The sequence below is a fragment of the Trifolium pratense genome, linkage group LG5, assembly GCF_020283565.1.
Source record: "Trifolium pratense cultivar HEN17-A07 linkage group LG5, ARS_RC_1.1, whole genome shotgun sequence".
NCBI classification, from domain to species: domain Eukaryota; kingdom Viridiplantae; phylum Streptophyta; class Magnoliopsida; order Fabales; family Fabaceae; genus Trifolium; species Trifolium pratense.
Genome location: NC_060063.1, coordinates 40,712,817 through 40,784,905, shown reverse-complemented (window position 1 = coordinate 40,784,905; position 72,089 = coordinate 40,712,817). Strand labels below are relative to the sequence as shown.

Below are 72,089 nucleotides of genomic sequence, written 5' to 3'. Positions count from 1 at the left end.
AGGTTATGTTTGAGTCCATCAACTAACCAAACATCATTAATAGATAGGGAAGAATTACCTACTGTACATGTACCTATTATCTTTCCTTTTTGATTACCTCCAAAGCCAACAGATCCTCCTTCTTTCATAGTCAGCTTAGAAAATAGTCGTTTGTCACCAGTCATATGCCTTGAACATCCACTATCCAGATACCATGAGTGATTCATGATACTTCTTTGAGTGGCAGGCTGTATGAGAAACAACTTTAATCATTGCGGTAGAACTCTTCATCACAGTTAATGATAAAGTCATCCCAGTATTATTCCTCTTCATTTTTCAAGTTCTGATTGTTAACTTGAGAACTTGTCAGCCATTTGTCTAGGACATAAGCCCTTCTTCCTTTGCATAGGACTTGTTTCCATGCTCTAGGTAGGACATATCCTTTCCTAGTTGGTAAATCTGAATGGTACATTATTTCAGCTTTTGGTACCCATCTTCTGGGTCCACGCTTGTTAGTCCACAAATGCTTACTATGTTGTTTAGTGTTAGAGAAAGATCTTGGTTTGGAATAATAACCTTTTTGAAATCTTTTCTTTGTTTGAGATCTGTTATTATTCCAGGATTTGGATTGTTTATGATTCCAGGGTTTGTATTTATTACCAATCCCATGTTCTGATTGATTATATCTACTGACTCTAGAATCATAAATAATCTGAGTCTGTACTGCATCTGAGATTTGGAGTTTGAATTCTTTCTTTTAAAATCTTCTGAGCTTTTAGATTGACTAGCCTCAGGTACTAAAGTTCCTTTGGTTCCAGAATTCGAAGTCTCAGATTTTGAAGTTTTCAGAGCTTCTGAACTAATGTTCTCAGGTTCTGAACAACTTCTATCTTCTGAACTTTCCTTTCCAGATTCTGAGGAACTTGGTTCCTCTGAGCTGTCAGCTTCTAAATCACTCAGATCATCATTGTCATTTTCAACAATACCAGGATTCTTTCCCTCTTCACTGGATGGAACAACATAATAAACCCAAGATTTTCCAACCTTTTTGGCAGAGGTCTTCAGCTTTGAATATGTTCTACCATATTCATAGTCAAGTCCTTCTCCTCTATGTCTCAAAACATTATAAATTCTATTAGCAGCTTTGCTCTTCCCAAGGTTGAGATGCACAAACTGTTGAAGTGCTATTTCCTGCTCATCAATAGGTTTGTGACAAACAGCACAACCCTTTTCAAAGTCATTTACTCTATTCAGAGTTTCTTGATATAGACCTTGAAAATGTTCTGCTTGTTCAGTCAGAGTGTTAAGCTTTTCTTGTAAAACTTTTTGTTTACTTAACACTCTGAGATGTTTCTCAATGACCTTGTTAAGTGCAGTTATAAGTTGAGATTTAGAACAGTCAGAAAATACCTCATCTGTTACTTCTGAATCTGATTCTGATTCATCCTCTGAGTCTGCATCTGAGTCAGTTGAAGCCATCAGGGCTAGATTTGCCTCTTCTTCTTCCTCAACTTCTTCCTCAGATGATAGCTCTTCAAAAGTAGCCATCAGATTCTTTTTCAATTTGCTCTTAAATTGTTGCTTCTTTGAGCTGTATCTTTTGCTTTTGTCTTTAGCAGACATTTCTGGACAGTCAGCAATAAAGTGTCCTGGCTTCTTACAGTTGAAGCAGTTCTTCTGATCATCCTTTTTGCTGACAAAGTTTCTGGAGCTGTTACCTCTGAAGTTTCTTTTGTTAAATCTGTTCCATTGCTGAAACTTGGTGAATAAAGCAAACTCATCTTCACCCATTTCCTCCTCTTGACCATCTGCAGAAGATTCCTCTTCAATGTCAAGAAGCTGAGTCTTAAGAGCTTTAGAAGGAGTCCTAGTTGACTGTAAAGCCACAGACTTGGACTTTTTCTTAGCTTCTGAGTCAGCGTTCAGAACCATCTCATGGCTTCTGAGATTGCTTATCAGAGCCTCAAGACTCAGAGTCTTGAGATTTTGAGCTTTTTCTATTGCAGTGACCTTAGGTCTCCAAGCAATAGGAAGACTTCTCAGAATCTTCTGAACATGATCATAGGTGGAATAACTCCTCTTAAGAGCTTTAAGACCAGATACAAGGATTTGAAACCTTGTAAACATAGTCTTAATGCTTTCATCTTGTTGCATAGTGAATAGTTCATATTGCCTTATCAAGAGACTAGCCTTAGCCTCTTGAACTTTTTCATTACCATCATAGGTAGCACACATCGAATCAAAGATAGATTTAGCAGTAGACTTGTTTTCTATTCTGACATAATCTTCATGTCTAATAGCACCAACAACAATGTCTTTTACTCTATGATGCTTAGTGTAGATTTTTAAGTTAGCTGGTGTGAGTAACTTTCTATGCTCAATGGACAATCTTCCATGTTCATTTAAGTTTTCAAAAGTTACTCCCAGCTCAACCAAATCCCACAACTCATGATCAATAGCAGTAATATTGCTATACAGTCTTTCCTTCCACCACTCAAATAATGATGCATCACCATTGAATATAGGGGCTTTTCTGTTGCCACTATGTTCATGTGATTCATTACTCAAGTAGTCAAAACCAAAAGCATTTCTAGGACCACCACCAGCTCCACTGGCCTCACCGGCTTCACCGGTTGTTCTAGTGCTACTATCGTCTCCTCCAGACATAGTGTTCTCACAAGATCTTTACTGTCTCACTGTTAAGTGAAAGTAACAGACCAGAGCTCTAGATACCAATTGAAGGTGTGAAAACACAAGAAGGGGGGGGTTGAATTGTGTTTTAGTCAAGTTTAAAACTTTTTCAAATTCTTAACTTAACTACAACAGCAGCGGATAAAATACACAATAAAACAAGTTAAGAGAGAGAGAGAGATCACACAAGCAATTTATACTGGTTCCTCTCACAAAACGAGAGTAGTCCAGTCCCCTTGCACTTCCAAGGGATTTCACTATAATTAATCACACAAGATTACAACTGCTCAAGCACACAAGCAAGAGACTTCTCAACACTGCCCAAGCACACAAGCTAAGACTTCACACTTAAGCACACAAGCTTAAGTTATCTCAAGTACAAGATATAATAAAGTAATGGAAAGTATACAACAGCTCTTAGTCAGAACCTAGAAGAACAAATACTAAATATTTGAACTAAAAGTGCAACAACACAGTTCAGAGGTTCAGAGCTTTGTATGAGGAATTCAGAGTTTGTTCGTCCGTGTTAATGATCCTTAATATTGATATATATCTGATCCTTCTAGTATATATATGACTAGAAAAGAGTCGTTGTAAAGATGACCGTTGAAGTAGATAACCTTTTGTCTTCAAGCAGCCTGTCTTGATGCAGTTTGGTTGTATCCAAAACTAAGTAAGAGTTTCAGGTACTTTGACTACTGCAGAGAAGACTTTCCTTATTCAGCTAACACAACTGATGACCCACATTCTCAAAAGAGAACAGACAGAAAGAGATTAGCTGTTCTGATCAGGCTTGAAAGGTCCTTTTCTTCATTGGTAGAAGAGTTGACTTGCAAAAGAGAATCTTTACAAACTTCAAGAAGATCATCAGAGCTTGATGAAGTTAAGACCTTAAGAAGTTCTGAAGACTTCATCGTCTGAAGATTACAACTTCTGAGTCTCACAATCTTCTGAATACTTACAAACTTCTGAAGTCCTTATCTTCTGATCATTAATCAGAGCTTAATTGAATCTAAGTCCTGCACACTTAAATTAAATTTTTAGTCCTTCCAATTGTTTATTAATACTTTGTTATCATCAAAACCTTAATAGATTTAGGGGCAAACATTTTTAAATCAATTTTGTTCCAACAATCTCCCCCTTTTTGATGATGACAAACATAAGTATTAATTGACAATTGTTGTTAAATTAACTTATCATGTTTCTCTTAGGTTTGTGAGGTTTGCAAGCTCCCCCTAAGATTGATACTCCTTAAAGCCTAAGCTTTAAGTTTTATCCATGATATTTTAATTTAGTATAAGATTAAGATAATTTGGAATAAAACAAATTTCATATCTTTCTTCAGAGTGAGAGGTTTGCAAGCTCTCCCCCTAAGTCTCATAAGGCTAAGTTAAAATTGCACTCTTAACTTATCCTTACTTATGAAATTTATTTCAGTTTCAACTAACTTAGTCTCCACATTGAAATACGTAAAACAACTTAAAAGTAACAACTTTTAACTTAACGGATAAAAGCGAGATAAAAGCGTGAGCGTGGTTTCAGCTTTGAAACTTATCACTTATCAATTAATGCTTAACTACTCCCCCTTTTGTCATTATCAAAAAGTAAAAAAAATTTAGATAACCAAGACAGTCAAAGAAGAAGAGTGGTTGTTACAAAGGTGAATTTATTTCAAAAACAAAAAAACAACGCGCTAAAGGGTTTATAAAAGGTGAACGAGTTAACATACATTCTTCACACAAAAACAATAATAAACAAGTATATCAAGAAGAATCAAGAAGAATGAGAAGATTCAGTTCACGTATTGCAGAGGTTCGGAGAAAGAAAGAAGAAGAAAAACGCGAAAAAGATGAAAAGATAAAGAAGACGACAAGAAACCACAAGATGCTGAGATTATAATCATTTCATCAGATTCTGAAACTGAAGAAAATGAAGATGATGCTGACTATGTTGAGTTCTTGGTTGGCTATGTTCCAGAAGAAGAACAAGAAGAAGAAGAAGAGCAGAACCCAGATCCCATAGAAATTTCATCAGAGGATGCTGAGGAGAAATCTGAGATTTCGTCTGAGTATTATCCATCTGACTAGGATTAGGTTGTCTTTTTCTTTTTACCAATGTACTCAACATTGTTAGATCATTAATAAAAAATTTCTTTTAAATTCATCTTGTGTTCTTATGTTCTTGTTTATCAAAGAAAATAAAAGTAAACATCACACAACAACCAAAAAAAAAAATCAAACCAATAAATAAGTGAAAACTTAAAATAAGATTGTTCAGAAGATAAATAACATGAAAGACATAAGGTGCAAAGAATCCTAAGGTTTCTTAAGAAAAGCTAAGAGCTGGTCAAATTTGTCATTCAGAGAACCCACGTTGGAAACTAGACCATCCACTTTAGATTCCAAATTGAGGTGAGCTGTCCTTTGCCTTTCCAAACCTTCTTGTTGTTCCCTCAGAGCCTCTTGAAAAATCTGCAGCTGATCTTGAACCAAAGGTGCCTGTTCTTCAACCAAAGGTGCCTTGCCTTTATCAGAGGAGGGTTCACCTTCCTCTGGATAATCAATCATCAGAATATCAGCAGCTGAATCATCCTCTTGGTTCAGCTCAGGGATTTCTTCAGCAAGTCTTGCAGCAGCTTCAGCCAGACGTTCATTCTCAATTCTTTGATCCTCAAGGCTCTTGAAAAGCTTGGAATCAATCCAGCATTCCTTAAAAACAGACATATGCCTTGCAGTAGCAGCAATAGCAGCAAGCTTAGCACGCTCATGCTCTTCATGGTTAAACCCAGTCAGTCGTTTCAAACTAGCTCTTGCTAGGCTGTCCTTCAGTAGATGTACCAAATCCAAATCCCGTTGTCCAATCACAGTCTTGATCTCATCACCCATTGCATCTAGAGCTTTGCAGATTCTAGCCTTGATTAGTGACACCTCCATATCCACATCAGAGGGACACACCAAAAACTTGTCCTGAATATGGGATAACCTAAGTAAATCGTCATACAGCTGATTGGAAAGGTTACCAAAAGGGTCAGAGGATGAGGGTGAGATAGTGAGAATGGTAGAGAGTTTTGTTGGGTCATTAGCAGGGTTGTCAATGATAACAACTTCTGCTTCTGAAGGGTTAGGGGCACAAGTATGAATGCGTGCAGGAGAAGCATGCTCAGTACTTGGATTAGGATTGAGTTCAGGAGTTGATTCAGAGGAAGAGATGTCAGATGTTGATTCAGGATAGATGTGTTCAGGTGATGGTTCAGGAGTTTTGTGTTCAGGGGTTGGTTCAGGAGATTTGTGTTCAGGGGTTGGTTCAGAGGGTTGTTTTTATCAGTTGGAATATCTGGTTGAGGTTCAGACAGTGTTTTAAAAACCGGACCGGACATCGAACCGGTGAGTGCATTGGTTCACTGGTTCACTGGTCGAACCACTGGGTCACTGGTTCAATCGCATGACAAACCGGATTAAATCGGATTAAACCGATAGAATGAACCGGTCTCTATAATAAAATTATATAGTTATTAAACCGGTCGAATAAGATAACCCGATCTTTGAAAAAAAAACCATAAAAAATATAAAAATGGGTAAATAAACTTCATAACTGTTAAAAAAAAAATCAGTAGAAAACAACTACACAACCAACATATAATATATAGGGATAAATATATTTTTAGTCTCTACGCCAACCCTAATATTTATCACCACTATATCAATGCATATATAAATGCAAGTAGTGGCAAAAAAAAATCACCGTTTTAATTTTTCCTTGATCCAAATTGTCCAAAATCAAAAGAAATCACTCTTAGCCCAAAATGATAGTGACCCAAGCCCATTGAGATACACAGATGCATAACCCTAAGTCAAATATAATTGAAGAAAACTAGCCGCCGTCACATTTTTCTTCTTGTTTATTCTTTTCTCACTTTTTCAGTTTTTCTAGAGAAGTTCTACTTCATCTTCTCTGTAGTTCATCTTCCCTGTTTATTCTTCTTCCCGTCTTGTTCTTTTTTCTAGTGCTTGTTATACATTTACTTCACTTCTTTTCAGTTTTTATCCCACCTGTACATGGATCCGCCCCTGAAGCGACGGCGGTGGACGGAGAAGATGAAGATCCGCCGTTTCTGTTTTATTTTCCAATCTTCTTACTGTTATTTTCTAAAAAGCAAAACGACAGTCATTTGGTTCAGAAAAAAAAATGCAGTTGACCCGCCGGTTTTTCAAAACCGCCGGTTCACCGGTTTTACCGGTTTCCTCTGGTTCAATAGCTTATCCGATCCGACATCCGGACCAGACCGGTGCACCTCCGATTCCCGGTTCAACCGGTCGGACCGGCCGGTCCGGTCCGGTTTTTAAAACACTGGGTTCAGATGGTGGAATGTCAGGTGATTGTTTTTGTGGTTGAGGTTGAGGTTGAGGTAGAGGTGATTTTGGTTTAGGAGGTGAAGAAGATTTGTGGGTTTCATGAGTAAGAGGCTGATTATTGAGGGGGTCAGGGCTCAGGTGTTTTTCTAGTTCAGAAAGAGGGTTATCAGAAGGTGAAATGTTGGGAAGAATAGTTCTAAGTGGTTTGGTAAACTCTATTCCAATTTCAGCTTCATTAAAGATGTACTTAGGAGTCTTACCTTTAGGATCAGGAACTTGTTTCTGATGCATCCTAGTACTCAGAGTTTCTTCATCAGACTCAGTTTCTGATTCAGACTGAGTTTCAGAGGAGTCACTGTCTTCACTTTCCTCTTCATCAATAATAATAGCCTTCTTTGATGAAGTTGCAGCAGCTTTTCCAGAACTAGCTTCATGTTTCCTTTTTGTTCTCTGCTCAGCAACAGCTTCTTCTACTTTAACCTTCTTCTGAGCCAGAAGATCTGGTTTTTCTTGTTCAGCTTTCCTCTTAGGTTTCCTCTTAGGATTATACAAGTTTACAAGAGCATTTGGAACCATACTCCGATCAACAGTATATCCTTCTTTTCTAAGAACTTCCAGATAATCTTGGATGATGTGCTCAGCATCCATTTCAGAGATTACTGGATATCCATCCACATACAGACGATCTTCAAGACTGGCTGTAAACTCTTGTGGAGGTGGAACCACTTTTGACGAGATGAGACGCATCTTGGTTAGAAAACTTGCATTCAGAATCTCAGGAGTGAACTTCTTTTCCACAAGTTCTGGATGGAACTTCTTCAGATTCTGAACAACATGACCTTGATAAAGAAGGTCTGAGAGTAATCTTGGATAAGCTATGGCTGTCTTCCTCTGAGATTTGCTTAAGAAGATTGCCTCACAGATCCTCTCAAAGAAGTATTCTCCCAGATTCACTTTCATTTCTTTCAGAAGGAAGTAGATCAGATGACGATGAGTCCAGGAGATTGTATCAGTACCACCAACTCTTGGACTGATAGCAGCTAGTATGATCTTGAATAGCACTCTGCAGACATCAGTTAAACCCTTGACTTTACCCTTCAGCTTCAAATCTGTACACATCAGAGCCAGAAGATCATTTTTGTACCTTGTGTCCTTCTCAAAAACATCCAACTCTATCCCAGAGTTATCCAAGCCAAGCAAAGCGTTGAAATGAATAGGAGAGAAAGCCAGATTCATACCACAGATATTTGACCTAATCTGTTTTCCAGAAAATTCCAATAAACCCATTTCTTTCCTAGATTTACCTTTTAAACTAGGATCTCTTTCAATAGCAGCAAGTTCTTCCTGTTTAGCTTCAGCCTTATCAAAAACCTTAGCTTTCATCCAGAATTTCTTCAAGAGATCTGGGTAAATAGGACCATTAAGCATGTTGAAGTACTTATCCCATCCTTGAGTGGAGAAGTAATGTTTCACATCGAACCCATTTGCCTTCAAGCTATCAAAATCGATCATCTTCTCAGAAAGAAAGATGAGTTCAGATTCTGGAAACTCCATTTCGTTCCCAACGATTTGAAGATTTCTAAACATGAACGGAGGAATCTTTGTTGTTGAAGAAGAACCAGCCATGAAGGAGTTTAGGTAAGGGTAGGAACTAATGAGAGAGAAAGAAAATTTTGTTGAAGGTTTAGAGAGAAAAGAAAGTGTAGGTTGTGAAAGTGAGAAGTGTGCAAGTGTATTGTGTAAGTTTTATTTAAATGCACACAGTTAACACGAAAATAGCAAATTTGGGAAGTTACGTTAATTGACAGAAAGTTGAATACCAAAAATCATCATTAACCACCCACTACCTGACACACGTAGACCACGTGCAGAAATTTACTCGGTAACTGCTATTTTAATGGACAACTGTTCAGCAGCGAATACTAAACGTTTTCCACTTAAATAGTTCAGAGCCTCTGAGATTTTTAAAATTCTCTATCAGAGTTAAGTACTTCAGAGCTTGTGTTTCAGATGTTCTGAATCATAAGTTCTGATATACATAACCTCTTACACTTTAATTGCCAAAAAATTTTTTCATTCAGAGATTGAAAACATGTTCAGATGTTTCTTTATAAAATCAAATCTCTCAACAGATAAAGCTTTAGTAAATATATCAGCCCATTGATTTTCAGTATCAACAAACTTAATATCTATAATGCCTCTCTGAACATAATCTCTGATAAAATGGTGTTTGATTTCAATATGTTTGGCTCTAGAGTGTAGGATAGGATTTTTAGATAAATGAATGGCTGCAGTGTTATCACAATATAAAGGAATATTGTGACTGCTTACCTGATAATCTTCTAACTGATATTTTAGTCAGAGTAGTTGTGTGCAACACTTAGCTGCTGAAATGTATTCTGCTTCTGCTGTAGACAAAGCTATAGTAGTTTGTCTCTTACTAGCCCAGGAGATAAGGTTTTCACCAACAAATTGACAATTGCCACTTGTGGATTTTCTTTCAATTTCATCTCCAGCATAGTCAGCATCACAGAATCCATTTAGCACATAATCATTGGATTTCTTATAGAGAAGTCCAAGATTAGTTGTTCCTTTCAGATACCTAAAGATTCTCTTTACAGCAGTAAGATGAGATTCTCTAGGATCTGACTGGAATCTTGCACACAAGCAAACACTGAATAAAATATCTGGTCTAGAGGCTGTCAGATAGAGTAAGGAACCAATCATACCTCTGTAGACCTTTTGATCTACTCTTCCTTCATCTTCTGACTTGCTCATGTTGGTAGTTGGATGCATAGGAGTGTTCATTATTTTGCAATCATCTAGGTTGAATTTCTTCAGAAGTTCCTTGGTATATTTTGATTGATGAACATAAGTTCCTTCCTTCTTCTGATTGATTTGAATTCCCAGAAAGAATTTCAATTCTCCCATCATGCTCATTTCAAATTCATCCTGCATTATCTTAGAAAAATTCTTGCACAGGGAAGCATTAGTTGAACCAAAAATAATATCATCAACATAAATTTGAAAGATTAAAATGTCTTCTTTGGTTGTTTTTCTAAAGAGTGTGCAGTCAACCTTCCCTTTTTCAAAACCCTTTTCAAGAAGGAAATTACTGAGTCTATCATACCAAGCTCTTGGAGCTTGTTTCAGACCATACAGTGATTTCTTCAATTTGAAAACATGTTCTGGGTTTGAGATATCTTCAAAACCAGGAGGTTGCTTAACATACACTTCTTCAGAAATAAAACCATTTAAGAAGGCACTTTTAACATCCATCTGATACAAGGTTATTCCATGATTAACAGCATAAGATAGAAGTAACCTGATTGCTTCAAGTCTAGCAACTGGTGCAAAGGTTTCAGTATAGTCAATCCCCTCTTGCTGACTATAACCTTGTGCGACCAATCTAGCCTTGTTTCTTACCACTTCACCTTGCTCATTCAGCTTGTTTCTGAAAACCCATTTTGTTCCAATAATGTTCTTGTGTGAAGGTTTAGGCACTAGAGTCCATACATCATTCCTTTGAAATTGATTCAGCTCTTCTTGCATTGCTACAATCCAAGCATCATCTTTTAGAGCTTCATCAATCTTTGAAGGTTCCATCATTGAGATAAGACCAACTAAAGATTCCTCATTTCTCAGTTGAGATCTTGTCTTCCTTGGACTATCTTTGTTGCCTAAGATCAGTTCCTCTGGATGTGATGATTTGTATTTGAAAGTATTTCTTGGGGGCTCATCATCTTCAGACTCATCATCAGCAGGTTCAGAAGTTGCTTCAGTTCTTTGTTGTTCAGAGTCTGTAGGAACTGTTATGTTCAGAGGTTCTTCAGAGAATGGATGTTCTGAGTAGTTTGGAATATCTGAATACTGATCCTCTGATACCTGAAATCTAGACAAACCTTCCACAAGCTCTGACACTTGGTCAGGCTCTTTGTCATCAAATTTGACATGCATAGTTTCTTCCACAGTGTGTGTTTCAGAAATATACAGTCTGTATGCTTTTGAGCGTTCAGAATATCCTATAAAGATACCCTTATAACCTCTAACATCAAATTTCTTTAGATGGACTTTGTTGTTTAAGATGTAACAAGTACATCCAAACTGATGAAAATAAGAAATATCAGGTTTTCTTCCTTTGAACAATTCATAAGCAGTTTTGTTCAACTTAGATCTGATATAGATTCTATTTTGAACATAACATGCTGTGTTTACAGCTTCTGCCCATAGAAACTTTGCTACATTTGTTTCATGCATCATGGTTCTGGCCATTTCTTGCAGAGTTCTATTCTTCCTTTCTACAACCCCATTTTGTTGAGGAGTTCTAGGAGAAGAGAATTCATGCAGAATGCCATATTTTTCACAAAAGTTTTCAAAAGGTTCATTTTCAAATTCTCCACCATGATCACTTCTAACTTTTAAAATAGTGTAGCCTTTTTCATTTTGAATTTGTTTGCAGAAGATGCTAAACTCATCATAAGCTTCATCTTTTGTTTTTAGGAATTTTACCCAAGTCCATCTACTGTAGTCATCAACAATCACTAATCCATACTTCTTTCCATTGATAGAGGCAGTGTTAACTGGCCCGAAAAGATCAATGTGAAGAAGTTCCAATGGTCTTGAGGTAGAGACAATGTTCTTAGGTTTAAAAGATGATTTGGTAATCTTTCCTTTTTGACATGAACCACAAAGTGTGTTTGAGTGATATTTGATTTTAGGTAAACCTCTGACAAGGTCAAGCTTGCTAAGCTTAGAGATTAACCTCCAGTTAGCATGGCCTGACCTCTTATGCCAGATCCATTTTTCTTCACTCAAGGTCAAAAGACACACCACTTTTTGTTCATTCAAATCAGAAAGATTAATTTTATAAACATTGTTCTTTCTCAGACCTTTGAATACAATGGAGTTATCAGATTGTTTAGTTACAGTACATGATTCCTTATTAAAGACAACTACATAACCATTGTCGCAAAATTGACTTATGCTCAATAGGTTATGTTTGAGTCCATCAACTAACCAAACATCATTAATAGATAGGGAAGAATTACCTACTGTACATGTACCTATTATCTTTCCTTTTTGATTACCTCCAAAGCCAACAGATCCTCCTTCTTTCATAGTCAGCTTAGAAAATAGTCGTTTGTCACCAGTCATATGCCTTGAACATCCACTATCCAGATACCATGAGTGATTCATGATACTTCTTTGAGTGGCAGGCTGTATGAGAAACAACTTTAATCATTGCGGTAGAACTCTTCATCACAGTTAATGATAAAGTCATCCCAGTATTCTTCCTCTTCATTTTTCAAGTTCTGATTGTTAACTTGAGAACTTGTCAGCCATTTGTCTAGGACATAAGCCCTTCTTCCTTTGCATAGGACTTGTTTCCATGCTCTAGGTAGGACATATCCTTTCCTAGTTGGTAAATCTGAATGGTACATTATTTCAGCTTTTGGTACCCATCTTCTGGGTCCACGCTTGTTAGTCCACAAATGCTTACTATGTTGTTTAGTGTTAGAGAAAGATCTTGGTTTGGAATAATAACCTTTTTGAAATCTTTTCTTTGTTTGAGATCTGTTATTATTCCAGGATTTGGATTGTTTATGATTCCAGGGTTTGTATTTATTACCAATCCCATGTTCTGATTGATTATATCTACTGACTCTAGAATCATAAATAATCTGAGTCTGTACTGCATCTGAGATTTGGAGTTTGAATTCTTTCTTTTAAAATCTTCTGAGCTTTTAGATTGACTAGCCTCAGGTACTAAAGTTCCTTTGGTTCCAGAATTCGAAGTCTCAGATTTTGAAGTTTTCAGAGCTTCTGAACTAATGTTCTCAGGTTCTGAACAACTTCTATCTTCTGAACTTTCCTTTCCAGATTCTGAGGAACTTGGTTCCTCTGAGCTGTCAGCTTCTAAATCACTCAGATCATCATTGTCATTTTCAACAATACCAGGATTCTTTCCCTCTTCACTGGATGGAACAACATAATAAACCCAAGATTTTCCAACCTTTTTGGCAGAGGTCTTCAGCTTTGAATATGTTCTACCATATTCATAGTCAAGTCCTTCTCCTCTATGTCTCAAAACATTATAAATTCTATTAGCAGCTTTGCTCTTCCCAAGGTTGAGATGCACAAACTGTTGAAGTGCTATTTCCTGCTCATCAATAGGTTTGTGACAAACAGCACAACCCTTTTCAAAGTCATTTACTCTATTCAGAGTTTCTTGATATAGACCTTGAAAATGTTCTGCTTGTTCAGTCAGAGTGTTAAGCTTTTCTTGTAAAACTTTTTGTTTACTTAACACTCTGAGATGTTTCTCAATGACCTTGTTAAGTGCAGTTATAAGTTGAGATTTAGAACAGTCAGAAAATACCTCATCTGTTACTTCTGAATCTGATTCTGATTCATCCTCTGAGTCTGCATCTGAGTCAGTTGAAGCCATCAGGGCTAGATTTGCCTCTTCTTCTTCCTCAACTTCTTCCTCAGATGATAGCTCTTCAAAAGTAGCCATCAGATTCTTTTTCAATTTGCTCTTAAATTGTTGCTTCTTTGAGCTGTATCTTTTGCTTTTGTCTTTAGCAGACATTTCTGGACAGTCAGCAATAAAGTGTCCTGGCTTCTTACAGTTGAAGCAGTTCTTCTGATCATCCTTTTTGCTGACAAAGTTTCTGGAGCTGTTACCTCTGAAGTTTCTTTTGTTAAATCTGTTCCATTGCTGAAACTTGGTGAATAAAGCAAACTCATCTTCACCCATTTCCTCCTCTTGACCATCTGCAGAAGATTCCTCTTCAATGTCAAGAAGCTGAGTCTTAAGAGCTTTAGAAGGAGTCCTAGTTGACTGTAAAGCCACAGACTTGGACTTTTTCTTAGCTTCTGAGTCAGCGTTCAGAACCATCTCATGGCTTCTGAGATTGCTTATCAGAGCCTCAAGACTCAGAGTCTTGAGATTTTGAGCTTTTTCTATTGCAGTGACCTTAGGTCTCCAAGCAATAGGAAGACTTCTCAGAATCTTCTGAACATGATCATAGGTGGAATAACTCCTCTTAAGAGCTTTAAGACCAGATACAAGGATTTGAAACCTTGTAAACATAGTCTCAATGCTTTCATCTTGTTGCATAGTGAATAGTTCATATTGCCTTATCAAGAGACTAGCCTTAGCCTCTTGAACTTTTTCATTACCATCATAGGTAGCACACATCGAATCAAAGATAGATTTAGCAGTAGACTTGTTTTCTATTCTGACATAATCTTCATGTCTAATAGCACCAACAACATTGTCTTTTACTCTATGATGCTTAGTGTAGATTTTTAAGTTAGCTGGTGTGAGTAACTTTCTATGCTCAATGGACAATCTTCCATGTTCATTTAAGTTTTCAAAAGTTACTCCCAGCTCAACCAAATCCCACAACTCATGATCAATAGCAGTAATATTGCTATACAGTCTTTCCTTCCACCACTCAAATAATGATGCATCACCATTGAATATAGGGGCTTTTCTGTTGCCACTATGTTCATGTGATTCATTACTCAAGTAGTCAAAACCAAAAGCATTTCTAGGACCACCACCAGCTCCACTGGCCTCACCGGCTTCACCGGTTGTTCTAGTGCTACTATCGTCTCCTCCAGACATAGTGTTCTCACAAGATCTTTACTGTCTCACTGTTAAGTGAAAGTAACAGACCAGAGCTCTAGATACCAATTGAAGGTGTGAAAACACAAGAAGGGGGGGGTTGAATTGTGTTTTAGTCAAGTTTAAAACTTTTTCAAGTTCTTAACTTAACTACAACAGCAGCGGATAAAATACACAATAAAACAAGTTAAGAGAGAGAGAGAGAGATCACACAAGCAATTTATACTGGTTCCTCTCACAAAACGAGAGTAGTCCAGTCCCCTTGCACTTCCAAGGGATTTCACTATAATTAATCACACAAGATTACAACTGCTCAAGCACACAAGCAAGAGACTTCTCAACACTGCCCAAGCACACAAGCTAAGACTTCACACTTAAGCACACAAGCTTAAGTTATCTCAAGTACAAGATATAATAAAGTAATGGAAAGTATACAACAGCTCTTAGTCAGAACCTAGAAGAACAAATACTAAATATTTGAACTAAAAGTGCAACAACACAGTTCAGAGGTTCAGAGCTTTGTATGAGGAATTCAGAGTTTGTTCGTCCGTGTTAATGATCCTTAATATTGATATATATCTGATCCTTCTAGTATATATATGACTAGAAAAGAGTCGTTGTAAAGATGACCGTTGAAGTAGATAACCTTTTGTCTTCAAGCAGCCTGTCTTGATGCAGTTTGGTTGTATCCAAAACTAAGTAAGAGTTTCAGGTACTTTGACTACTGCAGAGAAGACTTTCCTTATTCAGCTAACACAACTGATGACCCACGTTCTCAAAAGAGAACAGACAGAAAGAGATTAGCTGTTCTGATCAGGCTTGAAAGGTCCTTTTCTTCATTGGTAGAAGAGTTGACTTGCAAAAGAGAATCTTTACAAACTTCAAGAAGATCATCAGAGCTTGATGAAGTTAAGACCTTAAGAAGTTCTGAAGACTTCATCGTCTGAAGATTACAACTTCTGAGTCTCACAATCTTCTGAATACTTACAAACTTCTGAAGTCCTTATCTTCTGATCATTAATCAGAGCTTAATTGAATCTAAGTCCTGCACACTTAAATTAAATTTTTAGTCCTTCCAATTGTTTATTAATACTTTGTTATCATCAAAACCTTAATAGATTTAGGGGCAAACATTTTTAAATCAATTTTGTTCCAACAATCTTCACTTTTCTACGTAGGAGTGCATAAAATGTGCGCCAAACCGCAATGACCAATAAGCACCAACTAAAGTAACTTGACAATACAAAATTTCTAATCCTCCTGTCGATCTCGCACAACAAAGAAATAGGCCAAGAATATATGAGAAAGTTGTAAATCGTCATGCCATGTATAACACTCCTAACTAACTGTACTATGCCAACAATAGCGAGAAGATAAGCTTTCCAAGATGCCAATTTAGATTTAATTCTACCAGCAATAGGAATTGGCAGACGAGAAACTCAAACGGTTAGAAAGCATATCTCTTATGTTACCGGTGATATGACGCGTATAAATAGTAGATTTAGCATTATAAATGATCTGGCCGGAAACATCACCATAGAGAGAAACAAAGAATCTCCCTGTCTAATATCACTTTTATAAGAAAAGTAACTAGAAGCTTTACGATTAACAAAAATAGAAAGTTCGGAAGAATAAAGAAATGACCTCGAGCCAGTGACAAAAATTAGAAATAAAGCCAAAAACCTTGAAAATGTCAATTTTAAAACCAAGTTACCTCTATAAGATCTTTGGTGCAACATATTGATAGCTTCAGAGATCAAACAATACAATCACCAATTTATCTACCTTTGACGAAACCTCTCTAGTTGCGTGCCGTGATATGATCGAAGACATAATATAAGTAAGCCTGTCAGCAAACACCTTAGTAGCTCTCGTCCGAATTGATTCATCCGAACGGAGACAAAACATCTCGTCCGAATTCATTCATCCGGGCAGAGACAAAACAATTTTGTCCGGACTAGGCCACTTAGCAGCAGATTACTGTAAATTAAACCACATATTTTGGTCCAACATTGGATCTCAAAATTAGACAAAGACAGCTTAAAGGACCCCCCCTCCTATCTGGCTTTGATTGATTATGCTAGTTGGCAAAAGTTTAAGCCACCAATATTCATTATGTTGATGTCATCTCACTTTTGCTGACTGTCATATTCCATTTATAATTTAGTATCATCCCATCAAATCAAATTCCATTACAAACTTAACTATTTCAATATTGCAAGAAGATACATATATTGGATGACTCATTGAAAAATAGTGATTTAAGATCAATAACAAGACAACAAAGAAATGAAAATTATTACTTAAAATTGAACTTTCTTTAATTGAAGTATCACCAAATCCACTACATGCTTTACAGTGAAATGAAATAACAATGAAACTAATGCAAAAATGTAAACTATCACATTTTGAGTCCTTTCTGTAAAGGCACTACCAAAATTTCCTTACACATGAATGAAGAAATGAAGCTGTACAAATAATGACCTATTTTGGAATATGCAAGAATTGAAATCTAAGGAATGGAAGGAACAAAAGGAAAAAAATGAACAACTGTCTTATTTTGGAAAGAATGTAGCCTATTTGCGATTCGTTTCTTCATCTTGTTTTTTTATGAGCAGGAATCGAACTCAGTACCCCAAGATTTACAATACTCACATATACACGCATCAACCAATTGCGCCAGATCGTTTGTTTTGTGAACGATTTATTAAAGTCCTGCAGTTTTTCCACCGAGAGGACTCATGAGGTAGAAACAAGACGATGAAGAAGAATTTGAAGGGTTATCAAGTTCTTGACAAGGTTTAGGGGACACCGAGTCTGAAAATCCCGAGACATTTGAACATTCCCATGTAACGGAAGAAGCCGAATTTATTGACAAGGTTATATTTGAAAGGCAAATGTTTGTGAAGGGTGATTCTTCTATTCCAGAAAAGCTTCCAGCAACTGTGATATTCGCGCCGATAATATCCTTCAAAGTAATGTGATTCAAAAGTGGAAAAGCTTTTGGATCAAATTTGTCGTCAGGATGAAAACCAGAATTACCTTTGGCTGAAATTGCTGTATGAACATTTTCCATTTCTAGGTTTGATATTGCAATTTCTTTTATATAACCACCTCTTCCTATGTTTGTTCTGAACTCAACGCCACTATTTGAGTTCCAAATGTGAACATGTTCTATTAGTACATTTGAAATTCCGCCAGACATTTCAGTACCAAATGAAATAGCAGAGCCGGAAAATGCATTAAGTTGAACCCTTCTTATGTGTACTTTCTCAATTGGTCTTCCATAGGTAATTCCATACTCATCCCATCCACTTTTAAGAGAAATTGCATCGAATCCAATGGATACAATACAATCTTCTATACAAACGTTATCAGAAGAATCTGAAAACATCAAGTGCACAAATGTTAAGCTAATAGAGCCTCACCAAAGTTTGGTAAGCTATTGATATTTGACTCTGTATAGCACCAACACTTCAAATTGAAGGCGTCTCTGGTGCCTGACACGACACATGTGGTTACATTCAATCATATCATATGTTCTAATAGCTACCATTGGTTGACGTGGCATGATGTCTGATGTTAGTGTTTGTGTCAGTGCTTCATAGTTTGAATTTGAAAGTCATTTTATGAAGCACTGACACAAACATGGACAAGACACTCTGGTAATAATTTAAATAAATGATACAATTGAATGTAACCACATGTGTCATGCATCTTCAATCTGAAGTGTCGGTATTACATAGAGGCATTGTCATTTTCACAATGAGGGTATAAATTGAGTCAATGGTCTACTACAAACCTGGTACTATGCCAGCAGTATAAGGTGATTCTGGAGGAGCGGAGATTGAAATATTTTGAATATGTACATTACTGCATCAAATTAAATGTTACTGTATCAATATTACTCCATTCTTTTGGAAAAAGAGGTATCAAGAACATCTAGAAAACTATATACCTGCAATAAACTGGGTGGATGCTATATGCTGGAGCATTCAAGAATGTAAGATTTGAAACTACGACAGAATCGGATGATATAATTTCAACCAGATGAGGACGGCTGTGGTTAAGGGAATGAGACTTATACCACTCCCACCAAACCATTCCATTGCCGTCGATGGTTCCATTATTGCCTGGTAAAAGTTACATTAAAATATTGAAAATTCAATCCAGAAACAGAAAACGTGAAAAAATTGCGAGAAGGAAAAAAAATACTTGGATTGGAACAGAATAGGCAAACCTGTTATGACCACATCCTCCAACTTGTTACCATTTATCAAGCTCTTGTATCTTCCGTCAGGAACATCTTTCCCTCGGCCATAAGAAGGTAAGGCTTCTATAACATCCCAATGAGATGGATCCTAAAAAAGAAAAACAACTCCTCAATTACCCTCAAATTGGTTGAACATGAAATATCTTTATACACAAGAAATCAGTTTTGTCAATCACAGATCACTAAAAATAGTTGTTTGGTCAAATTCCGCTATGCTACAATGACATAGCACTGCTATAGCCGTTATTTAACAGAACATTACACAATCTGTTCAAATTGTGCTATGCTATAGCGCTGCTATAGCCATTATTTAACAACATTGCAACAAATCAACATAAAAAGAGTAAACAGTCATTTTGATCCCCATAGGCGTCAAACACTCACACTATAGTCCTTAAATGTATTAAAATTACAAAAACATCATTTGATCCTCATGTCTCTTCTAATGGTTAGCTTAGTCCACAAAATCACTAACAAAATACATACTCAGTGATGTTTTTGTTATTTCAATGCATTCAAGGACCATAGTGACACCGCCTTACACTTTCCGGGACCAAAATGATGATTTGCTCGCATAAAAATGACAAAACTGTTAATTTTAAAATATTACTACTAGTAAGAAAATGAAGCAAGAGGTGAAAGTACCTGAGATCCAATAATGACAGCGCCTTTCTCCAAAAATAGGGTAAGATGGCTGGTAAGATTGAAACTACCCGTGAGCCAATTTCCTGGTGGCACATAGAGCTGAGCACCACCCTTATCGGCAAATGACTTGAGATAGAAAATTGCATTCTGGAATGCAATTGTATTCAGTGTTTTACCATCCCCAACTGCACCAAACTCCAAAATAGAGACACTATGTGGTCTAGGATCCAATTTTGGATTCGAACCACACTGCTCAACATCTCCATAAACATTCACGACATTGCTCAATGCCAGAAGCAAGAGCAATGCCACCTGAAAAAAGGTCACACAAACCAATTAATCACCAGAGACATCAGACACAGAAAGACACCAGACACGACACAAAGACAAACATACATCAGACACAGACAGATATCAGACACGACACTGATAATAATTTAAGAAAACAAATTAACTGAATGTAATCACATGGTCATCAAATAGAGATAAATTTGTTCATGAATCAAGAATTCACTTCAAATTGAAAGATGTTAAAAACATATATCTGGAACAAGAATGAACAAACACAACAATAGAAATGAAAAATTCAAAGCAAAAACAATGAAATAAAGCAACAATAATTCTCATTTTCACATTTTCACACACCAACCAATGAGAGATTCACTTCAACAAAAATATTATTACATATGAAACAAAAGCATATGAGAAAGAACTTGAAAAGGGAATTCTCAGCTGAAATTAAACTATAATGCAAGTTAATCAGATCAATTAATCAGATCAAAATTGAATAAAATTTGATGAAAACTCCACCATAGACAACAATCACCATTGTCATAGAAAATCATAGCAAAAAAACAGAACAACCCAAAAGAACAAATCTAATACATAGAATTTGAACACGACCCACATGAATGAAACATACAAACATTGACTCAAACATATAAAATCCAAACAAAGATCGAAACTTGAAGAGACCCTTTTAGTTATTATAATGAAAATTGAAAAACAAAACAATAAAGACCCAGATTTGGAACAAGTTTAAGGTAAAAACTCAAAAGACAAAGAAAGTATAAACAACAAAAAAAAATGAACACAGAGAGAAACGTACTTACAAGCATCTTCTCAGGTCAAAGCTGGCAAAAGGGTCAGAGACTATAGGAGACAAGAACTAGCACTGGTGCCAAAGCAAAAACAAGTGACAAAAAAAAATTGAAAAAAAAATGAAATTGCAGAGAGAAAGAGATGAAAAGGAAGAAGAAGAAGAAGAAGAGGAACAAGAGGAAAAGAAGAAGCTTTATGCAGTTTTTGTGTGAGTATTATTATAAGAAATAAAAAATTAAAGAATTAAGCTACCCATGTTAAAAAATGACAGCAAATGAAGAAGATTAATGGTCCATTCATATATATGTACAAATATTTGGTAAGAAGTTTTCTTATTTAAATTAGGGAAGTAAAATGTTATACATATCGTCTAGAAATCCTAGTTCGACTGATAGAAATATCAAAATTATTAGTGTTGGATGTCAGGATCGGGATTCGAACCCCGATCACTCTACTTTATGTGTGTGAGTTTTCAATGACTTTGTCATTTCGTCTATCAACAAAAAGAAAAAAGAAAAAAAAGCTTACATTGTATCTTGAGCTTAGTTCAATTTGCAGTGACATTACATTATATATGCAGAGAGTCGGATTCGAACATCGGTCATTCCACTTATCCAACTTAAGTGGAATTACTAGGTCAGATGTCATGATCGGGTTCAAACTTCAATCTCTTCACTTTGTATGTGAATTTTCAATGATTTGTCTTTTATTTATTTTGACAATATTGATGGGTTTTAGTTTCTTCTTTTAATAAAAATTGGTTTTAGTTCGCCTGTCTCCCGAGAAGTCACTTGGTTGAGGAGTTAATCCTCAATCTAGAGAAACTCGGTTCGAGACCCGGCACCGAGAGAAAGAAGAAAAATTGGTTTTAGTTCTAGTTCTATCGACAAAGACAAATATTGTTTCGTTAAATGTTTTTATTTGGATTCAAATTTGATGTCTCATAATTGTGTGAGTTTCATTCATATTTATAATTTCATTTGAAAAAAAAATTACTAATTCATCGATAAATTAGTTTAAGTGGTAAGAAATTTAAACGTATTAAGCAAGCATCATAGGTCCGATCTCTAACCTTTATGTTTGAAAAGAAAATAATTTACTCAAATTTTAAAAATTAATTACCGCTAAATAACAATGGTAGTGTTATAACATGGAGAGAAAAAAAAACATGATTGTTTTTTTATAAGCACCGTTTTTTATTTGCGTACGTAGTAATTAGAAAATTTAACCTTTTGAAATGAATAAACTTCAATTTCTATATATCACCTGTAATATTTCTATCAAATGATTTTTTTTTTTTTTTGTAGATAATAAAATGACAAAATTATTATAAACTTTCTCACATACAAGTAAATGAATCGAAGTTTAAACTTCAATCTTAACATCTACTAAAATACTAATAATTTTGACATTTTTTTGCCAAATAAGATAAGCCTTATGGGTTTTACCAAATGAATTATTTTGGTCAATCTACCAAATGAATTATACTCTACTATTTCCTTCATAGTTAATACTCCTACTAGTATTATTAAAATGAATTAATGAATAGAATTCTGAATGTGGAAGAAGAAAAAGACATGAAAAGAATAAAATGGAATAAATTAATTAGCACTAATTGGTGATTGCACCTGTTAATGAAAATGATTAGTAACGTCTTTCGCCGACAAAATTGTTTGAAACGGCTTCATGGATTTGTGGCTGCATAGTGTTCTGTTCGGTGTTTTTACATGTCAGAGAATTATTACATTATTACTAGGTTTATTTATGTGTGTTTTTTCATGTGAGAGTGTTTGACACAGTGACAGTGTTAGAGAAAAAAAATATTAAAAAAAAAGTTTTTTTTTTTTTTTATAAACAATCTTAGTTGTTACTAGTATTACGATGATTATGTTAGTTTTTGCATAATGTGCATGGAGTTATTCTTATATGGTCACGTGACAAAAATAAATTTCTTAGCCACTTTCATAAAATTTACTTTTTTATTTTATTCTTTTAATTATTTTATAAATAATAAAATAATCATGTGAGTGCGACTATATGGTCACATGACCATGGAAGTTTTGCTGAAACATTCTTACCTAAGCACAATCATATAAGCACAAAATTTAGGCGCGCACACATTAATCCAAAAAATTAAAAAGAAAAATAAAATAGTCACATCAATCAATTATATATGGGAAGCAAGCATTTTGAGATTTTTTTTTTATGTCGGTCTAACACCTCTAATTTATGGTTGTGCCTAAATAAGTAGTATTTCTCAATGTACATAATGTAAGATGGGGATTGAGACCGAGTGACTTTTCGGAGGAAAAGTCATGGTGACTTTAGTTTAATTTATGAGAGAAAGATGAAGAAAAAAAATGGTAATTAAGATAACTGAGAGAGTAATATAGGACAGACATAGCGAAAAAGTCACAGTGATTTTTCCTCCACAAAGTCACTCAATCTCCAACCTACATTATGCAAAAAGAACAATAACATTTTTTTGTCTTTTACTAAATTACGAGACATTGATTTAGTGAATATGTAAGCATGAATCCTTTCATCTTAAGTCAATGACCTAATTGTCCCCATGAGCTTTACTCAGTTGGTAGAAATATCACATATATTATGTAGGAGTCGGAGTTCTAACCACAAACACTTTACTTATTCACCTTTAAGGTGAAATTTCTAACTATCAGCTACTGGACAAAAAATAAATAAATAAAATAAATCAATGACCTAATTTGATGATTACATGTTATTTTATTATTATTATTATTATTATTATTATTATTATTATTATTATAGGGAATTTAGATCTAAATTTATTGGTGACATGTGGAGTGAGAATATAGTAATAATATTAAATAAGTATAGTATAAAATAAACATAATAAAATAACAAAAAAAGAATAATATTATACTATAATAATAATAATAATAATAATAATAATAATAATAATAATAATAATAATAATAATTGACTCTATTTGATAAAAAAACAAACAAACAAACAAATGTATTTAAGTGTCCTTTAAAATTTTCGTTTGTAATAGTTATATCTTTTAAATTTTTAATGTAATAGTTAAATTATTTAAGTATTTTAGGTGATAAATAATATTTTTTTTTTTTTTTGGCTTTCATTTGGTTCAGGGGTCAATTCTGGCATCAAGTGTTTGCAGCCTCCTCCCGATCGCAGTTGCGGGGATCGAACCGTGGTCCTCCCTACCAAGTTCAACGCCAATCACCACCGAACTTAATATACTTTTATAATCAACTTCTATTACTCCATTCGACCAATCCTTAATATAAGAAAAAATTCACTTTTTAGATATATATTAAAAAACTGATGTATATAGACTATATAGAACTTCTTATATTAAGAATCAGAGAAAGGACTTTATTTCACGATGCATAACATTGACTTCCATCACGGTCAAGAATATTTTGATAAAAAGAACATTATATTTAATTAATTTTACTAATAGATAATTAAATATTACATCTATAAAACAATACATCGAGAGAGAGAGAGAGAGAGATTAGAAGCATGTGGATTGACAGAAGAGAAACAGGGAAATGGTGGTACCCACTCCAATCATGGAGAAGATGCTAGCCTGGCAGCATTCACTTGACAGGACATATCAAATTAGACTATGAGTCAGCCACATAAGACACTCTTGTGTTATGCTATTTTTAATTTTTAATTCAATTATATTACCAAGTGTTTCATTGCTAATTTACTACTACTACTCTTTTTTTTTTGAGAAAAAAAAATAGGTACTTTGCTACTACTACTACTTGTTTAGGTAATGACTACCATCTTGGTATGTGAAGTTTGAAGAGTTAGTGCTGGTAACCTCACTTTCACTTTCTCCAAAAACAACTCATACTTGATTTTCTTTTTAAACTCTCTTAATTCAAAGATACTCCAATTCTATGTCAAAATATTTGGATGTGTTATTGTTAATTAGAATGTATATCTTCTGAAATTTGGGCAAATTTTAATTTATCCTTTGTAATATTTTTTTTTTTCCATTACTCTCTCTTGTAATGTGAAGATTTTGTCACACTTTTGAACTCTATACAATTAGTATAAAATTAGGGTGTATTTGATTTCATGGCAAAAAAAATAAAAAATTAGGGTGTATTTGATTTTCAAGAAAAATAACATATTTGACAGGATAATTTTGGATTCGAATTTTCTTCTGATGACTGTTCTGCACCAATTATAATTGTAGAATCTTTGTTATCGTTTCTCTCTTCATACCACTTAATATTTTTTACAGTCTCCGCCATTGTATTAAGGTAGGATAGATGACAGAATACATTAAGGCAGTAGATGATTCAACTCCATCATAAATTTTATTGTACGATGTTTAATTCTAAATTTATGTTTGAGATTTGACAAATTATAGGTTAAGGAATTGGACAAAACGACATTATTAAATCACGTGATAACTTTTTGTATGAGATGAGAAATAAACTTGATTCGTTTAATTTTAGCTTTCTTGAGAAGATATGATAATATTCATTTTGTATGAGATTAGTTAATTATATATGACTAGGATGAAATGACATAAATTAATGTTTTATCATTCCATACAACGGGTCATTTATCAACTAAGGATGACACAATATAAGGAGTATAAAGAGTAGTGAACCTTTAATTGGATATAGATGAGTCATATTGGACGTTAACGTATATTGGGCCATTGAGTGATTTGAGCTTTAAAAGAGTTATTGTTTTCGGGCCTAGATGATTTGTCATGTGCCCCGTAAAATGACAAAAATACCCTCGTCGCTATCTACGTAGCGAACTCAGTTCGCACCCTACATAGCGAGTTGCAATTTTTTTTACCCACCCCCAAAGTCTGCACCCTTCATGCGCCCCATGAATGAAAATATTATGAAAGAACATTGTTCATACTTAGAGTGCAAACTCAGTTTGCACTTTAACTAGTGAATCTTATAAAAAATTAGCCACCGTCCAAGATCATATTTTTATTGACTACTAGAGCGGTTGTGACATATAGTATCACACAAAAACACCCCACACACACATCGTCTAATTCTATAACATGAAGTGTTTCATTCACAATATTTTCTTGGGGTGAAAGAAGGATTAACACTTTAACATACGAAATTGTGTTTCACTAAAAAAAAAAATCATGAGAGGTGAAGGGACAAAATTTGATTTTTTATAACGTTCGCTACATAGGTAGCAAACTTAGTACTGAGTTCGTTACTTAGGCAACAAAGTGTTTTTTTTTTTTTAATTCTTTTTTTTACTATTTTACACACTCACTAATTAACCTGCGAGGAGAGTAACCTTGAAATTTTAGGACCACAAAAAGAAATACTCATTTTAAAATGCGGGGCCATCCAACATAGTTAGAGGCTACTCTCATGAGCCAAGTAAGCTACACTCTCTTACTGGCTAAAATTGTTGACATTTTCCTTTCCTATGGCTTTAAGCATTCTTGTGTTATTACCAAGTTTGTAAATTCAGATTTGCATATCATTGTTCAACCAGCTGTATCCTGCTGGGCAATGGTAAGTTTTGCTGGTTCTGGAAAAGGAAAATTAGAGTTTAGATTTTTTTTTTACATAGACGAAATAAACAGCCATTAGAAAGTTACACACATAAAGTGAAGGGACTAGAATCGAACACTAGTCATGGGTTCGACACTAACAATTTCGGCATTTTTGCCGGTTGAGTTAGGATATGTGGACGAACTTTAAACTTTATATTATGTCATATATATAAATTAATGTGACATGTAGTATATAAAATATGCAACCCATTCATCTTAAAACGTTCACTTCCTTAATAAATGTAATTCTATTATAAATGCATGTGCTCAACTAATAACTATTTTAGTGAAAGTGCAATGTCAAAGCAAATCTCTACAGTATCAAATTTCTTCATGAATATAATTGTGAAAATAGACATACCGGAGATTGCACGTTATTTACTTATTTATGACATGGCCTATATGTGTATCAAAGTAGGTTGTAAACACAAAAATAGTTCACACAAGAACAAGATATGTAAATCCTATATATAGGAGTTTTATAAAAAATAAATAACAATGACAATTCCATATGTCATTTTCTACTATAGACTATGAGTATGAGCGAGGTGATCATTATTAAATCACTGGTAGATTTTTATTGACGATTTCAAATCTATTGTAATTGGTTAGTTTCGGTAGATCTAGTCGTTGCCTCGTTGGTAATAGCAGAATCACACATTTTAAATACAGATACTTGTGAAATTTCGAGTTCAAACTCGGAGATATCAGTGTCCCTACGACAAACATCTGAGTTGTAGTTACGGGATGCACCAATTTCATTTCTTAATAATAGGAAGAATTGAAACATGAGTATACTATAATTTAGCCGTAAATATGGGTTAGTTCAGTCCGCTCTAGGCCAATGGGTCCACCTACATAAATAAATAAGATCAGTATGACTCATTTGTTATTGCGCTGCACATTATATTAAACTCCATCCGAACACTATGGCAATTTGGGCCACCCGACCGATTTCATTTTTATTTTATTTCTGGTGTTGGGTTTTAAGAGTAAATGAATGGTTGAGGTCCCACATCGATTATGAATGAACAAAATGTTTGATATATAAGAGAGGTGCCCCATATACTTAATATTTTAAGGTTTTACTTTTAGGTGGATATCTAACGTGTCCCTCTCATGTGGTCTTGGAGTATTGACTTGTTGTTACTCTCGATGCTCCCTCGACTACTCTCAAACAAGTGGTATAAGAGACCTGATTCGACTTGATGAGGGAGTGAGAATGAATCCTTTTGCCACTTTGATATTTTAGTTTTTCACAATTGTCTATTTGAAAAGATATATTGGATGCAAGTAAAGGAAGCAAAATTGAATCAAAATTTTAAACTTAATCCTCTAATTGACACACCCCATTTAATCCGCTAAAAAACTGAGACGGTCATGGGCTAGGGCAGCTCATTTGGACGTGGATTATTTAAAACAATTTTTTATTTATTTTTTAAATATTTCTTACTGGACAATGGGTAGCCCATTCAAACATCCAACTCAACCCTTTTATATTTTACTAAAAAATGTCATTTTTTTAATTATGTTAGTTGAATTTGTTAATTATGTTGTTAGATTTGTTGATTATATATTGAGTTTTCTCGTACGTTTATTTTTTAACACAAACATCTTTGTCGTCAATATTGCTATTTGTTGTAAATTATGTTATTTGATAATAACAATAACATAATTATGAAGTTTTATGACTCATGTTTAATAAATCTAATACTAATGGCACTTTGTTTTTGTTATTATTTAAATAAAAAACAGACTTTATATGTTGTAGCATGTACAACCGGAATCATATTTCAAAGATTTGTCTTATATACTGGCCTAATTCAGTGATGAATAAGACATTGCAATAAGCCAATTAAAGTGGTGTCTCCTAAAGTACATCAGTACATGAAAAGAAAATGAAAATGAAAATGAAAATTTTAATTATTTACAAAAACAAATTTATATATATTTTTACGTAATTGAAAAATCTCTCAAAAGCCAATGTTGTTTCAAGTTATAATTATAAATTTATAATCATAGAAAACTTGATGATTCTTACCTTAAAATTTCCTAAGACAAAAGTTCATTAGAAGCTAGCTAGCTAGCTAGCTATAGTAAATTTTAATAGTAATTACAAAGCAACCTAGTACTACATATATTTAATAAATGAGTAACATGCATCATGTTAGTTTTTTTTTCTTTTTCATTTACCACCGGTTTAATCTAGTTCAGAGGTCAGTTCTAACATTAAGTATTCAGCTTCATTCCAATTGTAGTTGCGGGAGATCAAATTGTAGTATTTCCTATCAAGTTCAGTGTCAATTACCACTGAACCAACTAATGATTGATTCTATTTTTTTTTTTATAAACATTGGTTCTATTTTTTAACATGTACAAATTTACATGAAAAAAACCCTATTTAATAAATGAGGAACATATAACATGCATTATTTGTGGTGCATGTCACATTTTCAAATACAACAAGATCCAAAGGCATTTATTAATTTATTTACTTGGAATCTTTGTTCTATATTTTCACCATTCAAGTCATAAAAAACATAGCCAGAGATCTCATAGATAGATCAATGTCTTGTAATATCTTGTAAAATGACAAGTTCTCATCCATGGAATGGAACTGTTATATTGTCATGTTTGTACTTTTGATTTCCCTTTCTATGTTATGTGTTTTTTTTTAGACACTGATTGAAGAACAAGAGTGATGTAATGGTAGTTGTAAACATGAAATGTATTAACTCTTTAGTACTTTGATGCGTAGATTACATTCTAAGGGAAATCAATGGAAAGATTGTGTGTGTTTTACCACGCTGTACTGTCTTGGTCCACACATGACACATGAGATGACCACTCCTTCATTTCATGCTAAGAAAGGTATATATGCATGCAAAAAATATTTACCCTCCCACAAAATACTTTAGTAAAAAATAATAATGACAACTTTTTTTTTTTTGAATAATAAAATTTATAAATAATGGGCAAAAAGTACAAATGGTACTGTACTCACAAATCATAATTAAGTATAAGGGGTACTTGACTCATGCGGTTTGTCCTAACAAGCCAAATATCATATAAAAAGATAGGATGTTTCGAGAAAGTCTTCGTTTTTCGTTTCCTTTCCTTAAGAGTAAAGAGGTGATTTGTTACATGACCTGGATGGATGCTAGCAAGAGGTTCCGCAAGAACTAAGGCCAACCCTAGTCAACAAGCTGAAATGAAAAAATCATTTCTAATAAATAAGGTAAGCTTCATATATATCTCCAACCTAGGTTAGTGTGGCTCGTCAGACCGCCACTTACTTACTAAGCACTTGTTCTATTCCGGCCAAGCAACCAAAGCCGGGACGGGGACCTATCTTTGGTGGGAATAGTGAAAGAATACATGAAATCCAATTCTACATGATAATACAATCCATTGGATTAGAAATTCACTCATGTAAAATATAAGGACCCGTGTTTTTTCTTTCTATAAACCACTTTTATGATAGACTTCTAATAATTTCGTTAGAAACCTCATCAACCACTAGTACTTTTGCATTGAAAATAATGTCATTTCTAGCTCTCGAAATCGACCACACTACCGCATGCCACACCGATAAAAGGCCCTTGAGTTGCTTTTTACCATAACCATTTTCAAAACAAAACATTTGTAGCAACAAAAGATGGGTCAATAGGCACCACCGAACACATATCAAACCAATTTAAAATTCTATACAGGCACAAAATTGCACGTAAAGGGGCATGACCCAAAAAGGTGCGTCTCACTTTCCCTCTCCATCGGGCACCACACACATTTTGAATCGGGGCCAACACGAAAAGCAATTCCCCCTCCCTAGTTGATAACCGGTGAAAGAGGAGTTTCCAAGAGAATACTATGACTTTTGATGGGGCAAGACTTTTCCATAATTTACCCAAGTCAACCAAAATACCCGAATCCAAAGAAATACGGGGAAGAGTAGATTCAGATAAATACCAATAACAAGAATTAACGTGAACAATAACCAGTAGAGAAATCGGAAATAATAACAATTTATTTATCTAAAAATATATATAAGAAAACTAAGTCTGACTTATGTTGACGTGTCACCTTTAAATATACAGTGTTGGTATTTTCTATATATTTATTATTAAATTGATCAATAAATATATTTTTGAATTGAAAGTTAAAACATATAAAAATTAGTTGATATATTATTTGGATGAAATAAGATTAACATTGCTTTTTATTTTTTAAATTTTGTATATTCATTACAATATTATTGAATAATGCAATACTATTCAAGTTCAAATATTATACAAGTATAATTTAATCAGTCATCTCCCTTTCTTCCCTCTCTGTAATGTATATGTGTGTTTGTACGTGTAATTTGACCTAGGACATGTTAACATTAAGTTGTCTCCTTTTTATTCATAATATTATATATGGTGCATTTGTTTCAACTCGTCTAAATTTATTTATGGGAATAACCCTTTATAAAATATGATGAGAGTTTTATTGCTATAGTACCTTTTAAAAAAAGATGTTTGGTTTACAATTAAAATATTCTTGAGAATTGTCATAATATGGAGGCCAGGTTATTGGACAGTTACACTTACACCTAACATCCTAAGCTATATATTAAAAGTTTTTTTTTTCAAGACATACTAAAAGTTTAATATATTAAAAGACCCGTGCATAATATACTAAAAGTGGACCGGTGCATAATATAAAGTTACTCCCGTGGACCGGTGCGAATGTACGGATCTTTAAACTAGTTTAATATGTTACGTACCAAAAAAAAATTTAAAAAAACTTTAGTGTTCCAAATATATAGCATTAATTAGTGTTATTGAAAAAAATAAGAGTAATTGACAAAGAGTACAATTGACAAATCTTATCTTTAAAACATCAAATGGAGAGTTATTTAGAAATACTAAATCTGACAAAACTGAATAAATAAATAAAAAAACGAGGGAGTATTTGTTTTGCTTATACTCACAAATAAAATGTAATAACCTTGTAACAAAGTTTTTATTTAATCAAACCTTGTAAGAAACATGAATATATGTCATATTTGTCCATATACTCTCTAAAAATTATACAAACTTAATTGGAAACAAACACACTCTTAACATTAAACTATTTCTTTTGTTGAACCAAATACATATTATTTTTGGTTATATTTAAGGTGGGACGAAGTAATATTTTTTATTTGTACTAATCCACCCTACACTAAATTTGTCAATTTATGCAATCCAACCAAATTTAACCTAACCCAACTCACAAGCTTTATCACTCATATGAGCTCTAATATATGTGAGTTAAAACTGACCTGGTCTACGGGTCCTAATGTTTCGAATAAAATGACACAATCAACTGGGTTAATTAAAAATAACATTAGAGACATAATCAGTGAACCTCAACCCCCACCCTACAAATGTCCAAAATTATGACACCATAGACCTAATCAAAGACTAGTTAAAATGAATAGAACTACTTACATTATTATAAATAAAATAATTTTTGTTATACGGACGAAATGGTAAAACCATCATAAACTCACACATATAAGTGAGAAAGTCGGAATTCAAACCCCTGCCATGACATCCGGTCTAATAATTTCGGTAATTTGAGTTAGAACATGTGAACATATATTGACATATGTCATTCTTGATTTTTGATATGTCTATATTTTTTCTTGTTTTATAGTTTTCCCTCAGTTTTTTTTAGAACAATTTATGTTAATGTAAGTAATTAGTTGTTACTGACTTAAGTCATTAAATTTGATATAGTAGTCAGAGATTTAAGTAGTATGATAGAGATCCCGAGTCCAATCCATTTTAAACAACTTATTAGTCCACTTTTTTTAGCATTTTTTTATCAATTAAACTAGTACTCGTAGTTTATCGGTCCACTTCTTAATTCATCACTTCAGTTAATCTTTTAAAACAGGTGCAAAATTTGAAATCCAAACCTGTTGAAATTAATGGGCGGCGTGATAGGTACGGAAAGTGGGGGGAAGAAGAACACACATAATTAAGGGGCTGGGGGCCTACACCTACACCTACACTACACCGCATGATTTTTCCTCAGAGGTGGAAAGTTTCCCACATGGACTAAACATACTACGTGGGAATACAAAAACCGGTACACACTGCGTTGGGCCCAATCTGTTGTTTGACCTGTCCTCACTCCTCAGACATTTTAATACCTATCCAGAACAACCACATGTCCACATTTACTGATGTTTTTCCAAACTATTACTTTCTTTATCCTAAAACTTTAGTCTTTTTAGAGTTTTGCACGAAGATTAAAAAATATTAAAAAATATAAGTAAAATTATTTTTATCCTTACTTTATTAAAAAAGAGAAAATATATTTAATTAATATTTTAACTTTAGTAAGATTACAACTGGTAAAATATTAGTAAATGTGCATTGGTTTATTAAAAAACAAAAGTTTTCGGACAACACTAAAAAAATAAAAAGACTAAAGATTTGAGACGGAGGGAGTAACTTCACAATATAAAAGACAAAAATTATACCATACCCTGACAATATATAAGCAAAAATCAAATTATACTCCCTCCGTGACAATATAAGTCAGAAACGTTGAATATGCAGTGAACCAAAAAATGTGATTTTTGCTTATATATTGTCACGGAGGGAGTATAAAAGAGACATATCAACTTACACAGATCAACTTACACATATAATGTTCATAGTACCTAGATCAGAGATGATCGCGCCGATATTCCGATGCTCAAGTCAGTATGAGTGTGAAAATCAAAGTTTTTAGAGAGTAGCGCGGAGCCAAGGTTGTTGTTGGGCATGATTAATGCCATCAATGGTTGTCGGAAAATGCTGGAGAGTCATAATAAGCAGTTAATGTTCATTATTTCAGTGGCCAGCCGTTACAATATGGATGGATATTCTGACCGTTGCTAAATAGAAGCCTTTGTGGGCTGTCCCGCTAATGGGTCTTGCTCGACGGTCCAAAGAGGAGTTTCCTCAGCGTTTGAATGAAACGAGTAGCTCAACTTATTTGAGATAAAAGGTAAAATGAACTGATGAGTAAAAATTTAGAATATAAATTATGGGGAATATGAAAATATTAACACTAACGACTAATTATTAACTTTGACAGTTTAAAAAATAATAATTATTTGTATAGTCTTTAATTTTTTATCCATTCATATGAATAAAATAAAACAAGGCTAATAATATACTCCTTCCGGACACGAAAACTGTTTACGCGGTGTTTAAGAAATTTAGTTAAGTGTAGTTAATTTTTTTGATTTAATGCAAAACATGAGTTAAGTTTACTATAATACCCATTTTGAAAAATGTAAAAGTGTAAGGACTCGTTTGGTACATAGGATAGAGGAGGAGTGCTAGCAACACACTCCAATAACAAACACACTCTAACACACTCTCTTCTATTGGTTAAAATTTATATGGGTCCCATAAAAGTTATATGGGTCCACATTTTTTTATGGGACCCATGTGAATTTCAACCAATAAAAGAGAGTGTGTTGGAGTGTGTTTGTTAAAGAGTGTGTTGCTAGCATTATTCTAGGATAGAGACATGATATGATAAAAAGCTGGATAAGAATATGTTAGGATAATGATAGGATAACATTTATCCTATCATGTGTTTGGTACACACATGATAAGAAAGATGCAACATTTTTTTAAAAAAATATTTTTCAATGAATTAATTTCATATAATTGTAAAAAAAAAAAACATTGACACTACTAAAATTTAAATTTAAGCACTAAAATAAATATCAAGTTAAAATAACACACACAAGTAGACCATTTCCAACAAAAATAAACTAGAAAAAAGACTATTTTTTCTCAAAAAAAGTGTAAAATAACATATACAAGTTAGAAATAAAAAAAGGTTGGCAAGACAGTTTGGTTTTGAAATCAAAACTTAAAATAGGTTTGGAAAACTTACAGGAATATATTAAAAAAAGAAAATATCAACAAAAAAGAGATGAAGAAAATGTAACGAAAAGAATATATAAACCATAAATGACAAATTCCACCGATAAATGTTAGAATGTTGCAGCCAGCGGGAATCGAAGGAGGATTTTTATGTTATCCTGTTGGTAACCTAGCTAAAACTAAGGATTAAAATAACAAAGACTCAATAGGATAGAATTAGTGATACTGTATGTTTAATTTATCATTTCCTATTGATGCACCAAACATGAGATTTAAACATGAGATTTAAGTAGGATATGATAGTTTTATTATATTCTGTCTCCTTATCATGTGTACCAAACATACCCTAAAAGTAAAATAAATAACTAAAATAAAATAGAATTAAATAAAGATATATTATAAATAGTAGTATTAATTAGTTTAAAAATAATTAACTTTTACTTATAATCGTAACCAAAATTTGAATTGATTTTTTGCTTCTATTTATGTCCGAAGATTATTATAAACTCAAATGTCTATTTCCAGCAGTGAAAGGAGAATTTAGCAGTCCAAATTTTTGAGAGGAGGACAATTATTGAGAGCCGTTAGATAGAAACAAAAATACATCATATGCCGCGGATCTCGGAAAGAATCTATTAACACTTTTAGCCAACAAAAAACCAATATTCACACAATCACACGTGGTATGCTTAATTACAACTTTTCAACACCAAATTGTGTTTGATAAGAACTAGTACAATTAATTTGTTTTTCACTAAATCTAGTTACTTACCGTTGATTACTCCACAAAATTTAAGAAACCAAGTCGAATCTTAAAGCTCTCTATGCTCCACATTGACCATAGGTTGGAACATTATATGCATGCATGTAAATGTAATGATTAATGAACATTAATTCATGACATATTAGTATCAAACACTACTACTCCCTTCTTACCATAATATATGTCACTCTGGATGAAAAATGTGTACCACAATATATGCCGCTTTACATTCCCAATAAAACATTAAATGTTATTTTTTCTATTATACCCTTATTTATTTCTTCTCTTCTTTCAATTCTTCAATTTATCTTTCCCATATAATTAATGAAGGGTAAATTTGTAAACTAACTCATAATTTCTCTTTTTCATACAACATTCATTACATTTCTTAATATGCGTAAAAGTGTGTCAAAACAACATACTCCCTCTGTCCCGATTTATAAGAGAAAAAAAAAACACACTTATTAAGAAATGCATTTAATATTCTAAAATCTATCAAAAACATAATTTTGTTTCCAAAAGTACCCCTATTAACTTATTCCATAAAAAAGCAAAATCATTTAATATCCTACTCCTAATTTCTAAGTACCCCTAATAATTAATTGTTTTGGAAAATATAACAAGGGGTATTTTTGGAACTATAAAATTAAATTGGTCAAATTTGAGTATTTTCCCTTATAATTTGGGACAAAAAAAATGGTCTTTTTTCCCTTATAAATCGGGACGGAGGGAGTATATTGTGGTACGGAAGAAGTATTTTTTTTTTATAATAACTATCAAGGGTGTACGTGAGCCAGATTGGGTTGGATTTGACCAAAATCCAAACCACATATGGTACTTCGGGTTGAATCTAGTAAAATAATCACCATTATAACTTTGGGTCGGGTTGGGTAAATCCACTAATTTCCGAGTTGGATTGGGTTGGGTAGTGGGTTACCCGAATTATTTTTCTATTTTTATATATTAAATATCTAAATATCGAATCATCATATTTTTTCATAAAAATAACTCCATCAATGTATTTTCAAGAAAAATATTGTAACTTTTTTTCACTATAAAAAATAATCACTCATTTTTTGTGTAAATCCACTAATTTAGGGGTTGGATAGTGTGCTATCCAAATGATTTTTTTGTGTTTTTTTTAATATCAAATGACTAAATGATGAATCACTATATTTGTTTATGAAAATTATTCAATCATTTATTTTTAAAAAAAATAGTGCAATGAATTCTCTCCTGGGCAAGTTGGTTTGGAGTATGCACCAAAATTGTGTCACGCTTTGGGTCCAGGTTTTGAGATACAAGTATTTGAATGATGACATGTTTCTTACTATTACTAAAAAAAACCTGGCTCTATTACTTGGAATGTTTTCATGAAGGCTCTCATGGCCCTCAAGGATGGTTTTCAATATCGTTTGGGCGATGACAACTCTTCCTTCTGGTATACGAATTGGTCGGGCATTGGCAATCTAGCGAACCAAGTTATGTATGTAGACATCCACGACTTGTGTAACACCCAAACCCCTTAACGCGAATTTATTAAATATAAATAAATAAAACACTTAAGAACATTCAAGCGTCACATGTTATAATACAAAACCACGGCATAATTAAAATCATGCTAGCACAGTGGAATTAGAAACGAATAATTAACATAGTGCATATCATACAATAGTCATAATTGTTCACACAATATCCCTAGGCTCTAGGCCATATCAACAAAGGATATTATGTTTACAACCCAAAAGATAGGATTAGCAAAGTTAAATATGTCATCATGGGCTTAATACAATCCAATCGAATAACCCGACCCGGTAAAACCTAATCAGAGCAATTTTATACAACCCATCAAAAAGATATATATAATATATCTAAGGAGTAGTCTACGCTAACTCCTCACCAAAAAGCGCACTACCACGAGCACGAGCAAGCCCTCTAACTCTGATCGGGATCCTCAACCTGAGAATCTGAACCCCCAACGGTTCAGCACATAACACAAAGCATGAGAGTTAGATCACATAATCAAATACAAGTGCAAGTAAAAGAGTACTTAAACACTTCTTCTATAATCATGCATATATCATACATTCATCCATATTCATCAACAATCTACCATTCAATTATAAGTACATAAACACATATAATCGAATACTCACACAATCAATTATCACAATTAGCCAAGTATGTGTCACATATCACTTATCACATAAATGTACACATAACCTAATGCATTCTAATGCGTCAACTTCATGCAATGTCACCCTAGACATATCTAATGCATGTGGTACCGTTTCGTCTTTATTAGAGTATCTCACCTCTAATATTCGTCTTTATCGGTTAAATATAATCCGATATCCGTCTTTATTGGAATATCCAATATACAACAACAAAATTCATGAATGCATGTATATGTTTTTCATGAATTCACCAACAATTATTTGGCATAAAGCTCGTCGTTTATTATGTGGAACACTATCCAACATACGTCATTATTAAGATTAACAAAACCTTAATATTCGTCATTTACAACATCATACATGATTAACAATCGTTATAAGCATCAACAAGCATCAACAATCATCAACAAGCATCAACAATCATGTAAGGATACCATTAAACCATGTTACAAGTGCCTAATTACACTTACAAACATCAACAAAAAGTTGCAGGTCCAGTACTGTTCGCTAAGCGAAGGGTAGCGAGCCTCAGCGAACGTTACCAGAGGAAGGCTAACTCATAGCGAGCTCCAGCGAATATCAGTGAACTATTCGCTGAGCGAAGGCTTAGCGAGCCTACGCGAACAACGCCAGAGAGACACCTGCTCGTGGCGAGCTGCAGCGAGCTGTGGCGAGCTGTTCGCCACACGTTCGCTGAGCGAAGGCCTAGCGAGTGTCTCCTGTCAGGACAGTTCAAAACTTGCGATTTCTACACCAAATCACCCAAAAATTCCATTTTTCATGTTATAAATCCCAAAAGAGTTTGTATTCCCACATAGCAAACATAGATAAACACAAAAGGACAGTCCATTTCTCAGATCTACCTCATAAACATCGAAAAAGTAAAGATTGACACCTTTTCATCAAAACTCTCAAGAACACAAAGTTCTTGAGTTTAATCTGTTCTAAAACTCGTTTTTATCCATTATTTTCGTTCATTAATCATGTTAAAAGCATGTTAAACATATCAAGAACCTTAGAAACGATTTCCATCAAGAAAATCCGATCTAAGCTAAAACGAAAATGGGGTGGAGGAAGTTCGGGTGAGGAGAAATCGACATTCTCCCCTTCCTCGGGTCACCCACGATTAAGGAATCTACTCTCATACCTGGATTCGAAGAAAACTCGATGAATGATCTTTGATCGGAGGGCAACGTGACTGCAAGTATACAGTCGTGTCGTGTAGTTTTAAAAGATATCGAACCCAAAGGACCAATAATCGACCTACCGTATTCTAGTGTTGCTTTGTAAATCTAAGGCTAATGATTTAAAGTATTTTGATTAATTAAATAATTAAAATAAGAAGAATAAATATTTTTTTAGATTTTTTATATGTAAATAAAATATTGCTAGGATGTGCTATTAGTTGCTTCAGAGGGTTCAATGCTTAATTCGTGCTAGACAAACTGTTAAATTTTTGAAACTATATTGATTTAAAAATACCAATCTCAGCTCTCGCAAATCTTGACTAGTATTATAAATTATAAAGGTGGTGCTTAACTCTCGTCCTCACACCCGCTAATAAAATACTCTTTGAAAAGCAATATAATTTAATTAACTCAAATCCCAACTCTCGTTGCGAATTAGATTTAATGTTCAGTTTTTACTATCTAGTAGAAATCTCACGCTCTCGCTCTATTGATTTTTACTTTAATTAATTCTCACTCTCGTGACGAATTATAGTCAACGTTTAATTAAAAACTGCTTAAGAAAATAAAACCGTTGTCAGTTTTCAAGAATTATATTTGATTTAAAAACACTAATCTCAGCTCTCGCAAATCTTGACTAGCGTTATACTTAGATAAAATAAATGCTCAGCTCTCACGCGCTCACTTACCTATATAAGTACCTTTGAAAACCAATATAAAACTCATCAATCCTAAATAGCTCTCGCGGACTTTAGAATTAACGGTCAGTTTTAACTATCTGGCCCTAAACCTCAACTCTCGTCAATGTTGGTTTATTGCCTTTAAAACAATCCTCACTCTCGTGACGAATTATTTGAAAACGTATTTATTTAAAACTGGTGGTTGAAAACTATTAAGCACGAATTAACTACCGAACCCCTATTAGCTACTAACTACACATCCTAGCAACGCTAAATTTAGCTAGACATTACTAAAACTAAAGACATAAAAATAAAATAAGCAAATAAATAAAAAGACATAATAAAAACAAAAATTAAAAGCATAAAATAAAAGCAATAAAATAAAGACAAGAAATAAATAAGACCATAAAATAAAATAAGAACCTGAAATAAAAAGGCCGAAAGTACGGACGCCGGGAAATAAAAAAAACTTATTAAATTCTCAACGGAGAATAAAATAATACTAAACTCTCAACTTTAGAGAAGAGAACCTTGTGGTACTAAGCCTAGTTCTCAATTCTCCAAGTCAAGTGTTATGTTTTTGAGTGAAGAGAACTAGCCTATTTATACTAAAATACAAGGAGGAAAAGACAAGAACTGGCCGATGTGGGACTTGTAAAAATTCTTCGCGTTGCCGTTGGATCACATGGATGGCTGTGATTTGGAAGGAAGTGGCGAGGGCCACTTGGTTGCAGCTGGCGGGCGCCATCTTGGGCCAGTTGGCGGGCGCCATCTTGGGCCAGTTGGCGGGCGCCATTTTGGCTTGGCTGGCGAGCTGATTTTGTGGGCTGCACATGTGTGGCCCAATTGGCTGCACATGTGTGGCCTTTTTGTCCATTTTTGCTCCTTTTCGGTCCGTTTTCGCTCCTTTCTTCAACTCGTACACTTTTTATCGGTTTATTTAAAATATGAGAAATAAGTAACTATTTATATAATAAAACTTCGGAATCGAAATAAAAACATATAAAATATAATAGTAAATTAACTAAATAAATAACATATTTTTAGGTGTATCAATCTTGAATCTCTCCCTTTTCTTCTTGCCCTAGCTCCCAAGCTCTCCAACTCTCTCAAGAACACAAGAACTATGAAAAATGAAATGTTTCTCCCTTCCCTCATGGCCATATGGGCGCCCCCCTCACACACACAAGGCCCATTGGGCCTCAAGCCCAATTGGCTCGGCCCAATAACACATTAACTCACTCTACTCGCTTAATAACTAAGGTACTCGATAATAACTTTAGTTATTAACTTAATTAAAATGCCACGTTAAATAAAATATTTTAACACATAAAAATAATAATTTGAAAATTGGGTCGTTACAACTTGCAAATGAGAGTTCGAGATGTTTATATTGATGGTAAATGGAACTTTAACTTGCTCTACACGACAATTCAAGTGGACGTCATGGACCACCTGAAATTGCTCCCTGTTTGCTTGAATTCTCAAGTTGTTGATCGTTATACTTGGAAAGGGAACCTAAATGGGCTTTATACTGCCAAGGACGATTATTCCTGGCTTAACCGTTGTGCTTTTACTGACAATGCCACAAATGATATCACCTGGAATTGGGTTTGGCATATCCCAGAACCGAAGAAGATAAAGTTCTTTATTTGGACAACTCTCCATAATGCCCTTCCAACTAAAACTATGCTTTCCCATCGAGGTTTGCTTCAGGTTAACTTGTGTCCTAAATGCAATATTGAAGAAGAGACAACCTTACATTGTTTAAGAAATTGTGAGTTCATAAAGTGTTTCTGGAAAGCTATCGATTTTGTGGACCAGACATTCTTCCAGGGTGATAATTTGTATGGATGGCTGCTTTACGGCGTAGATGGTCCATCTAGTTTTCTGCTTCTAGCTGCAGTGTGGTGGATTTGGCGCGCGAGGAATCTCCTGTGTATGGAAAATGAGGTAACCTCTTACTTTACTCTCAGGACGAACACCGAGAATTTGGCTCAGCTGCTAAGAACGTGTTTTCTTAAACCCAACATAAGTCTAACCATTACAATGGTTCGTTGGAATGCACATGGTGGTATCGGGATGATTCTGAATGTTGATAGGAGTAGCATCGGCAATCCAGGTATCTCTGGCTTCAGAGGTTTGATTCAGAACTCTGACGGGGCGTGGGTGCACGGTTGTGCTGGAAATATAGGCTTTTCGAATATCCTTCATGCAGAATTATTGGCAGTGTACCATGGTTTAGTTTTGGCGTGGGAGCTGGACATTAAGGATTTGTGGTGCTATTCTGACTCCAAAATCGTGATTAAGCTGTTATCTAATCATGTAAATGAGTGGCACCATTATACAGCGATTATATATAACATAAAGGATCTTCTCACTAGAAACTGGAGGGTTAGATTGGTGCATACTCTTCGGGAGGGGAACACTTGTGCAGATTTCTTAGCCAAGTTTGGAGCTCGCAACCCTGAAGCTTATTCTCCTATAGCTGTTCCGCCAGATGGAATGAGTCTTCTCCTACTAGTTGATGCTAGTGAGACTATTTTTTCTAGATAATTTTCTTTTTGTCTTTTCCTTTTTTCTTCATCTTGTACCAAAAAATATTTGTTTATAAAAATTATTTAATCTTTTTTATTTTCGTAAAAAATAGTAGAACTCATTTTCAATATAAAGATATTTAATGATCGAATGACAAAATCTTTAGTATTTTCATAAGAAATATTTCAAAAAACGTAACATTAGTGGGTCAATGAGTTTTTTGGGTTGGGTCCGGTTTTACCCGAAGTCCGATTTTTTTTAATGGGTTTTCGGATTGAATTGGGTGAGTTTGACCGGGTAGACCGGATTTGTCCAATCTATGTACACCCCTAATCAACACTAGTTAACTACAACATCCATCTCACTTATATGTCAGGTTATTTTCAAATCATATACATAAGGCAAAATTTGCTAATTCTTGGGCTTATGCCCTCAGCTATATAAAAAAAAATTTGCTAATTCTTAATAATTGACAAAAAACAATAACACATTCCCCTTCACCAAAATTTAAAAGCTGAATATGGTCAATCTGGATCCTCAGCTGCCTTGCTCTATGCTGCAATGTCTGCTGCAAATATGACAACAGTTGGATTCATCTAATGGCCAAGATATAAGATTAAAATTGGAATCAAATCTTTATGCTTACAATAAGGAATTTAATTAGTAAGGGGCTAGCACGACGGAGAAAAGAGCGAAGCTGTGATTCATGGCACGGTGGTAGACGAAGCTTCAATCCATGGCAGCACTGAGAACTCAATTTCTAATCCTCCAACAGACCCAACCTTGCTGGATTTCATTTTACATTCCAATTTCTAGTTTTTTCTAGTTTAAACTTTGATGAACTTACTTTCCAATTTATGAATTTCGGTTATGTTAATCTCTACAAAAACTAACACCTTAGTTCTATAATAGCTCTATGATATCAATCTTTGGTTTGATCCCATAGTTATACGAAATTCCCTAATTTGTAGATTATGTTATGATCCATTGGTCCACTTTGTTTTGTCTGCATAATCAAGAGGAGAAAAAAAAAAAACAGAGATGCAAGTTGTATAGAAAATATGGAGTTGAATAAATGGTGTTTGATAAGTAGAAGAATCAAAGAAATGTTGTGATGGCGGTGGTATATGCAGAAGTCCGACAGAAAAACGGTGGGAACAGGACAAGAAAAAGCTACGGTCTTTTTACCCACACATTAATGTTATTTTTTGTCTAATATTTCAACCATTTGATGAAAATATCATTTGGGGGACAAGATCCTCTAAATTTTGGGTGAGAAAATTGAGTAAATTTAGGCAAAATATGGAGAAAATAAGAGAGATAATGATGATGTTTAAAATAGAGGAAAAATAAGAAAAACAAATTAAAGAGAGAGATAGCGAGGACCATAGAGAAAGATAGACAAATGAAAGTTAAAGATCAATTCACCGAGAGTCAAATATTCTTTGTAGCCATCTTCGACCTTGTGTTAGAAATGTTGCGGGACCATCTACCACTAGTCTTCGACCAGAGTGGTTTATTGCACAAAAATGTCGGGAGCTAGTCCTTGCTATCTAAGAATTGCTCCACATATCGGAAATGTTTGATGCTTTCTTGGGATTCTTTTGCAACTGTGAAGTTATCGACCGAAGAACACTTCTCCCTAAGTGGAACCCATGGAATGCCCTGCTTCCGACTAAGTATACAGAGTTGACCAGTATATTGTTCAAGCTATTGATGCCCTATACTGACCATCTAAGATACCATGATCGATCGCCATCGACAACAAAAAATCTTTCTAAATTACTTTGGGTCAACGGGGCCTTCAAACATTTGACATAGCGTTCCTGGATAAACCTTCCCTTAACCAGGTCTAAGTTTGTGCCTTAAGCTCGCCCATTCTGTTGTTCGAATAACATCTCTCTCGTCCCTTTAGCTGTGACCGGGAGCAGATTCCCCACTGACTGGGAGACAGGAGACATGTTTGATTTACCCCAGGTGACTTGCCATAATGTTATTTAAGTGTATAGTTGTCTGTGAACAATCTCCAATAATTTATTACATTTATTTGATGCAAAATGAGCTAAAATTAAGCTCGGATTGAAAACCCATGAAAGATCAACTAAATGAGGAAAACAAAATGGACTAATAATAATTACATCACAAAAAATTGTACTTCAAATTTATCACATTAGATAATTCAAGCAAACATAATGTATTTATAAACCATAAGCATAATTGTCTCTTATAGCCAAAACATCTCAATCACTATCCAACCAAACATATTCTTACAACAAAAAACATTCAATCTTAAATCACAATTGTTCAATAACACAATAATTGAAATAAAAAATACTAAAATTAAGCAAATGAATCATATATGGCCATTTCAGCAACAAGCACTTTACTTCACCACCATTTTTCAGACTCATTCAACGGGATCAATAATCTTAATTGTCCCATCTGATAGTGCAATTGCAAATTGATTAGGCACTTTTGGGTTTGCTGCAACAACGAGAGGGTACACATTTTGGCTGCAAAAGTTAAATAAAAATTTAAGGATTAATATTCTGCATAAAATAGGCAAATATAATCATTTAATAAAATTCCAAGCATGTGTTCCTTAAAAAAAAAATAAAAAAATCCAAGCATGTGACAAAAAATGCAACATTTCTAGTAACAATAAAAAAACATAGAATAATTTTGATACACTGTCAGTGTAAAACTTTTTGTACCGTCATTCAATCACAAACCATTTTATTTTTTATTTTTTATGATTGAACGGTTATGATTGACTAACAATATAAAAATCTCTATATTGTCGGTACATATGAATCAAGGAAACTATCTCTACACAAATAGTTATCTTAATATAAGGAAACTACATAAGTTTAAGCATATGAAATTGTTCAAAAACCTGGTTGACGGGGTCTGATATAGGTATGCAGATGGAGCAATACGACGTCTTAGTATGAGGCATCCAGCATCAAATATTCCGATGTTTCCATCCGTAAATGTTGCATAAATTTGTTCAAAATTTGCCGAGTAGGTCGCAGACGATATGGCACAAGCTGACAACCCATCATCTTGTGGCAGCCACTGTTAAATACAAACATAAATAAATTTCAATTTTCAAAGAAAAGTACTATTAATTTCTAGCGCTAGTGGTTGGTTCGGAGAATGTGTGAGAATAGATGCGTACATGAATGATCGGTTGCATTCTTGAAGCATCGTATATTACTAGCCGTGTCTCATGGCATGCCAGCAACAGCTCTTGATTACTGTGAAATTGAACTTTAGTCTCACTTAGAGCCGCATTTTCACCAGTTCGCAATTGGATTGACGATGATTTATTCATAGACCATGCGTTCATGTTCCAAGAGATAAGCTACAAATACAAAAAACATCAAGCACATATTATTTTTAATGACCAAACTCTAATTCAAAATTGTATTATGTAAAAACATAATCAAAATCTGCTAGGACAGCGTCGCAGTTTCCATAGCGGATTCATTGAAATCCGTTATGGTATAGAGCTGCTATTTGACAAAACTGACTAATATTCTAACATAAGTCATGGTTAAACATACCTGAGCATCAGCGCTTGCAGAAACCATTATATTCTGTCGAAGCGAAAAAGCTATACTAGTAATGTGCTTTTGATGACCCTTCAATTCCGCTATAACCTAAAAGGCAAAAAGGTTCGAACAATTATATGATTCTTGAAATTGTCTAAATTTAAACTTTAGATCTCCTTAATTTCTAAATTAATTACCTCGCCGTGCCTAATACTGAAAATATGAATCACAGAATCTTCCCTTCCGATCGCAGCAATGTTATTGTCTTGAGGGATGAAAGCAATGCACGTTGCAGCCGGTGGAGGACTCATAAACTGATACAATACCTGAAATTCAACAATAATTTGTCACAAACTCACACTCACAAATACTAAGATATGTAACATAATATATATTCATAAAAATTGCTAGTTAGCTCACTTTATATGATGACACCATTTTGAACAATGAAACAATTCCGCCACATGCAGCTAAGCCATATGAATCATTATTTGAAATGTCCAAGCAGGGAATCGCGTCCTTATTGTTCGGGACATCATTAGTCATAAAAATACCCTTTTTCGGTGTCAATTGTTCATGCTTAGCTCTTGTCATCTCCTTTTAAACCAACACAACAAAACTCAGTAATGTTTTAGACATAACGAAATACATGCATATACAAATGTAACAGAAACTTTGGCATAAAAAAATGCATTTAGGCGCCGCATATGTTATATACACTCACCTTTCCGGTAGGATTGGATTTAGTAAGTCTCCAGTTCCACATCTTCATAACCCCTTTTGAACCAAGAGCTAGAAGAGCAGTTCCAGGTTTTGTGTATAGAAGACAAACCTTCGTAAAAGATAAAAAAATTATGATCATGAAATTATTGACACAAAATTCATTAACGAGTTACTATACCGGGACCTATACTCTCCTCCGGCATAGTAACTCTCCGGCATAAAAGTTGACCAGATAAAACATCTTTTGCATAAAAGTAAAGCTAAGGTTGTAGAGGGTAATGTATACCTGCTTGTTACCGGGACCTATACTCTCCGGCATAGTAGCACTTCGACACTGAGTATGATGAACGATTTCCTTCAACTTCCAAGGTTTAGAAACATCATTTGAATTTCTTCCGTTCTCCATGCTTCTAGCCATAGCAATATCTGCTTCTGTCTAGAATAGATGAATAACAAAATGCATAAATTGTATGTTTGATTCTAATATATATCAGATAATCGTCAGTGAGTTCTACTTTGCAAATACCTCTGCAAAAGTTGGTGGTAACATAAGCCGTCTTATTTCATGATCTCTGACCGGTGCATGGGTAATCGGTGTTCTTGTATGCCTCAGAATGTTGGCTGCAAGAAGTTGAATAACACATGAGTATGAAAAAAGATTATATTAGTTCCTCAAAGGTTCAAGTTATGGAATTAGAAGTGACTACTTCTCTAAAGCTTTTGTCAAGAAAAGGGGCACCCACACAATCGTCGTAAACTAGTTTTACACTGACATCCAATGAGAATCAAATATTTTAGTTTTAGCAATATCAGGAATTCTTATGGGACAAAAAGTGATCAAGATATATACCTAGATTTGAAGGACCAGGCAATGCGAAAGCTTTCCTCGCAACAAGTGGTCGAGAAGATGAGGAAGGATTTCCATTCACCATCCATGCCGGTAAAGCATTAGCCTTAGGAGCTACAGGGGCTGATAGAAATGGCTGCACAAAATTAAGTAATAATAAGAGGAAATACAATGTTATAAAAAACAGAAAATAACAATTTTATAAATTGCATAAAAAAAAAATAATTTATAAATAGACATGAAAATAAATAGATTTCATACCGCAACTGCCCAAGATTGATGATTTGCAGCATCTGGTTGATCACAAGAATGATCAGTTAAAATCGTTGAAATGTGTGGACTTTGCTGCGGATTTCTGCACAGCACATGCTGCCAATTCAATCTGGATAGAGAACGTCGAAAAAATTTAGTCAAGAAAAATATGATTAATGAAGCTAAAAAATATATAACATGTCATTAACTGAAGAAATATTAACTACATTATTTACCCATGATTTATTAAGTGTCGCAGCCGCGACTCACTCAATTTTGGAAGCTCAAGCTTATTATTGAGTCTGTTATTAAGGTTAATCAACCTTTTAAGCTCAATCATTAGTAGGAATCTAGCTGATCTCACATCTTGATATTGTGAAAGATGTATATTCTCTCTGCATTTAAATTAAATCAAGTCCATATTTAAAATGCAACTAAATTTTAATATCTCTATTGGGACAAAATGGATTTGTACAATAACCTAAAAAAAATTGAAAGCAAAGATTTACCTAAGATTGTCAAGAGTTATCAGATTTGTTAATTGCTTGTATAATGCTTGATCATATGTTGAAAAGATTTTCAAATCTTTCGCCAAAATTTCAACAGCCCTTATTTTATCATTACTGTGCAAAAATGAGATAATTTAAACATTAGAAAAACAATAGCAACAAAGAAATATTTTAATACACTTACACAATCTAATGTTTAAGATACAAAAATTAATTATGAAGACTATAATTATAATAAAAATAACTGTAATAATATGAATATAATTAGGGATTTAAAGGGATCTGGGCCATGATATAATTTTTTTTTAATGTTGCAAAAATTGCAATGTAATATCAAAGATTTTGACCTCAATCATTAATATGACTACATTAATATGACTATTATTTAAAACCAATAGTTAGGGTTTCAAATAGAGTTGCTAGACTACGATCTAAGGTACAATACAACAATTTTTCATCTAAGGTACGAAACCTTGAAAAATGACCATATTTGGCTGCCCTTCTCGACAATATCAAGAATCAAGGCACAATTACTATTGTAAGTACTATCTAAAACCAGATGTTGATTATTGTTGGAAATAATATAAAATTAATGTGGCTATATCCTAACAGCTTAAGCTTTTGGGATAATCGGTTATTTGACATTGTATCAGAGCCTCTATGACTAAGTGGTCTAGAGTTCGATTCCCGCTCCCCTCACTTTCCGATTAAAAAGTGGAATTTAAGCATATGGTAGGTGGGCCTATGCATTATCCACGCTTTAAGCCCAAACGGGCTCTTGCGTGAGGGGGCGTGTTAGAAATAATATAAAACCATTAATGTGGCATATCCTAACGGCTTAAACTTTTGGGATAATCAATTATCTAACAATTATGATGACAATAAATACTAGTATAAAGATAAAGAACACTACCTGTCTAAGGCTTCGTAATATTTTTGTTTTCTAATTTCAAAAAACATTTTCGTGGAGAAAGCATTATCGCCGATATTTGTAAATCCGCCAAGGTAATTTTCACACTCGTCCCAGCATCCACCAAGTACTTTCGTTTCAAAATATTTTAGATTAAAGAAGATGGATGATTCTTGCTCCATCCTAAACACACAAAAAAAATACACATTTTTCCAATTTCAATTTACCATTCAAGTTAATTACTCACCATCTATAAAAAAACCAAAAAAAAAAAAGTAAAAAAATTTAACCAATAAATAAAAGATCTTTACTTGTGCAATGTCTCCTTCAAATTCTCTTCATCAAGAAATTGAAGAACGAGCACCATCATTTCCTGGTTCAAAGACAAAGCTTCCATTTTTCTAGCTCCAAGTAAGTGATGAGAATCAAAACACCATCAAGAGAAAAAAAATGATCACATTTAAAATCACAAAGTTGAAAAATGTGATCTTTTTGTTTAGTAATGTTTTTTTTGTGCTTATATGAAAATGAAAGAGAAGAAATGGTTAGTGATGAAAGAAGAAAACAAACCTAACACAAACGGAAAGAGTGAACTTCGCGTTTCCTAGATATGTGTGTAGTTTGTCTCTCATATCATCATACTTATATAGATATAAACCGATAAGTAATTGTGCTTATCATACTAGAAAAAAAAAAGAAAAGAAATTTCATAGAAAAAGAGAAAAAGGATAATAGAAAAATCTCATTGACAACAGTACCACGTCACTCTCTCTAATCCTAATTATAAGTAAATTTTACTTGTTAGGTTCATCGGAATGTTGACGTATTCAAACTATAATATAGCCCAAATACATTAGTTTTTCAATTAACCTAAAAAATACAAATTCTCATATAATTAGGACTGGTGGGAGTATTATTATTTTTTTTTATGGGAATTTAATATTAATATTATTATGCAACTTTTATTTTTGAAAGAAATTAATATTATGTATCTAGATAATTTATTTTCTTTTTTTGAGGCTTGTATCTATCTCAAAATATCTAATCTATTATGGTAAATTATGTCAAAAGAAAAAGAAAAAATATATTTTATGGTAAATGCTTTTTTCCCTTCTTTATATATAAAATTACTTAAAAAACATATCAAAATAAAAAATTACTTTTATTCTTTTGACAAATCAATATAAAAAACTAACTTTTTCTTTTGACAAATCATAATAAAAAATAAGTTAATGAATAAGGTACTAAAACATAATAATTTTAGCTAAAAATATAAAAAAAAAATGTATTATTTTTACAATTATTTATATTAAAAGTGTTAGAAACACTATTATAAAAAAAGTGTTAGAAAATCATGCTACTCTCACTATTTTAAGGTAAATACGAAAGGTACCCAATCCAAGCCCGCTAGTATTTTGAAAAAAGATAATGTAAATAATTTTGTATGGTTTTATATGTATTAACATCTTCTCTACCTTGAACTATAATATGCAAGCCTTAAATATATTATCCCTGTATTATAATATCAATATGAAAGCATTAAATATATTATAAAAAAATATGGTAGGTTATAAAGTAGTATCCTAATCCTAATAAATTAAACGTTTGATATATTACCGATCGTAGTTGGTCTAGTGATGGTTGACATTGAACTTGGTAAGGAGGATCACAGTTCAATCCCCCACAAGCGTCGGGAGGGGGTTTGAATCACGTGATGTCAGAACTAATCATCGAATCGGATTAGAAGTGAACCGAATACTGATGGTGAAAAAAAATTCAATATATTATCCCTGTATTTATTTAATAGAGTTATTTGTAATTAAATATTTTTACTAATAAGAATTTCATTTTTTTTCCAGAAATTAAATATTTCAATTTATATTAATGAGTATTCTTCTAATTAATTTTATATATTACACCTCTTTCGTTCTTTTTTATAAGAAACATTTGAGTTTTAAGTTCATTAAATAATTAATGTATTTAGTCTATATTATCAACCAAATACATCAAATCTTCAATAAAACTAAAAATAAGTTGTTTCTTATAAAAATGACCCGATGGAATAATTTTTTTTTATTAAATAGCTTAGTGGCTAGAAAATAGTGATTTAAGAATACCAGCGAGAGCACTGCCAAAGACCTTCATCGTCTATCATATTCTCATGATAATATATATAATGAAAAGAAAAAAAAGTAATTACAAGAGAAATAAAAAATGGAGGGACGTAGATACAGATCCAGTATAACCTAAAAAAAAGTGTAGATCAACCCAATGGGTAATGCAGATAGAGAAATCATCACAAATAGAACCAACCTAAAGCAATCCCAACCATACTGATACAACAGCGAACTTAAATCAGCGATGTTGTGCGGCAAAGTGGGAGAGGAAAACAGGCGGCGATGTGGAGGCTGAGTGTTTGCAGAAAAGAGCCGTTTTGACTACTCAAGAGTAGTGTCAAGGGTTTCTCTTAGAAGAGGATGCCAAAGACATTTATCGTGAACCAACTGCAAATGAACTGGACCAAACCAGAAAACTTGTCGTTTCGCTATTGAACCGACATGTTTGGTCCAATTTTTTTAAAGTTTAATCTATACCTTCCTGTGAAACACGAACACCTCTATAATTAGGCGTGTCGCAGTGTTCGGCACGTGTCGGACAACTCAGACAAGTGTCTAAAACAATTTATTTTTTCCTTAACTCCGACACTCATTGGATCAGTATCTGACACCTGTAAGAGATACTTATACAACACTTACCAGACAAGTGTCCCAAAATAAACTTTTTTTCTTTGCTTCTACTCTTCTTAGAGATATAAACAAAAGTTAAAGATGGTCGAAACAACAATGTTGATCAACTAAGAGTTAAAGACTTAACATTTTGATACCGAAATTTATGCTTTTTCGATAGTATAAATAAAGATAAACATGATTTTTAAGCTAAATTTTTAAGATGAAAAACAAGTAAATTTACTTGTTTTTTTAATTTATTTTAGGGTAAATGATCATTTACCCCCTGTAAAATAAGCAAATTTTCGTTTACCCTCCTATGTAGATTTTTTCTATTTACACCCTGCAAAATATAGATTCCCTCATTTTGCCCCTGGGTGTACAGTAGGATATGTGACTGTGCAAATCTGCTGACGTGGGTTGTACACATGGAAAAAATAATTTATATTTATTTTTTAAATTCCACGTAAGATAATATTTTTTTTAAAAAATAAAAAATAATTTTTTCCTACAAAATAAAAAAAAACCAATTTTTTCCCAATTTTTTTTTTTAAAAATTTCCAACAAATAAATTTTTTCCTACAATTTTTTTTTCTTCTTTTAAACGAATTTAAAAGAATTTCCAACAAAAAAAATTCCTCCCAAAATAAAAAAATGATTTTTCTTATTTTGCTCCCAAAATAAAATTTACTCCGAAATAAATTTTATTTCCGAAATAAAAAATTTAAAGATTTATTTTCAATTCTTTTTGAATTAAAAAAACATAATCTTTATTTTTTAAAAACAAAACTTTATTTTTTTGTTAATCTCTTTGAATTAAAAAAAAATAGAAAAAGAAGTTTTATTCGTGTTTTCCTCTTCTATCAAAACTATTTTTCCTTGAATTAGAAAAATAGAAAGAAATAGAAGAGAATAACGAAGTAGAAGATAATTTCGACGATTGAAGAAGACGACGACGAATACGATCACGATGGTGGAAGCAAACGATTCCTGCGAAGATTATGTTTTTTTTAATTCAAAAAGATTTGAAAATAAATCTTTATTTTGGAAATAAACTTTATTTTGGGAGCAAAATAAGAAAATTAGTTTTTTTATTTTAGGAAAAAAAAATTGTACGGAAAAAAATTATTTGTAGGAAAAAAATTTATTTGTAGGATTTTTTTAATTTTGGAAAAAAAATCGTTTTTTTAATTTTGTATGAAAAAAATTTAATTTTTTTTTTTGAAAAAAATATTATGTGACGTGGAATTTAAAAAATAAATATATATAATTTTTTCCACGTGTATAAGTCACGTCAGCAATTTTGCACAGTCACTTGTGCTGCTGTACACTCAAGGGGCAAAATGAGGGAATCTATTTTTTGCAGGGGTAAATAGAAAAAAAATCTACGCAGGGGGTAAACGGAAATTTGCTTATTTTGCAGGAGGTAAATGATCATTTACCCTCTATTTTAAAACTCGGTATGCTAAGTAAATTTACTTTTTTTTTTTTAAGCAACTAAGTAAATTTACTTGTGTTCATACTACTTGATTTGATTTCAAAAAATGGGGAGGTATACTTGGCTTTAGCAGCTGCCTTATCTTTATGCCCTTTCAGTCTGCAAGTACCAACAAAATGTCTTGGAATCTTGTAAACATTGTTCCTAAGATGAGGGTAATTTTGGTATTTGATGGATTGAAAACAGGACTTTCATTCTCAACTCTATGTTGACAATTCTCTATCACCTTAGCTTCTTCCTTTGTTAGTTAATGTGATGATTTTATGTTAGTGGAATATGATAAGGTAGTGGAAATTATCTAGTGTAAGTGAAGAGTTACATTAGTAAATTGTCAATGTTATTAGTGGAAGAACTTAGTGTTTAGTAGAGTGTTTAATCATTGATTAAGCACCTAGTAGTGGTGACTCTTTGATAGTTATAATCATCACTACTCATGCTATATATATTCATGTGTATGAGATGCATTTGAAATAAGAAAAAATATATGAATATTCAGCTCAAAAAATACTATCCTACTCTAAATTATGCAACAATATAGTTTATAATATATAGCACCTCTAGAATACCACCAACAGAGTGGTATCAGAGCTGCAGATCCTTGCAGCTGCAGCAAAAACAACAAAAAATATGGCTTCCACAACCAACCCTTCCGCAGTTTATAGTAATGTTAAAGTTCCTTTGTTTGAAGGAGAGAATTATGATTTTTCGGCTGTTAAAATGGAGACTCTATTCACCTCTTTGGATGTTTTGGAGTTCGTCCAAAACGGATATGAAGAACCAGCACCTAAAGCAAATGAAAAGGATGAAGAATCAAGCACCCGACTTGAAGAATTAAAGAAGAAGAAGATCACAGATGCTGGTGTTCTCGGGATGATTCAAAGAGGAGTCTCTCTATCCATTTTCCCAAGGATTATGAGAGCAAAAACATCAAAGGAAGCATGGACTATTCTACAACAAGAGTTTGAAGGAGACTCAAAGGTGAGAATTGTGAAACTTCAATCTCTTAAGAGAGACTATGAAAATGAAAGAATGAAGGAGCATGAGAGTTTGAATGAATACTTCAACAAACTCTCTGAATTGGTGAATCAAATGAAGTCACATGGAGAAACAATAGATGATCGCAAAATTGTTGATAAAATTCTGATTAGTTTGACAGAAAAATTTGATCCTATGGTGGCTGTTATAGAAGAAACTAAGGACCTATCAACTATGTCAGTTCAAGGGTTGATGGGGTGTTTGAGATCTTATGAGCAAAGGTTGTTACGACGTTCTGAAAAATCCGTTGAGAGTGCCTTTCAATCTAAACTCAACATTCAGCCCAACAATGGTGAAAATAAGCCTCCAACACAAAATAGAGGTGAGTCTTCTAGAGGTGGCAGATTTGGAAGAGGTCGAGGTATAGGCAGAAACTCACGAGGTAGAGGAAGAGGCGCGAATGATGGAAGATGGCATGAAGGAGCATCAAATAAATGGTGCAACATTTGTAAAAGTAACACTCATGCAGAGAAGGATTGTTGGAACAAGGGCAAATCACAATGTTACAATTGCAAGAGATTCGGGCACATTCAAAAAGATTGTCGTTTTGGCAATCAGCAGCATGCTTCATTTGCAGAAGGAGAAAATGATGAAGGTAATTTATTCTTTGCTTGTCAAAAAGCATTTCAAGAAGATAAAAATGTGTGGTATTTGGACAGCGGTTGTAGCAATCATATGACCGGAAAGAAAGAAGCTTTTATCAACATTGATTCTTCATTTGGCTCAAAAGTTAAATTGGGCAATGGAGAACATGTTGAAGTAAAAGGCAAAGGAAGCATTGGAGTTACAACAAAGCAAGGAAACAAAGTTATTCATGACACTCTTTATGTGCCGAAGTTAGACGAGAACTTGTTAAGCATCGGACAACTTTTGCAACATGGCTATTCTCTAAATTTTGAGAATCTCGAGTGCAGAATTTTTGATTCAAAGAGAAGAAATGTTGCTGTTGTAAAAATGACCAGCAATAGAAGTTTTCCACTTTCTCTTAATTATCAGAAAAATATCAGCATGATGGCTAGAGAAGATAATGACTCGTGTTTGTGGCACAAAAGACTTGGGCACTTGAACTACAATAGTCTCAAGTTGCTTTATCAAAAGAAGATGGTGTATGGGCTGCCAATAATTGAAGAAAAATCTGGTGTGTGTGAAAGATGTATGCTTGGCAAACACCACCGCCAACCATTTCCAAAGGGAGGAGCATGGAGAGCTAAACAAGTGTTGGAATTTGTACACACATATGTGTGTGGCCCTATGAATACTTTGTCCTATGCCAAAAATAGGTACTTTATCTTGTTTATTGATGATTTTACCCGCATGACATGGGTATATTTTATGAGACAAAAATCTGAAGTTTTTGGAATTTTTAAGAAGTTTAAAGCTTTTGTTGAGAAACAAAGTGGTAGGTTTATAAAAGTGTTGAGAAGTGACAGGGGGAAGGAGTACACCTCAATTGAATTTCACAAATTTTGTGAAGATGAAAGTGTTGAAAGACAGCTCACTGTTGGCTATACACCTTAGCAAAATGGTGTATCTGAAAGAAAGAATCAAACCGTGAAGGAGATGGCGAAGTCTATGCTGTTTGAGAAAGGTTTACCTAAAACCTTTTGGCCCGAGGCTGTTAATACTGCTGTGTATTTGCTGAATAGATGTCCAACAAAGGCTGTATGGAATAAGACTCCATTTGAAGCTTGGAGTGGAAGAACACCTTCAGTGAACCACCTTAAAGTTTTTGGGTGTGTTTGCTATGCTCAAATTCCTAAACAAAAGAGGACAAAGCTGGAAGAAACAAGTGAAAAATGTGTCTTTATTGGCTATACTTCCATGTCAAAAGGCTATAGACTTTATAACATGAAGACAAACAAAGTGATCATTAGCCGGGATGTTGTATTTAATGAGAATGCTTCTTGGAATTGGGAAGAAGACAAAACGGAGGAGAAAACAGTCCCTGCAATTTTATTACAACAAAATTCAGCTGCTGAAAATGAGCAACCAGCCCCATGTACACCAAGTTCTTCATCATCTCCAAGTTCACCAATTTCAAGTTCATCATCTCCGAGCTCAACTCCAATAAAATTGAAAGACTTGAGTGATATTTATGCAAGGTGCAACTATTGTGTTGTGGAACAAGAAAATTTTGATGAAGCAATCAAAGAAGATGTTTGGAGGAATGCGATGCAAGAAGAAATAGATGCAATTGAGAAGAACAAAATATGGCAGCTAGTTGAAAAGCCAAATGACAAAGAAGCTATTGGAGTAAAGTGGGTGTACAAATTGAAACATAATCCTGATGGTTCAATCCAAAGAACCAAGGCTAGATTAGTAGTCAAAGGCTATGCACAACAACCTGGAATTGATTATAGTGAGACTTTTGCTCCGGTTGCACGATTGGACACTGTGAGAACAATCATTGCGTTAACAGCTCAAAAAGGTTGGAATTTGTACCAACTTGATGTGAAGTCAGCTTTCTTGAATGGAGAATTAAAGGAAGAGGTTTATGTGCAGCAACCTCAAGGCTTTGTGTCTAAAGGCCAAGAGGAAAAAGTTTACAGGTTGAAGAAAGCTCTCTATGGGTTGTAACAAGCCCCTAGAGCGTGGTATAGTGAAATTGACAGCTACTTCATTCAACAAGGATTTCAAAGAAGTCAAAGTGAACCTACCTTGTATGTGAAACATCAAGGTAAAGATGATATCCTTCTTGTTGCCCTTTATGTTGATGATTTGGTGTATACGGGTAACAACAAGAAAGCTCTCTATGGGTTGTAACAAGCTCCATATGTTGGATAAGATCAAGATTTTTTCCTACAGGTGGTTGAAAGCGACGAGTAGTACTTTAGCTTTGAACTGCCATAGTTGGTGGTCTAGTCCTATGCTTTGTCTGGGCCTTGTATAGTTTCTTTTGGTTATTGTATTTCTTTGACTCTAGTGTAACTTTATCTGGTCGTTCTTGGCACGTCTTGTGCTAAGAAGACTTTTTGTTTATATATATCTCATTTTGGCTTGTTAAAAAAAAACAAGAAAATGGTTGAAAATTTTAAAATAGAGATGATGAAGAAATATGAGATGAGTGATCTTGGCTTGCTGCATCATTTTCTTGGCATTGAGGTTTACCAAGATGAGTATGGAGTTTTTATTTGTCAAAAGAGGTATGCTGAAAATATTTTGAAAAAGTTTGGCATGTATGGCTGCAAACCTGTTGATATTCCTTTAGTGGTGAATGAAAAATTAAAGAAGGAAGATGGTGGAAGATTAATAGATGCAAGCATGTATAGAAGTTTGGTTGGAAGCTTGTTTTATCTTACAGCTTCAAGGCCCGATTTAATGTTTGCTGCTAGTTTACTCTCAAGATTCATGAGCAAACCAAGTCATTTACATCTTGGTGCAGCAAAAAGAGTTCTAAGGTATGTCATGAGAACCATGGAGTATGGAATCAGATTTGAGAAGAATTCTAAATTTGAAGCTAAAGGCTACTGTGATAGTGATTGGGCTGGAAGTGTTGATGATATGAAGAGCACTTCAGGTTATGTATTCAAAGAAGCAAGATACTGTGGCGCAATCTTCAGCTGAAGCTGAGTATTTAGCAGCTGGTTTAGCTACACAACAATCACTTTGGTTGAGAAGAATATTGGAAGATATTGGAGAGAAGCAAGAGGGAAGTCTCCAGCTTCATTGTGACAACAAATCAGCTATTGTCATGGCAAAGAATCCTGTTTTTCATAGCCGGACCAGACACATTAACATAAAGCATCACTTCATTCGAAGTGTGATTGAAGAAGGAGATGTGCAGTTGATTTTCTGCAGTTCACAAGAGCAGCTTGCAGACATTTTTACTAAAGCACTACCAAGAGGAAGATTTCAGCAACTTAGAGAAGCAATGGGAGTTAAAGAGCAGCACATTAAGGGGGAGTATGTTAGTTAATGTGCTGATTTTATGTTAGTGGAATATGATAAGGTAGTGGAAATTATCTAGTGTAAGTGAACAGTTACATTAGTAAATTGTCAATGTTATTAGTGGAAGAACTTAGTGCTTAGTAGAGTGTTTAATCATTGATTAAACACCTAGTAGTGGTGACTCTTTGATAGTTATAACCATCACTACTCATGCTATATATATTCATGTGTATGAGATGCATTTGAAATAAGAAAAAATATATGAATATTCAGCTTAAAAAATACTATCCTCCAACAATATAGTTTATAATATATACTACCTCCAGAATACCACCACCATCCTTGAATCTAATGTTTCTAATGTCTCTAATGTTTCTTCTAACTTTGCTTGATATTGATTTGGATAAACTTTTAACTTATTCAATGCTATCATCTAAGTTCTTCATAAACACGTATAGCTAATAAGGAATTCCATTTCAATCCATCAAAAATACTTCCATTTCAATTAGAATTTAGTGATTGAAAGATTTGGTAATCACTACAAGAAAATAAGCACTTTGGGGCCATTAAGTCAAAAACCGTCACAATGTCTCTTTTTCAAAATATTGCAACTGTGTATGAGACAGTTTTGGCAACTGTCCAAGCTTTTGCCAAGTGAAATATTTTGGTGAAGGAAAATGCTATATCTCGCGAAAACCCTAATATTTTACAATGACTGAACATTGATGTTCACTTGTTTCAAGTTTTGCACTCAACTGCATCAAACAGATGAGTTGTTTGATGAAATGCTTCAAAGAGGCATGAAGCATTGAAGCCTACTCTTATGGCTCTTGAAGATGTAGTTGTAGGCTGACTATCCATGTTATCCCTGCATTGTGTTGCTGTAAGACATGGACATTCAAGGTTGGTTAAGTCCTGAGCAGTTAACGAGGCATTAGAAGCTAAAACATTGTTGTTGTATTGATGGGCATGAATGGAAGATCGAGATACTCGAAGGAGATTAATTCACAAGTTTGAGTAGCTTGGAAAGTGAAATGGTCTTCAATAGGTTAGGCGGCAAGACAAAACAAGATGGCAGGCACTAACATAAAAGGAAGAAATGGATGCCACACCCTTTGTGAAAAATTCGGGAATTTTTTTTCGCTGTATATAGCACTATAGCAAAGCTGTTTTTGTGAATATAGCTCTTCACTTTTTGTTATAAACAAAAAAAAAACCTCAAAATTATTTTCCAAATCTCTCCAATCAACGACAAATCACTCTCCAAATCATCATTCCAATCCCTAAATCCCCTTCATTGTTCCCATCAACGAAGCTTAATAGGTTTGTTTTGGTTATCTCTCGTTATGTAGCTGACAACTAGGCTTCTCTTTTACTACTCAGGTTCCCGCTGACACACCCTCCGCAGTTTAGACGTTCAGGTTTGTTTTCCATTCTTCCTCCGTCCCTTTCTTTGCAGTTTGATAATGAACATTTAATTTATTTTAGTTCCATTTGAGCAATGATTCCTTTATGTGTTAAGTAGGTAATAATGAAGTTTTGATTTTTATAAACCATAAGCACAAGGTAACTTAACCAAAACATATATCTCAACGACTATTCAACCAAACATAAAATTATGAAAGTTTCACAATTGATCAATAACTCAATAATTGAAATAAACTAAAATTATGAAAATGGATGGCAGTGATTTACTTCACCACCAAGTTCAGCAACAACCACTTTACTTCACCACCAAGTTTCACACTCTTTAGGCTCAATAACATTAATTGTCCCATCTGAAAGTGCAATTGCAAATTGACTGGGCTCATCTGGATTTGCTGTTACAACAAGAGGGTACACATTTCCGCTACAAAAAATAAATAAAAATTTAAGGATTAATATTCTGCAGAAAATAGGAAAATATCATTTAACAAAATTCAAAGCATGTGACAAAAAATGCAACACTTAGTAACAATAAACAAACATAGAATAATTTTGATACACTGTCAGTGTAAGACTTTTTATACCGTCAATCAATCACAAACCATAATATGTATGACTTTTAAATTAGATACAACGAAAGTCAATTTTTTTAAAGATTTAACAGTAATGATTGACTGATGGTATAAAAATCTCTACAATGTCGGTATGAATCGATTCAAGGAAAACATATTCATACAAATAGTTATCTTAATATAAGGAAACTAAATAAGTTTAAGCATATGAAATTGTTCAAAAACCTGGTTGATGGGGTCTGATATAGGTATGCAGATGGAGCAATACGGCATCTTAGTATGAGGCTGCCAGCATCAAATACTCCGATGTTTCCATCACTAAATGTTGCATAAATTTGTTTGAAATTTGACGAGTAGGTGGCAGACGATATGGCACAAGCTGACAACCCATCATCATCTTGTGGCAGCCACTGTTAAATACAAACATAAGTATGTCAGTAATTCACTCATTAGGAACACAAAATATAGCTGAATCTTCCATAAATAAATTTCTATTTAAGAGAAAAGTACTATTAATTAATTTCTAGCGCTAGTGGGTTGGTACGGAGAATGTGCAAGAATAGATGCATACATGAATGATTGGTTTCATTCTTGAAGCATCATATATTACTAGCTGAGTCTCATGGCATGCCAGCAACAGCTCTTGATTACTGTGAAATTGAACTTTAGTCTCACTTAGAGCCGCATTTTCACCAGTTCGCATTTGGATTGATGCTGATTTATTCATAGTCCACGTGTTCATGTTCCAAGAGATGAGCTACAAAAATACACACAAAAACATCAGGCACATATTATTTTTAATGATCAAACTATAATTCAAAATTGTAATCTATAAAAAAATAAATAGGAAATAGATTGAACTTCGATCATAATCAAAATCTGCTAAGACAGCGTTCCAGTTTTCATAGCGGATACATTAAAACCTGTTATGGTATAGCACTGCTATTTGACAAAACTGACTAATATTCTTACAGAAGTCAATGGTTAAACATACCTGAGCATCAGCGCCTGCAGAAACCATTATATTCTGTCGAAGCGAAAAAGCTATACTAGTAATGTACTTTTGGTGACCCTTCAATTCCGCTATAAGCTAAAAGGAAAAAAGGCTCAAATCAATATATGATCCTTGAAATTGTCTAAACTTATACTTTAAATCTCCTTAATTTCTAAATTAATTACCTCGCCGTGCCTAATACTGAAAATATGAATCACAGAATCTTCCCTTCCGATCGCAGCAATGTTATTGTCTTGAGGGATGAAAGCAATGCACGTTGCAGCCGGTGGAGGACTCATAAACTGATGCAATACCTGAAATTCAACAATAATTTGTCACAAACTCACAAATACTAAGATATGTAACATAATATATTTTCATAAAAATTGCTAGTTAGCTCACTTTATATGATGACACCATTTTGAACAATGAAACAATTCCTCCACATGCAGCTAAGCCATAGGTACCATTATTTGAAATGTCCAAGCAGGGAATGGCGTCCTTATTGTTCGGGACATCATTAGTCATAAAAATGCCCTTAGTCGGTGTCGAATGTTCAGGGTTAACACTTGTCGTCGCCTTTAATTTAAACCAACACAACAAAACTCAGTGCTGTTTTAGACATAACAAAGTACATCATGCATACATATGTAACAAAAATTGTCATAAAAAAATGCATTTATGCGCCGCGTATGTTGTATAGAATCACCTTTCCAGTATGATTGGATGGAGTAACGCTCCATTTCCACATCTTCAGAACCCCTTTTGAACCAAGAGCTAGAAGACCAGTTCCAGGTTTTGTGTATAGAAGACAAACCTTGGTAAAAGATAAAAAATTTATGATCATGAAATTATTGAAACTAAAAACAGAAATATATTAGTATTAAAGGAAAGCTAAGGTTGCAGAGGGAATACATTGTTACTGGGACCTATACTCTCCGGCATAGTAACTCTTCGACACTGAGCATGATGAACGATTTCGTTCACCTTCCAAGGTTTAGAAATTTCATTCAAATTTCTTCTGTTCTCAATGCTTCTAGCTATAGCAATATCTGCTTCCCTCTAGAATAGATAAATAACAAAATTCATAAATTGTATGTTAGATTCATGCTAATATATTCAACATGTTCTACTTTATTGGTGAAGATGGTGAATCAAAGAAGAAACAAACCTTTGCATCATTTAGGCTTTTGAAACCATCAGCACTAGAAAGGATTTTGAAACCACCTTCTGTAGTAACCGCAAGCAGATTTCCTTCATTATTGAACTTCACGAGAGGTAGACTCTGATACAAGGCATCAACCATGTCAAATAGTTTTCAAACCAATGAAAGTAATATTGAGAACTCATGCAACGCATGAGAAGGAAGTCATCGAAAAAGTATAGGCTAGTTACAATTAACAGTAATATATACTCACCGAAAGACCTCCACCAGCATCTGTACTTGTCAGAAGATTAATATTATCCATATCCCAAATCTTAATTTGGTTGTCTACACCAACAGCCAAAATCCGATTCTTTGTGGTGTCGAATTGCACATTACCCGCAAAGCTTTTCTTAAATCCAGAATATGTTCTTTTTATTGATCCCTCGCTATCATTCCACTCCACTAGAAACCAATCTCCTTCTTTATTTGTTCCGCAAGAAAACAATCTAAATATCCAAATGCAATTACAACTCACATAAGAATTTACAACGAGTTAAACAAAAAACGAAAAGTATAATCTTGATTATTCCTCATTTTCTTACCTAGTTCCATCAGCACTATAGAGCATTGCGGTGCAACAATTTCCAGGAGTGTCATATTCAACCCGAAAGTTCTTGTTATCAAAGACCCATGCCATGATTTTCCCATCAACCGAAGTTGAAAATAAATACTGCAAGAATATGATGCCATCATAATAACTATGTCAAGCATTCACTACACTGTATTCGATGGTCATGTATATTGACAAATGAAAACCAAGATAATACTGGAAACAAATTATACAAAGTTACTGCATTAATGCAGTAATTGCTGTAGAACGTCTCGGTTAAAATCAAAACTGTGTGAAACTGTATTGAATAAATCATAGTCATCTGATCACTCTTTAATCGGCAAGATTGACTACCGTGTGAAACTGCGTGTGGCAGTTACAACAGACAATCCTGGTCCATCATAATGGTTTATCATGTTGTAATGATTACAAAATTCAAAATTAATCAAGAAGGATACTCAAAATCAAATAAAAAAATTCTACAATATTGTGAAGAGAGCTTGATAGGAGAATTTAACCTGGAGATTTTCCTTCGAGTGAGGAAGAACCGAATAAACTGGTGCTGCATGACCTTCAAAGGTAAAGATCTTATGACCCTTCAAATCCCATACCTGTATATATGGCTCTTAAAAATGTAATAATTAAATATAAATTCAAATAGTTACAATCAATTATAGACTAAGAAACTTCCGTGTCACCTTTATTAACTTATCATCTCCACAAGTTACAATGCATAACTGATTTTTCGAAAACGAAAATCCAATATCATTAACTCTACCATCATGAGCCTCAATCTGTAATAATGAACATACACATTATCAATCAGGAATTCCAAAAAAGTAAATTGTATTAGATTCATAACAAAATTTGATATGAACATACCTCCAAATACTTTTGTAGGCTCTTAGAAACATGATAGGAGGTATACAACTGAATCAAATGCTTTGAAAAAGCAACCCCTGAAAAGAAGAGAAATATAACGTAAACCCCTGCAATTGTGATCTGTAGAGGGCTGGAACCACTTGATGTCAGAACCGACTCTCTCGAACTAGATTAGGTGGTCCAATGGGCCGGATACTTGTGGTTAAAACCAAAGTACAAAGAAAAAAAAATGAATTATAACATATACCAAAAAATCTAGCATGTGGGCTCCATGTTACACGAGTGACAGATATCGGCGATTCTTTCAAATCCGCAGCCTGAGCCTGTACAAATGATAATGATGTTACTAAACTTCAGCATAACATAAAAGAGTATTATTTGGACAGACATATGCAATTATGCAGTTGAATGATTGAATAAAAACCTGAAATTCAGCCGAACAATTAGAAATATTCCATATTTCGAAAGACTTTAACATCAGCCTCTGTCTCAACCTTAGATCCCAAAGTGAAATTTCACCATTTGCATTTCCAACTGTTTCAATTTCAATGAATTTTCTAGGTCAGTAAATATACTTGGTTTCTGTTTAATACAAAACATGTTGCATTATTTAACATACCAGCTAGTATAGTATGGATGGAAGGATGAAACTCCATGCTTGTCACAGCTGATTGCTGACAGACATTCGACACAATAACTCGAGGAAGTTCGTGAAACAGCTGAGGCTCTTGTTGAGGTGTAACGGTACGTGCGGCAGGTGCAGCCTGTAAAGAGTTGCCAATATGGCAATGCTAATAAAACTTGCTAGAAAATTATAAAATAAACAGAAAAGATAGAATACATCACAAACTATTTTGCAAGTACCTCTTCAAAAGTTTGAGGTAACAGAAGCCGTCTTATTTCTTGATCACTGATCGGTGAATGAGTAATCGGTGTTCTTATTGTATGCCTCGGAATATTGGCTGCAAAAAATTGAATAATGCATGAGTTTGAAAAATAGCATTGACTACTTCTCTATAGATTTCGTCGAGAAAAGGGGCATATGCCTATCGGTGTAAACTAGTTTTACACTGACATCTAATGAGAATCCAATATTTTACAGTTTTTTTTAAGTTACAAAGTATGTTTATGTGGCAATATCAGGAATTCTTATTGGATGCCGGTGTAAAAATAAATTAGATCGGTAATGTATTTTCATTAAACTTTTATGGGAGAAAAACTGATCGAGATATATACCTAGATTTGAAGGACCAGGCAATGTGGAAGCTGTCAGCGCAGAAAGTGGTCGAGAAGATGAGGAAGGATTTCCATTCACCATCCATGCCGGTAGAGCATTAGCCTTAGGAGCTACAGGGGCTGATAGAAATGGCTGCACAAAATTAAGTAATAATAAGAGGAAATGCAACAATACAATATATATAAAGAATAGAAAATAACGATTTTATCAATGGACATGAAATAAATCGAAAACTTCCATACCGCAACTTCAAGAGATTGATGATTTGCAGCATTTGGCTGATCACAAGTATGATCAGTTAAAATCGTTGCAATGTCTGGACTTTGCTGCGGATTTTTACATAACACATGCTGCCAATTCAATCTGGATAGAGAACATTGAAAAAATTTAGTCAAGGAAAATATGATTAACGAAGCTAAAAATTATATAACATGTCATTAACTGAAAAAATATTAACTACATTATTTACCCATGATTTATTAGGTGTCGCAGCCGCGACTCACTCAATTTTGGAAGCTTAAGCTTATTATTGAGTCTGTTATTAACGTTAATCAACCTCTTAAGCTCAGTCATCAGTAGGATTCTAGCTGTTCTCACATCTTGATATTTTGACAGATATATATTCTCCCTGCATTTAAACCAAATCCATATTTAAAATGCAGTGAAATTTTAATATCTCTATCTCTTCAATCCATAGTCAAAAACATTATACCCAAAAAAAAATTAAAAGCAAAGATTTACCTAAGATTGTCAAGGGTTATGAGATTTGTTAATTGCTTGTACAATGCTTGATCATATGTTGAAAAGATTTTCAAATCATTCACCAGAATTTCAATAGCCCTTGTTTTGTCATTACTGAGCAAAATTGAGAAAAACAATAGAAACCAAGAAATATTTTAATACAATTGGCGAATGGTTTTCTGCCTCTGACACTCTACGAGAACTGTTTTTTTACATCCCAAAATTAAGGTGTTGCGGTAAGCTTAAAATGTTGTAGTGCAAGTACTGAAATACAAGGATAAGGAGTATAACTAATCTAATGTGTAAGACACAAGCAGTAATTATGAAAACTATAATTATAACAAAAATAATTGTAATAATGAAAAATATAATTAAGGAGTTAAATAGATTTTTGCAATCGGAATCTGGGCCATGATATAATAGTTTTTAATGTTGCAAAATTTGCTATGTGACATTGACTCAAGCAATATTTGAGACTGCAATTCTTCAATAATATCAAAGATTTTGACCTCAATCATTAATATGACTATTTTTATTACATTCATTTAATGTGTGGTACTAATTGTAATTTTTTTTTTGATAAAAGTAATTATTATTATTATTGTTTTGGGTGATTATTCATTTTAATTTTTTTTGTTCATTTTATTATTTTGTGTATTTTATTATTTATTTTTTCAAAATAGTTATTGTTTTTGCTAATAATCTTTTGTCCAATCTATGTGTATATAAGGAGTTGGTCGATTGTTAGGACTACTTCCTAATGTTAGTATAAAAAATTTAGATAAAATAAAATTACTAATGGTTGGTATGCCCTCATGATTTTTATCATATTCGATTTTGAGTATGAGTTAAGTTGGTTTATCGTTGCTCTAATAAGTTTCAAATTAATATAAATGACAAATTCGATTATGAAATAGTTTATCCAACTCAGAATCCTTCAATGAAATTTATAATATATAAAAAAAAAACTTATGTTTCAATATCAATTGTTTTCCATGGTCAATTATACGTTGTCATTTCTAGAGTTATTTTAAAGAATGAGTTAAAGATATTGCTAATCAATGTTAACGAAGAAGATACCAAAGTAACTTCAAATGTGATGTATAAATAAGTTTTTTAAATGTATAAACACATATTTAATATCTACTCCCTCCATCCTTAATTATAAGCAAAAGTCAACTTTTTAGATTCATTGAAAAACTAATGTATTTGACCTATATTATAGACTAGATACATCCATTATTGAATGAATCTCAAAAGTAAAATTTTGCTTATAAATCAGGATAGAGGGAGTATATCACATTTAGATAACTTCTATTGTTACTATTATTTTGATAATACCTATTGTTTTAATTTTAAATTTACTACTTATACAAATGATTTTTTGACGTTGTAGTATAAAATAGTGCATAAGACATGTGAGGTAAGCGTCTAGTAAATATAAAGAATACTACCTATCCAACGCCTCATAATATTTCTGCTTCCTTATTTCATAAATCATTTTCATAGAGTAACCATTATCATTGATATTCGTAAAACTAGCGAGATACTTCTCACACTCTTCCCATTCTCCGGCAAGAACTTGCTTTTCAAAATATTTCAGATTGAAGTAGATACCCGTTTCTTGTTCCATCCTAAACAAAAAATAAAAACACATTTTTTTTCAATTTAAATTTACCATTCAAATTAATTACTCGGCATCTAAAAAAACAAAAAAACTTTTAAAACAATAAATAAAAGATCTTTACTTGTGCAATGTCTCCCTCAAATTCTCTTCATCAAGAAATTGAAGAACGAGCACCATCATTTCCTGGTTCAATGACAAAAATGCCATTTTTCTCGCTCCAAAGTGATGAGAATCAAAACACCTTCACAAGAAAAAGAAAATGATCAAATTTTTTAAATCACAAAGTTGAAAAATGTGATCTTTTATTTAGTGAATTTTTTTTTTGTGCTTGTATGAAAATGAAAGAGGAAAACGACAACGTTTTTGCCTCTGTAAAGAAAAAGAAAAAAACCTGACACTAACAGAGAGTGAACTTCGCGTTTTTCTAGATATGTTTGTAGGTTGTCTTTCATATCAGCGTACTTATTTATACATAAGTAACTTTGTTTATCATACTAGAAAAGGAATAAAAAAAAATAAGGAAATCTCATAGAAAAAGGAAAAACGGATAAAAAAATATTTTAATATCAATATTTTTTTTATGGGTCAGAATTTAATATTAATATTTTGTATCTTTTATTTATGGGATTGAGAGCAAGTGGTATGATAAGAGAAATAAATAATACTATCTCCGGTCTTTAATATAAAAAAAAGTTAACTTTTTACATACATGGAATGATCGATGTATTTTGACTAAAAAATAGACCAAATACATTTAACATTTTATGAATCTAGAAAACAAACTCTCTTATATTAAGGACTAGAGGGAATATGTATCTAGACAGTTTCTTATCTTTTTTTTAGGCATGTATCTATCTCAAAATCTAATCTATATATTATGGTAAATTACGTCAAAAGAAGAAAAAAACTATTATGGTAAATGCTTTTCTCCCTTCTTTATATATAAAATTACTTAAAAAAATATTTAAAAAAATACTTTTATTATTTTGACAAATCAAAATAAAAAAAACTTTTCTTTTGAAAAATCAATATAAAAAATAACTTAATGCATAATGTACTAAAAAATAATAATTTAAGAAAAATACAAAAAAAAAATGTATTACTTTTACAATTATTTCTATTAAAAGTGTTAGAGAGACTATTATAAAAAAAAAAAAGTTTTAGAAATTCATGTCACTCACTATTTTAAAGTAAATATTATTGGTCTTAAATTCGAGTCCCGCTAGTATTTTTGAAAGAAAATAATGTAAATAATTTTGAAAGTGTTCTATATGTCGATTTGTATGTGCATTCCCCTTCTAATTGCTTTTCTCATAAAAATAAATAATTAATATATATCATAATTTATTCATTTACTAAATCTGTATTATAATATATATATATATATATATATATATATATATATATCTGTGTGTGTGTAAAGCATTGCATATGGTATAGGTTATAAAATAGTACCCTAATAAATTAAAGGGTTCCATATAATTTTTTTTTTATACACCATATAATTATTTCCATTAATATGTAAATAATATTGTTCTGGTAAAAACTCAAAGGGGGTTGTATTATTGATTAAATGGTGTGATTACACTTGGTTCAATCCCAACAACCCTGGGAGTTTTTTCAGTCAGAAAAAGGATCCCTTTACAAATGAAAGCATGGAGCTATTTATAGAGACTCTAGTCTTCTTCTCCAAGTAAGGATTCCTAGAAATCCGGTCTACAGCGCCTTCTTCGGTGACACAGCGTGAAAATAGGGGTAAAGACCTTGGTCTCCAAGCTATGGCGGTTGCGGGAGGTGTTGGAGTAAGCCCTAAAAGCCAATCTATTTTGATAGAATCGTCTTTTGTATGATGACTTTGATTTATATATTTAATATATATAATAAGGCATTTCTTTATTATGTTTGTTTCAAACTAATAAAGTCCCTAGAATAGCTAGTCTAATTAATGGAACATTAAGTGTGACTTAATAGTGAGACTCCATTAAACATAATGACACTATTCTTAAAGTATCCATAGTCAAGTTTTACTGTGATGTGGGATAACAGTAAAACATAGAGACTATTATGTGAGTAGACCGATGACTTCATCTCACGAGTCATGGATATGAGATATCAAGTCTTCACATAGATATAAATATTAGGAGTAATATTTATATTGGATTGACCCGCCATGAGAATGCTACATTGTATGTTATGAAAAGTGTCATAAGTTATTCTCATAGTGATAATGGTGTATACCACCCTTCGACCTGAAACCACTATGGACCCTAGATGTGGAGTAGAATACTTAGTTGCCGTTCAAACATTGTCCGTAACAGGATGACTATAAAGTCGGTTGATGGGTACTCTACAAATCATGCTGAGGGACATGAGTGACCTAGATGGAATTTGCCCCTCTTACATAACAGGAGCAATATCTGTAGGTCTCTTGATGGAATATAACTGATAAAATGCGTGGCCACGCCGAACTAAGTCAATATGAGATATTGAGCTTATTCGTTGTTTAGTATATTCTGGGATCAAGAAATAAAATATTGAACCATACAAGGGTGACACGATCTATGCCTTGTGGTCAATATAGATATAAGGGCAAAGGGGTAATTATACATAAGATCGTTATCATAGAAAGGTTTCGTCAGATCACATGACATTCTCGTCACTTGGGTAGCAGTGATGTGTTGCTAGATACCGCTCACTGTTTATAATATTAAATATGTGATTTAATATTATTGCCAACGTTACGAGAACCTATAGGGTCACACACAAAGAACAGATAGATGAGAGAAATAAATAAGTAAGACTTATTTATAAAATAATAAGTAGGACTTATTAGTAATTAAATAATTAAGTATGACTTATTATTTAATTTATGAAAATAGAGAAATACGGTCCACCGTAAGGTACGGTGCAGTGCTTGGTTTGATGACCACACAAGTGGTTCTATAAATAGAACCCTTGTGATGAAGTTTTGTAAGCTTAACCTAATTTACAAAGTGAAACCTAGCCGCCGCTCTCTAAAAACCCCGTTCTCTCTGACTCTCTCGTGGAATTGGCTAGCACCGATCATCGGAGAAATTCTGTTCGTGTGGACTGAGTAGATGCATCGCTACTTTGCTTTGCTCGTGATCGAAACTATTTCCATACTTTGTGAGGTAACAATTCTATCACTGATTCATTCTAAGTTCGTAATGATCCAAGGAAAGGAAATCATTTTTTTTTTTTTAAATTCCGCTGCCTCTGATATATCGATTTCCCTTCAGTGGTATCAGAGCCAATTACGAAACCTTGAATCGGATTGTTTTGTTTACTGTTTAAATTGTTTAAACATGTTTATGATTAAATTGCGATTCTGTTTAAACTGTTTAAATCGCGATTCTGTTTAAAATTGTTTAAAACGCGATTTGTTTAAATTGTTTAAAACGCGATTCTGTTTAAATTGTTTAATCGCAATTGCAATTCTGTTTAAATCGTTTAAACATAATACTGTTTAAATCGCTATTCTGTTTAAATTGTTTAAAACGCGATTTGTTTATATTGTTTAATTGCAATTCTGTTTAAACATGTTTCTGTTTAGAACTGCTTCTGTTTAAACAATTTGTTTAAATTTGTTTAAACATTTTTGAATCAATTAAATAATAAAGGGAATTAAAATCGACATCGCAACAACTTTAAACCTTAAGCAATAATAGTATATGTGATATACTGTTTTTTATCATAAAATAATTAAGTCAGATGATATTTGTTTATTTGATAATTGATATTTGAAACTTCGGAAGCGTATCTGGTGAAGTACTTCGGAACCGTATCTGGTGAAGTGCTTCGGAACCGAATCTGGTGAAGTTTTAAAATATTCGATCATCATATAGAATAAAAATCAGAGTACTTGATTTGGTATGATCATGTTATTGCAATTAAGATTCATAACGGCGCATGTGTTGTGCCATTATAATTAGGGTTTGCAAAACGTATCAAATGTTGATGCATAAATTAGATGGTAACTCAAAGTGATTTTGACAAATATATTTAATTTTGAAATTGTTTCAAAATTTTAGAAATATCTTTTGAAATTGTTTTAAAAGATAATATTATCAATTTTTTGCAAATATATATTATTCAAAAGGGTTTTGAATAAATAAATTACCATATTTGATAATTAGAGAATTGTCAAAGATTTGATTTAAAATATTTGATTTAGAATTACAAGATTTGAATCAAATTTAATTAATTGGGTTTTTCAAAGCGATTATGAATCAAAATGTTTGATTCTGTTTTTAAAATTAATTATTTGAATTATTTAAAGTTTATTCAAAAGGAGTTTTGATTAATTAAATTACCATATTTGATGATTATAGAATCATTAAAGATTTGATTCAAAATATTTAATTTAGAATTAAAAGATTTGAATCAAATAAAATTGATTTGGTACTTTTAAAGCGATGATGAATCAAAAGGTTTGATTCTGATTTAAATTAATTCAAAAGTGTTTTGATTAATTGTTAAAGATTTGATTTAAAAGTTTAGCATAAATTTAGCATAATTTTATTTTTATGAATCAAAAGATTTGATTGTAGATTAAAAGATTTGAATCAGTTTTACTTTTATTTGATATATATCCATGTGATGCGATATTATTTTGAAATAATATTAGTTTGTTATGCCAATAAAACAGAAAGAATAATTTTTTTTTTTTTTTGGCGCTAGTTTGTTAAGATACGTTGTTATTGGCATAACAATGTAATATTAATTTAATAATAATAGTAATAATAAGATGTTATTATTACTTATTTATTTATTTATTAAATATATGGTATATGGTTATGACCTTAGATATTTGGTGCGTTAATTTATACGGCCTGCGTGTCGTGGTTTATTTTAAAATACGGCCTGCGTGTCGTGCATTTTATTTATTTATTTATTTAGTTACTTAAATAATGTAATTGCTCGAGTTCAAAAGAGACAACGCCAAATGATGATACCGATGGAGAAGCTTGAGAAGTTTGCTCGAGGGTCAAAGAATTGTAATAAAATAGTTTATTTAATTCTTGTGCGTTAGGAGGTCATAACCATACTACCTAGTCTATTTTATTTTATGTATGTGATGCATGAGATGTATGTTTTAATTATATTTGCCATGTATGTTTTATATAATTATTAAACGCATATTTACATGAATGTCATGTAAAGTGAAACGCGTGTATAAGATACACATGTCGGTGAGATCAAATTTAATTAAAAAATCCTTCAAGTACTCATAAAGACTAATATTGAAGATGTAGGTTTTGCCAACGCAAGGTGCATTTTCTATACTAGTAAGATGTGTCTATATTAAGTTTTATGCTTTCCAAAGAATAGCACCCTTCAAGATCAATATCGATTAATGT

The 72,089-nt window shown here is 33.3% G+C and overlaps 3 protein-coding genes across 3 annotated transcripts; all 3 read right to left on the bottom strand.

Annotated features, from left to right (window-relative positions):
• Positions 1–16,945: 16,945 nt before the first annotated feature.
• Positions 16,946–20,983, bottom strand: LOC123883831 (probable polygalacturonase). Its single transcript, XM_045932774.1, has 6 exons — positions 20,689–20,983; positions 19,577–19,888; positions 18,899–19,019; positions 18,617–18,791; positions 18,461–18,531; positions 16,946–18,042 (listed from the first exon to the last, which is right to left on the bottom strand). Exons 1-6 carry the CDS (start codon positions 20,692–20,694, stop codon positions 17,366–17,368), a joined length of 1,362 nt encoding a protein of 453 aa, XP_045788730.1. The 5' UTR covers positions 20,695–20,983; the 3' UTR covers positions 16,946–17,365.
• A 22,952-nt stretch (positions 20,984–43,935) lies between these two features.
• On the bottom strand, positions 43,936–48,723 carry LOC123886668 (topless-related protein 2-like). Its single transcript, XM_045935965.1, has 15 exons — positions 48,638–48,723; positions 48,330–48,509; positions 47,417–47,530; positions 47,144–47,302; positions 46,917–47,037; positions 46,659–46,791; positions 46,335–46,429; positions 46,095–46,244; positions 45,810–45,917; positions 45,506–45,682; positions 45,283–45,411; positions 45,098–45,193; positions 44,710–44,895; positions 44,425–44,606; positions 43,936–44,041 (listed from the first exon to the last, which is right to left on the bottom strand). The coding sequence occupies exons 1-15, from the start codon at positions 48,721–48,723 to the stop codon at positions 43,936–43,938; spliced, it is 2,022 nt and encodes a 673-aa protein (XP_045791921.1).
• Positions 48,724–58,964: 10,241 nt separating this feature from the next.
• On the bottom strand, positions 58,965–66,915 carry LOC123886667 (topless-related protein 2-like). Its single transcript, XM_045935963.1, has 24 exons — positions 66,830–66,915; positions 66,536–66,715; positions 65,082–65,195; positions 64,810–64,968; positions 64,583–64,703; positions 64,340–64,472; positions 63,968–64,065; positions 63,723–63,867; positions 63,528–63,637; positions 63,351–63,426; positions 63,104–63,180; positions 62,920–63,015; positions 62,740–62,832; positions 62,214–62,341; positions 61,883–62,117; positions 61,636–61,749; positions 61,380–61,526; positions 61,174–61,281; positions 60,867–61,043; positions 60,650–60,778; positions 60,465–60,560; positions 60,042–60,227; positions 59,696–59,880; positions 58,965–59,322 (listed from the first exon to the last, which is right to left on the bottom strand). Exons 1-24 carry the CDS (start codon positions 66,913–66,915, stop codon positions 59,202–59,204), a joined length of 3,114 nt encoding a protein of 1,037 aa, XP_045791919.1. The 3' UTR covers positions 58,965–59,201.
• Positions 66,916–72,089: the final 5,174 nt, after the last annotated feature.

Coding starts and splice junctions, on each gene's coding strand:
- LOC123886667 (XM_045935963.1), bottom strand. CDS start 66,915: ATGGCATTTTTGTCATTGAACCAGGAAATGATGGTGCTCGTTCTTCAA. Junction 63,638..63,722: donor CATCCATACTATACTAGCTG/GTATGTTAAATA, acceptor AAATTGAAACAG/TTGGAAATGCAAATGGTGAA. Junction 59,323..59,695: donor TATCAGACCCCATCAACCAG/GTTTTTGAACAA, acceptor TATTTTTTGTAG/CGGAAATGTGTACCCTCTTG.
- LOC123883831 (XM_045932774.1), bottom strand. Junction 19,020..19,576: donor CTGTCATTATTGGATCTCAG/GTACTTTCACCT, acceptor TTTCTTTTTTAG/GATCCATCTCATTGGGATGT. Junction 18,792..18,898: donor GGAGGATGTGGTCATAACAG/GTTTGCCTATTC, acceptor AACTTTTACCAG/GCAATAATGGAACCATCGAC.
- LOC123886668 (XM_045935965.1), bottom strand. CDS start 48,723: ATGGAAGCTTTGTCTTTGAACCAGGAAATGATGGTGCTCGTTCTTCAA. Junction 47,038..47,143: donor CGACACTTAATAAATCATGG/GTAAATAATGTA, acceptor TTCTCTATCCAG/ATTGAATTGGCAGCATGTGC. Junction 46,430..46,658: donor GCCTGGTCCTTCAAATCTAG/GTATATATCTTG, acceptor AACTTCTTGCAG/CCAACATTCTGAGGCATACA.